The sequence below is a fragment of the Apium graveolens genome, chromosome 11 (genome assembly GCF_009905375.1).
Source record: "Apium graveolens cultivar Ventura chromosome 11, ASM990537v1, whole genome shotgun sequence".
NCBI classification, from domain to species: Eukaryota; Viridiplantae; Streptophyta; class Magnoliopsida; order Apiales; family Apiaceae; genus Apium; species Apium graveolens.
The window spans coordinates 151,511,594-151,583,682 of record NC_133657.1 but is presented as its reverse complement, the minus strand read 5'-3'; the positions used below and the strand labels follow the sequence as shown (position 1 = coordinate 151,583,682).

Genomic DNA, 72,089 nt, shown 5'->3' with positions numbered 1-72,089 from the left:
TAATCTCTTCTGGATAATTTTAACAACTTCCTTTATCTGCTGCACCAATTCAGGTCCGAGTATTTTATGTTTTCCTACTTCGTCCCAATATACTGGAGATCTACATTTACGTCCATAAAGGGCTTTATAGGGTGGCATCCCAATGCTGACATGATAACTGTTGTTGTAAGCAAACTCTACCAGAGGTAAATGTTCGTCCCAACTTCCTTTCAAATCAATAGCACAAACACGTAACATGTCCTCGATTGTCTGGATTGTTCTTTCACTTTGGCCATCAGTCTGGGGGTGATAGGCCGTACTCATATTCAGTCTTGTTCCCAAACATTCTTGAAAACTCTTCCAAAATCTTGAATTAAACCTTGGATCTCGATCAGATACAATAGACACAGGAACTCCATTACAAACTACGATTTCCTTCAGGTACATATGGACTAACTTGTCGAGCGAAAATCTTTCATTTATAGGCAGAAAATGAGCTGACTTGGTAAGTCTATCCACTATAACCCAAATGGCATCATGATTAGCCCTTGTTCTTGGTAATCCAACTATGAAATCCATGGTAATATGTTCCCACTTCCACTCTGGAATCTCCAATGGTTGTAGCAATCCGCTTGGTCTCTGATGCTCTGCTTTAACCCTCTGACAGGTATAACATTTGCTAACCCATTCCACAATTTCCCTCTTCATGTCTGGCCACCAATAATTCTTCTTTAAATCTCTATACATCTTGGTACTTCCTGGATGGATGGAATACCTTGAATTATGTGCCTCCTGTAGAATTTCATTCTTTAACTTTGTCACCGGTGGAATCCAAATTCTAGATGAAAACCTCAGAATACTTTGGTCATCTTTCTGCGTGCATAACTCTTCCCCTACCAAACGATTTATATCTTGATCCATTACATCTTCCTGACATTTCTTTATTTTCTCTAATAATTCCCGTTGGAAAATCATACTGTATACTTTTACTTCCTCAGGCTTGCAAACTCTAATCTCTAATTCCAATTTCTGAAATTTCTTATATATCTCTTCAGGTACGGACAACAAATTTAACCTTTTCTTCCGACTTAGCGCGTCTGCTACAACATTCGCTTTACCGGGATGATAATTAATCGAGCAATCATAATCCTTGATCAACTCTAACCATCTCTTTTGCCTCATATTGAGTTCCTTCTGGGTAAATATATACTTCAAACTTTTATGATCCGTATAAATTTCACATTTCTCTCCATACAGATAATGTCTCCAAATCTTCAAAGCAAACATTATGGCTGCTAGTTCCAAATCATGAGTAGGATACTTTTGTTCGTGTGGTTTCAATTGCCTTGACGCATACGCAATCACCTTGTCGTGCTGCATAAGAACACATCCTAATCCTTTGTAAGAAGCATCACTATAAATTACAAAATTCCCTTGATCATCTGGAAGTGACAAAATAGGTGCCGTGATTAATCGTCGCTTCAATTCCTGAAAACTTTCCTCACATTTGTCGTTCCATATAAACTTCTCATTCTTTCGTGTAAGCTTTTTTAATGGTGTGGCAATCCTCGAGAAATTTTGAACGAATCGACGATAATATCCCGCCAATCCTAAGAAACTTCTTACCTCGGTGGGTGTTCTCGGTTTCTCCCAATTCGTAATTGCCTCGATCTTTGCCGGGTCCACTTTGATCCCTTCATTACTAACTATGTGTCCTAAGAACTGAACCTCCTATAACCAAAACTCACACTTCGAGAATTTAGCGTACAACTTCTTTTTCCTTAAAATCTCCAAAGCTGTCCTTAAATGTTCCGCATGATCCTCTTCTGTCTTTGAATAGATCAAAATATCATCTATAAATACAATAATGAACTTGTCCAAGTATTCCTTGAAGATTCTGTTCATCAGATCCATAAATGCTGTCGGGGCGTTGGTCAATCCAAAAGACATTACTAGAAATTTATAATGTCCATACCTTGTTCGAAAAGCTGTCTTTGGTATATCTTTTGGCTTGATTTTCAGTTGATGATATCCCGATCTTAAATATCTTGGAGAAATACTTGGCTCCCTTCAATTGGTCAAACAAATCATCAATTCCAGGTAACGGATACTTATTCTTGATTGTAAGCTTGTTGAGCTCCCTATAGTCGATACACAGTCTCATGCTTCCATATTTCTTCTTAACAAATAATACCGGGGCTCCCCACGGGGATACACTGGGTCTGATTACTCCTTTCTCTAACAACTCCTGCAGTTGCTTTGCTAGCTCTTTCATCTCAACAGGCGACATTCTGTACGGGGCCTTGGATACTGGTTCTGTTCCAGGTGCTAAATCGATCGCAAATTCAGTTTCTCTATCTGGGGGAAGTCCTGGTAATTCATCGGGAAATACGTCTGGAAATTCGTTTACAACTGGAATATCTTCATGTTTTGCTGGCTGCTGACTTTTGTCGATCGCATATGCCATGAAATACTCACATCCTTGTCGTAGTAACTTATTGGCTTGAATCATCATTAAGAACTTCTTTACTTGTTTCTGACCTTTGAACGTTACTATTCTTTCGTCTGGCATTTTGACCATTACTTTCTTATTTTGACAATCTATCTGGGCATCATGCTTAGATAACCAATCCATCCCTAATATAACGTCAAATTCTCCTAACTTAAATGGTATCAAATCTACACAAAATTTTCTACCAGAGATCTTAATCTCACAATTCCCACAAACTTGGTTAACAGTTACACGTTCTTGATTTGCTAATTCCACAGTCATTATTTCATTTAAACACTTAACTGGCCAATTTAACTTACTAACAAAATCTTGTGAAACAAACGATCGAGTTGCTCCCGAATCTATTAACACTTTGGCACATAAAGAATTCACATTAAGCGTACCTGCCACGACATCCGTATCCTGAATAGCATCCTTCACAGACATATCAAAAACTCTAGCCCTTGGAATCTCATTCACTGTTGGGGTAGATCCCATAATCCTCAATGCATTACTGACTGGGGCTGGTGTCTTGCAATCCCTGGCCATATGTCCTGGCTTCCCACATTTAAAGCATGTAAATCCAATGGCTGGAACCTTCACTGCTGGATTCCGGATAGGCTGATCCTTATTTGCTGGTTCTCTTGCTGGCTGATTTCGGCACTCCCTCGAATAGTGCCCTTTCTGATTGCATTTGAAACATACCACATTCAACTTATTACAAACTCCTCCATACTTTTTCCCATATACTTGACAATCCGGAAAAGTTAGTCTCAACTGACTTGGCTGATTTGTATTAACTGGACGGTTGCTCTGGCCTCCGTCTCCTGCATTCTGTCTCTTGAAATTAAAATTTCTTCCTGGCTGAAACTTGCCCTTCTTAAAATTTGGAAACTTCCCTGTTTGTGGCTGACCCTCACTTCCCTCAACCTTCCTTTTCTTGCTTTCCTTTTCCTTCTGGAACATCTCACTCTCTGTCTCTGTGATCATAGCCTTCTGTAGTACTCCTGCATAGGTATCCAATTCAAAAATGGCTACCTTCTCTCTGATCCATGGTTTCAAACCTTGCTGAAATCTTTTAGCTTTATTCCTGTCAGTATCCACATACGACGGTACATACCTTGACAATTCCTCAAACTTACCCTAATAATCTGTTACCGACATGTTCCCTTGCTTTAATTCTAAAAACTTCAGCTCCATTTGATCCTGAACAAACTGAGGAAAATACTTTTCTAAAAACAATTCCTTAAACCTTTCCCAAGTAATAACATCGGTACCTTCCAATGTCTTCACCATTTCCCACCAATAGGTGGCCTCATTCTTCAGATAATAACTTGCAAACTCAACCTTCTGTTCTTCCTTTACTTTCACTAAGGTAAATGCCTTCTCTATTTCCTTTGACCAAACATTTGCTTCAATTGGCTCTAAGGAACCCTTGAATTCTGGTGGGTTTACTGCCTGAAAAGTTTTAAAAGTTACCTGGGGGTTGGTCTGTCTTTGTTGTTGTTGTGCCAGGTGAACTGTTTGTTGGGCCAAGATTTGAAGAATCTGGGCTATTACTGGGTCTATGGGTCCTGGGTTCACATTCGGGTTTATATCATCTTGGTTGTTGTTGTTGTTGTTGTTGGTTTCTTCATTCTGGGTGTTGGTGCGGGTATTTCTTCTGAGAGGCATTTTCTGTAAAGAATCAATCAACTTATTTAGCTTTTGAATCAATCTTTTGCATAAAAAAATAGTTTTGCAAAACAGAATATTTCTTTTTTGAAAACAGTTATAACTAAATAAATTGCATGCTTCTTTACAGAATATAAACAGTTATGGAAAACAGGGTACATGGTATCACAGGGGTATAACTGGTGCAATAAATAAGGTAAGGTAAAACAGGTGCAATAAAGTAAATGACAGTGCTGGAAAGGAAAAAGGTACTGATATATATAGATCAAAAGTTTTAGGTAGTACAAGCGTAAAGACGCTTCGGAAGTAAAAGCAAAAAGGGTACAACAACCTACTCACTAGTCAACATAGCTAGTCTATAAATACAACTCAAAAGTTTACTAATACACACTACACAATACTAGACATACTATGTAACCATATCAACACTGCTCAGAATTTCTGACTCATGACAAGTCTGGACCTCCAATCTCCTTAAGCTCCTCTAGAACCCACTTAGCCCACTCCACAAGGAAATCAGGGGTGATGTCCTCATGTGTAGCCTCAGCAATCCTCATAGTAGCTGCTCTACGAAACGCCTGTAGCCTCTCTCTGAGTCGCCTCTCACCACTCCCAACCTCTCTGGTACGCATGATATGCAGTAACTCCTGAATCTGACCCTGAAGGAATCGCTGCTCCATAAGGCAAGCCTCAAACTGATAATATGGGACAGGATAAGAAGAGAACTGAAAAGGTACTCCTGTAACTGAATGACTAGTAAACCCGAATCAGCAGGTGGGGGTCCTCTAACAGGTGTCCTCATGCCTGGAGGTGGAATAGCCTGCAGTGGTACGAGCTGCAACAAAGGTGGAGGTAGTATAGCCAACACTGGTGGAACAACAGGACGTGGATCCGAAGACGACATTCCAACTGAAGGCTCTGAGTGATCAGCTGATTTAGGAATAAAAGAGTCGGCCATCGCTGCAATCTGAAATTATATCATAATATAAGAATCTCGAACCACGACGCGAATTATACTACTACTGGTTATACCGTAACACTCAACCTCTCAACGTTCTATCTTTCTATTCCTTACTTCTAATCCTAACCCTCTACCTATTCCCGTCAACCTAGGCTTGTGTCAGTGACTTATAACCTGTAGCTCTGATACCAAACCTGTGGCGCCCTCCAAACTCGGGTCAGAAGTTTGGGGTCCACACTCACATCTTATTTATAACCTGCTCATAAAAATAATAAAGATAATAATAATATATGCAGTGACCCTACTTACCAACCACCACGGACCGCAATAGGTTAAAGTATGCACACAAGCCAAACACACTAATATATTACAAACCGTTCAAATCCCAACTATTCTAAACTCAAAACTGAGTATTAAACTTTATTACAACTTTTACAACCTTAAATTATCCCAAAAGAAGCCTACTAGCTCAGCTTCCTCAACCTGAACCTGAAGCCCTAGCTCTCACGCTGGACTGGGGATCCTCTTTACCAACTGGTTCCTTTTTAACTGGAAAGAATATAAACAACATCGCACAAATGAGCTAACTAGCTCAGCAAGTCACAATGACAAAACTGAGAATAATGATCATCAGGTGAACGTGATTATGATATCAAGTGAACAATGGATTATGATTTAGAATTGGATATTATACTTTTAATTTAAAAACCAAGGTTAGGCTGCTGATCAGTCACGCACTAACCCCGAGCAAGGCACACAGCATTGCTCTAACTACTGGATCCAAGGCACACATTGGCCTAACTTGACCATTGTATGGTCTGACCACGAATCTGGTCCACAATTTTATAAAAACAATCCAATTCTAACATAATAACAGAATATGCAATGATAAATAATAACTAGAATCATTAATAACAATGAGTGTTTAACAATGAAAGGGTTTCAATCTTTGTAAGGATCAATAAGATAATTTAAAAGCTTGGATGCTGGGTAATGAAAGAATTGGATAACAAAGGAATCAACATTTCAGGGTTTCAAAGATTTGGGCTTTCAAAGCATAAAATACAATGGTTTGAAGGTATAAGCAATCTGGTTCCGTGTTTTATATTTAATATGTATGTATTTGTGGAGTAGTATTGTATACTTGAGGTTCGTGTTTGGGTATACAACAATCAATGGTATAGAAAGAATAAGGTTCATGGCTCTAGAACAATAACTGGAATCAGGGTTTGGGTTTCAGTGCTTAAAGCACTTGCAATATCAACAAGACTATCAAGTACTATAATATCTCGAGAAAGTTCAGAACACTTGCCTGGTATTAGCTTACTACACTGCACTCGCTTCCAATCACAATCGTCTTACTCCTCAACTACCTATTTCCCTTTCCTATGCCTTGCCTCTTCTGCTCACATATCATAAGCATCTATCAATCATCAACTCATAGGATTTTATTCAACACATACTTCTATCTACCCTTCGTTTTACCCAAATCCGATTAACGGATTGAAAGTTATGCAATAATCAAGTAAACACCGAATGCATAGACCGATAGTCTACCAACATATCACATATAACACATAATACGTCACATAATAAATGACATATCATTTATAAAGACATTTCGGGTCATAAATAGGCTTTCTGGCATTTAAAAATGATTTTTAAAACATTTTTTTCAGAATTAGAACTGGTCGTTGGATCAATTTCGGATTAATAAACAGGGTTCGGTTGGCCAATTCTGGCTCCGAAATAATTTTAGAATAATTATCGAGCCTTGGAAATAATTTAGAATAATATTTTAAAGCTCGAAACTATTTTTCGGAATTTTTAAATTATTTTTAAATAATTAAATCTAATTAAATAATTGATTAAAATCAATTAATAATTAATTAAATCAATTAATCAATTAATTTTCGAATTAATTGACCAATTAATCAATTAAAAATTAACTGAAATTAATTAACTAATTAATTCAATTTTATTTTTGAATTAAAAATAATTTTCGGAATCAAAATACTAATTTTTAGAATTTTCAAAAATTAAAAATGAATTTTTATACTAAAAATAAATAGGAAATATGATTTTTAAACATTTTTAAAACAGGAATCCTAAGTTTGCAAAGTCTGGAAACTTTAGGGACTAAACTGCATCGTTTTCAAAATTATAGGTACTAAACTGTAATTTTCCAGCCCCGTCGCCGGAAAATACAGCGGTGGCCGGAGAACACGTTCCCGGCGTCCTCACCCCACCAACACCTCCAGATCACATCTATATTTTACCAGGAACTCAACCATACCAACAAATCATTCTAATCATCCCTGAGTTGGCCGGAATTTGGCCGTGAAGTTTTCCAGTTTCTGGCGAACTTCGGAAAATTTCAAAAGACAACTCACTTCTCTACAGACCTCGGTGATTCATAAAACATATACGACTAGATTGCAAATTTCACAGAGAACAGAATCCACTATATCACAACATCAATCTATTCCAGAATAAGAAACCCCCAAATTTCAATTAAGAACATTCATACGGGTTATAATCCCTAATTTTGAAATTCGAAAATCAAACTCAAATTTGAACATGTTATTGAACTCCAAATCAGACGTATAATATATCAAAATCATCAGGACAACAAGCTCTATAACATGCAATCATCAAATCATACAAACAATCATCCGAAAAAAATTCATATTTTTAATAAATTTAATTCAAAAATAAATAAAATTATAGAAAATAAACCTTGATTTCTACAATAAAATAAAGCTCAGAATCTGGTAGAACACTTCAAATCCTTCATTTTGGTTACTCAAGCTTTGAAAACAGAGATTGGTAACGCCTTCGTTTTGCTGTTTGATTCTTAGAACATTTTATGTAATTAGGGTTTTTCTCTGAAAATTATAAAATTAACTATCTGCAAATGATTTTGATACGAAATAAAATACGGTAAAAGGCTATTTATAATTACGGAAAATTAGTATCCCGTTGGATCATTCTGGATATAAAACAGTACGTTTATTTATAAAAACTGATCCAAACGGTATCGGTTTTCGGGATAATTATCCAAATCAGTACAATTTGTACTGCGGTCTTGGTTTCAGCGCCTGGTTACACGTATTACGAAGTGATAATTGTGATAGTTTAATAAAAAGCTCCCGTTTATCGAAAATACTGGTTTTATTGATTTACCGAAATGAATATTGTATCGAAAATGTTGTGCCGGGACCCGCGCAGAACAAACCGTACGCCGGATCGAAAAAGTCGAAACATGGAATATGCTCGGAATATTACAATAAGGTTAGGAAGGAGTTCTCGGAAGAGTTTCGGGTTCCAAAAATGTAACAACGGTTGACGTCGGTTGGTTCCCGTTTTTATAAAATAGATTTTACATACTCGGAAAAAGATTTTAGAAATTTCATATGATTCGTATAGATCCATAAATCAACATAAAAATAATTAGGAAGATATGACAATTATTTATATTTTATTTTGGACATATAAAAATTAAAATACTCAATTAATATTATTTTTGAATATCCAAGTACAGATATCACTTAACAATTAACTCACAGAATAGATACTCAACACACATAATAATTATTTAATAGAAAAAATAATTACACTATATATCCCGGATATTACATTCAGGACATATGACTAGAAATAAAGCCCTGCTATTAGATTTTGTGGAGAAAGCTGACCAAGGAGTTTCTTATGGAGATGGCAACATGGGAAAAACTCTGGGACTTAAACACAATCTGCTGAGTGTTAGTCAAATCTGTGACAAAGTTTATCATGTGGATTTCTTTGAAAAACACTGTGAAGTTGTAAGCAAATCTACAGGCAAAGTTGTTCTGAAGGGATACAGGCATGGTAACATTTATGAAGCAAAGTTTTCAACAAGTTTTGATGGTTCTGCAATCTTTCTGTTAAGCAGAACATCAATTGTAGAAAGCTTGGATTGGCACAAGAAACTCTCTCATTTAAATTTTAACAATATAAATGAACTAGTCAAGAAAGATCTTGTGAGAGGACTACCAAAATCAGTATTTTCTCCCGATGGCTTTTGTGATTCATGTCAAAAGGCAAAACAAAGAAAATCTTCATTCAAAAGCAAGACTGAATCTTCAATTCTTGAGCCTTATCACCTACTACATGTTGATCTATTTGGTCCAGTGAATGTCATGTCTATTGCAAAGAAGAAATATGCTATGTTCATAGTAGATGAGTTTACCAGATCCACATGGGTGTATTTCTTGCACACAAAAAGTAAAAGTGAATCTATCTTGATTGATCATGTCAAACAACTGGATAAATTGGTCAAAGACTCTGTGAAAATCATAAAAAGTGATAATGGCACTGAGTTCAAGAATTTGATCATGAAAGAGTTCTGCAAAGACCATGGAATAAAGTAGGAATTCTCTACTCCTGGAACCCCACAGCAAAATGGAGTTGTTGAAAGAAAGAATAGAACTCTTATTGAAGTTGCACGAACTATGCCTGATGAAGCAAAGTTACCAACCTACTTTTGGGCTGAAGCTGTGCAGACTGCTTGTTTTACTCAGAATGCAACACTTATCAACAAGCATGGAAAGACACCATATGAGATGGTGAAGAAACAGATGCCAAATCAGAAGTACTTTCATGTATTTGGATGCAAGTATTTTGTTCTTAAGACTCATCCTGAACAGCTATCCAAATTTGATCTAAAAGCTGATGATGGACTTTTTGTTGGATATCCACTTTCCACAAAAGCCTTCAGAGTCTACAATTTAAGAACAAGGGTTGTCATGGAATCTATCAATGTCTCTTTTGATGATAAGAAGATTACTAGACTTGAAAATTTCAATGATCATGATCAACTAAGATTTGAGAAGTTTTAAATTCTGATACTATAAATTTTGATAGTCAAAATCCTGATACTGCAAACTCTGATGGGTTAAACTCTGATGTTATTGAAACTATGGTGACTACGCCAAAGGAAAATGCAACTGTGCAGGGGGAGCATATTGAAGATCCAACCACATCTCAAGAAGCATCATAACCTTGAACAGGCTCTTCAAGTTCTGATTCATCAAGTTCTAATGGGCCAAGTTCTGATAATTCTGGAAACTCAAATTCTGAAGGATCCAACTCAGAGAGTATAATTTTAGGGGGAGTATTAAAAAATGTTGATGGAGACATCATGGATCATGAGGGAGCATCCAGTTTTAGAGATCACCTTCCATCTGCAAGGAAGTGGAATAAAGCATATACACCTGACTTGATTATTGGAAATCCTAAAGTATGTGTTAGAACTAGAACATCAATATCAAATGAATGTCTCTATCATTCTTTTCTTTCTAAGACTGAACCAAAGAAAGTGGAAGAAGCTCTTCAAGATGCTGATTGGGTGCAAGCAATGCAGGAAGAGTTAAATGAATTTGAAAGAAATAAAGTCTGGACCCTAGTGCCAAGACCAAAAAATAGATCTGTTGTTGGTACAAAGTGGGTTTATACTATAAGTGTTATCATTATCGAGAATGTTATTCATTGTAATCCTAGCAGCTCTTAGTGATATTGTTCATCACTGAGAGAGAACAGTTCCATTGCAACACTTTGTTATTAATAAGACTATTCTTTGTTATATACTTGTGTTCTTAATTCGATTAGATTGTATTATACACTGTATTCAAACCCCTTCTACAGTGTGTGTGACCTAACAAGTGCTATCAGAGCCTATATGTTAACACATATACAGTAAAGATCCAAAATAATCATGTATGAAGAAGAACAAACTCCAACCAAGCCCACCAAAACTGATGAAACTTCAAAGACTCAAATCCACAGTCGATATGAGACTATTAGGGTTACCATGGTGAGACCTTCTGAGTATCCCATATGGAAAGTAAAGATGGCTATGTTTCTGCAAGCTACAGATGCAGAATACCTTGATAGAATTTATGAAGGACCACATAAGCCAACCAAGCTCTCTGTTGTAGTTGCAGATCAACCAGCAAAGACCATACCAATTGAGAAAAGTGAGTATACAACAGAAGATATCTCATCTATTTCCAAGGATGCAAAGTTAAGGCATTTGCTGTATAGTGCTATTGTGTCATGTCAAACAGGGTAATTAATTGCAAGACTGCAAAAGAGATATGGGATGCTTTGGAAACAAGGTGTGAGGGAACTGATGTAATCAAGAAGAACATGAAGACTATACTCACTCAAGAGTATGAGCACTTTGACTAAAAAGCTGATGAGTCATTACCTGGATTATATGACAGGTTTGTCAAACTCTTGAATGATCTGTCACTGGTGGACAAGGAATATGATCTTGAAGATTCAAATCTAAAATTCCTGTTAGCTATTCCTGAAAGTTGGGATTTGAAGTCTACTACTATAAGAGACAACTATGCTCTTGATGAAACTACTCTTGATATAATTTATGGTATGCTCAAGACTCATAAACTTGAGATGGATCAAACAAGTAAGAGGCATGGGAGAAAGTCAAGGACAGTTGTTCTTAAGGCTAAGGCGGAATTCCCCAAAGTGGCTATCTCAAAGAAAGGCAAAGGAAAGGCTCTCATCACAAAGTCTGATACTGAGTCATCAAGTTCTGATAATGATGAGGATTGAGAAATTGAAAGTCTATCTGAGATGGATGCTGATGAAGAGATGATGAAATTGTGTGCTCTTATGGTGAAGGGTATCACAAAGATACCCTACAGGAAATTCAGAAAGAGAAAGAAGGTTTCCAGGAAAAGTGGAAGTTCTGATAATAAAAGTTTCAGAAAATCTGAAGGCAAAGGAGGAAAGTCTGACAGAGGAGATTACTCAAATGTTAAATGCTACAATTATGGTGAGAAAGGCGACATATCTCCTAATTGCAAGAAAAGAAAAGGTGACAAAGTCAAGGCACTTTTCACAAAGAAGAAAAGCTGGACAAACACTTCAGATTCTGAAGATGAGGTGAACTATGCCTTGATGGAAAATGCTAATAGCAGTTCTGATGCTGCTGGGTTAAAGGTACCTCAAATAACTTATGCTTTTCATACTGATGATATTACTGAGTTGAGATCTTATCTTAAAACCATATGCATTAGCTATAGAGATCAAACTTTAAAATGTGATAGGTTAACTTCTAAAAATCTGGCTTTTAAGAAAAGGAATGACTATTTAGAAAAGAAGTTAGTTATGTTCCATCAAACTCAGAAAGAAAAAGATGATGCTTTTTATGTTAGAGATGAAGTGTTAAAATTGAATCAATCTCTAAAAACTGAGTTAGAAAAGGAAAAAGAGATTATCAGGACTTGGACTAACTCTGGCAGAACAACTTAGAATTTGCTAAGTAGTGGAAACTGGAAAGAGGGATTAGGTTATGGAGATGATAAAAGTGAAATAGGAACTGAACAAATTAAGCCAATTACTGTTAAACAGACTGTCAAGCTAAGGGTAAATCCTGTTAAGTTTGTAGCTAAAACTATAAAGTCTGATTCTAAAAAGATGAAAGATACTGAGACAGAAGTTAAGGCAGAGTCAACTTCTGAAAAATTAAAACAGGATAAGCCAACTGAAGTCAACATAGGCTTAATGACAAAAAAGAAGCTTAAGCATAAGCTGAAAGAGATTAAGAATGTAAACAAGGTAAAACCACCTAGGAAAAATAGGAATGGAAAGGAAGGTGTAAATAAAAGCAATAATTATAAGCCTGTTCCTAATGCTCCTAGAAAGAAATGCTATAACTCTGGAAACTCTAACCATCTTGCTTCTTTTTGCAGGAAGAATAAGGATATAAACTCTTTACCTCCTAAATCAGGAGTTAAGAGCCAGTCTGTTAGGTTTAAACCAAGAAATCTTTGTTTTCATTATGGTAGTTTATGGCATTCCATTTATACTTGTAAGGAATATCATAGTTTGTACTATGATTATTATCAAATAAAATCTTCTTTAAAGAAAGTTAGCATTATTGCTTCTAGTGTAAGTTCTGATGCAAAGTCTGATACTGTAAAATCTGATAAGAAAAATGTTAGCATAAACTCTGAAGTTAAATCCGATGCAAATGATAATAAACTTAATAAGGCCAAAGGATCCAAGCAAGTCTGGGTCCTTAAAACAAATCATTAGTGGTTTTTGTGATTGCAGGGCAACAGAAAAAACATCCTAGTTCTTGATAGTGGATGTTCAGGACATATGACTAGAAATAAAGCCCTGCTATCAGACTTTGTGGAGAAAGCCGGCCCAGGAGTTTGTTATGGAGATGGCAACATGGGAAAAACTCTGGGATATGGAAATATCAATCTTGGGAATGTCATCATTGAAAAAGTAGCTCTAATCTCAGGACTTAAACACAATCTGCTGAGTATTAGTCAAATCTGTGACAAAGGTTATCATGTGGATTTCTTTTAAGAACACTGTGAAGTTGTAAGCAAATCTATAGGAAAAGTTGTTCTGAAGGGATACAGGCATGGTAACATTTATTAAGCCAAGCTTTCAACAAGTTCTGATGGTTCTGCAATCTTTCTGTTAAGCAGAGCATCAATTGAAGAAAGCTTGGATTGGTACACGAAACTCTCTCATTTAAATTTTAACAATATAAATGAACTAGTCAAGAAAGATCTTGTGAGAGGACTGCCAAAATCAGTATTTGCTCTTGATGGCCTTTGTGATTCATGTCAAAAGGCAAAATAAAGAAAATCTTCATTCAAGAGCAAGACTGAATCTTCAATTCTTGAGCCTTATCACCTACTAAATGTTGATCTATTTGGTCCAGTGAATGTCATGTCTATTGCAAAGAAGAAATATGCTATGTTCATAGTAGATGTGTTTACCAAATACACATGGGTATATTTCTTGCACACAAAAAGTAAAACTGCATCTATCTTGATTGATCATGTCAAACAACTGGATAAATTGGTCAAAGACTCTGTGAAAATCATAAGAAGTGATAATGACACTGAGTTCAAGAATTTGATCATGAAAGAGTTCTGCAAAGACCATGGAATAAAGCAGGAATTCTCTACTCCTGGAACCCCACAGCAAAATGGAGTTGTTAAAAGAAAGAATAGAACTCTTATTGAAGCTGCATGAACTATGCCTGATGAAGCAAAGTTAGCAACCTACTTTTGGGCTGAAGCTGTGCAAACTGCTTGTTTTACTCAGAATGCAACACTTATCAACAAGCATGGAAAGACACCATATGAGATGGTGAAGAAAAAGATGCCAAATCGGAAGTACTTTCATGTATTTAGATGCAAGTGTTTTGTTCTTAAGACTCATCCTGAACAACTATCCAAGTTTGATCTAAAAGCTGATGATGGAATTTTTGTTGGATATCCACTTTCCACAAAATCCTTCAGAGTCTACAATTTAAGAACAAGGGTTGTCATGGAATCTATCAATGTCTCTTTTGATGATAAGAAGATTACTAGACTTGAAAATTTCAATGATCATGATCAACTGAGATTTGAAAAGTTTTAAATTCTAATACTATAAATTCTGATAGACTAAATCCTGATACTGCAAACTCTGATGGGTTAAACTCTGATGTTATTGAAACTGTGGTGACTACGCCAAAGGAAAATGCAACTGTGCAGGGGGAGCATATTGAAGATCCAAGCACATTTTAAGAAGCATCAGAACCTTGAACAGGCTCTTCAAGTTCTGATTCATCAAGTTCTAATGGGCCAAGTTCTGATAATTCTGGAAACTCAAATTCTGAAGGATCCAACTCAGAAAGCATAATTTCAGGGGGAGTATTAAAAAATGTTGATGGAGACATCATGGATCATGGGGGAGCATCCAGTTTTAGAGATCACCTTCCATCTGCAAGGAAGTGGACTAAACACATACACCTGACTTGATTATTGGAAATCCTGAAGTATGTGTTAGAACTAGAACATCAATATCAAATTAATGTCTCTATCATTCTTTTCTTTCTCAGACTGAACCAAAGAAAGTGGAAGAAGCTCTTCAAGATGCTGATTGGTGCAAGCAATGCAGGAAGAGTTAAAAGAATTTGAAAGAAATAAAGTTTGGACCCTAGTGCCAAGACCAAAGAATAGATCTGTTGTTGGTACAAAGTGGGTGTTCAGAAATAAAACTGATAGTGATGGCATAATTACAATAAATAAAGCAAGGCTGGTTGCAAAAGGATATTCTGAACAGGAGGGAATTGATTATGATGAAACATTTGCACCAGTTGCTAGATTGGAAGCCATAAGGATATTTTTGGCTTATGCTACTCACAAAAAGTTTAAAGTCTTTCAAATGGATGTAAAACGTGCTTTTCTTAATAGAGAATTGGAAGAAGAAGTATATGTTGAACAACCTCCAGGTTTTGTAGATTCAAAATTTCCTAATCATGTCTATAGACTTGATAAAGCACTTTATGGCCTTAAGCAAGCTCCAAGAGCATGGTATGAGACATTAGCTCAGTTTTTTCTGGAAAGTGGATTTAATAGAGGGACTATTGACAAAACTTTATTCTATCTCAACCATGGAAAGGACTTACTTTTGGTACATATATGTTGATGATATCATTTTTGGTTTTACAAATGACAGACTTTGTAAAAGGTTTGCCAAGCTAATGCAATCAAGATATCAAATGAGTATGATGGGAGAACTTAGCTATTTTCTGGGCCTTCAAGTCAAGAAGACTGAAGAAGGAACTTTTATTTGTCAATCTAAGTACACCAGAAATTTGGAATGCAAGACTGTTCAGGTGCATCTACTCCCATGGCCACAGCAACAAAATTGGATAAGGATACTGGTACATCAGTAGATATTACTGATTACAGAGGTATGATTGGATCATTACTCTATCTAACTGCAAGTAGACCTGATATCATGTATGCTACCTGTCTTTGTGCAAGTTTTCAAGCAGATCCAAGAGAACCTCACTTAACAGCTGTGAAAAGAATTTTCAAGTATCTTAAGGGTACAACTGATCTAGGATTATAGTGCTTCTTATCTGTTAAGTTCTGATGTTGGTAAATCTTATGGATGTACTAAGTGCTCATAAGCCTCACTTATCAAAAGATAAAGTAAAGAAAAGAAATAAATATCAGGTACTCCTAGAGATCTAGAGAAAAATATATGTGGAAGGGAAGACCCAAGTGCATTGCTGGTATTAAGTAATATGCATTAGAAAAGCAAAATAAATTTTTCTTGGTGACTTTTCACATTCTCTGATTACTGGAAAAATACTCTGATAATAGTATAAATTCTGATAAGCAGTTGTGACTCACTTACACTGAGGAGCTCCTGTGAAAAAGAATAACAAAAGATACATAAAATGAGCACAAAACAGTTGAAGTGGACTCATGCATGAACTCATTCTATAGTAGAATTCAGACTAATGAGAGATTTTGAGCAAAGTTCTTAGTTATGCCTTATTTCTACGATGTACTGAAGTGAATCAGACTTTACTCTTTGTCTGATATTTAGCTTAAAGCACACACTTACACTCCATATGAATGATGAAAATTACTGTGGTGATCAATGTTGTTTTAGATGAACAGTTTAAGTGTTAGTTGCATTAATTCTGAGGACAAGTTCTGATGGAAGTTCTGATGATTAAGTTCTGATGGAAGTTCTGATGATTAAGTTCTGAGGAAACCATATCAGTATTTGTGTGAAGAATTACAGAAATAAACATTCACTTTTTGAGTACAGAAGCCATATTTTGATGACCTTTAAATTCTGATAATAATCAAGTTCTGATACTTACTCTGTATTATATCCTCATGTTCCACAACAACAACCACAACAGCCATCAGAACCTACTACTTCCACTCAAAAAACACACACATCAGAACATGCCATCCAACCATCAGCACATAATCAGGTGAAACCTTCTTCTTCTAGAGCAAAGAGGACTAAGACAGTACCTCAGGCACAACAGAAAAGAAGGAAGATGATTTTAAGAGATGATTCTGATGATGAGGCACAGGTTCAACCATCAGGACCTGTTGCTGAAGTAGCTGAAAAGGTCTCTTCTCAGAAAGCTCAAGAAACTGGGAGTACTAGGCCCCTAAAAAGGCTTATAAAGCTAAACTCTGATGATCAAGCTCCTAGAGTCTCTCCACCAGCTAAGAGACTTAAAAAGCAAAGAGCAAGGAGGGCTGTAGAAAAATCAATCTCTGAAGGAGGAATGGAAGCAACAGATATGGAAGGGGGTTAGGAATCTCTAATCCCACAAGAACCTACTGTATTTGATTTTGTTCCTACTGCAGATGTTCTTGCTGAGCACCTGGCTAAAGCTGATAAGATGCTGATGAATGATGACTTCAAAGCACATCTCAGAGTTACTGCATTGAGTACCAGGAACCTTCAAGGTCAAAAATCAATAACTCAAGCCAAGGTGGACCAAATTCAAGATACACTGACTAAGCAAACCATAAATGTCACAGTGGACAAGAAAAAGTTTTTTTAGCCAGCCTTTGACCGTATTGAGTATATAGAAAAGACTCAAGAAAAGCAGGAAGACTCAAGAATCAAGCTGCTCAACCAAACCAACTCAATGAACTCCAAAACTCTGTGAAATTGCTTGTCTCCCTGCTTCTACCAGATGATGCCAAAAAGGGGGAGAAAGTAATTAAGTCCAAATGCACAACTGATCAACCAATGAAGGGTAAGGATGATGATAATGAAGACCAGGGAAACTCTGAAAGGAGTAGAGGTCTAAGTCAAGGCAGGGGTTCTTTATCAAAGAAAGCCAGAACTATAAGTCAAAGAACAAGTTCTGATACTGGTAAAAGGATAAGTTCTGATGAACAAACTATGAAACTTGATGAAGCGATCTCAAGGCTGTTCCTAAAGAACAATCCAGGCACAAATATTGAAAGTCTGAAGGAAGAAGAGATTAGACTGAAAGCCGAAAATGACAAATCTAAGTCAAAGTCTAAAACTCAAGTCACAGCAAAGAAACCACCTAAGCCTAAGGGCATTGTTATCAAAGAGAGGACAAATACTGAGGCATCTAAGGCCAAGTCCAAATCACATGTGGAAGTTGATCCTAGATTCAAGGGTAAGGCAAAAGCTGATGAATCTGTAAAGATATATCTGCCAACCATGGATCTGGAAGTAAATGTTGATGAAGATACTAGTCTAATTTTGAAGAAGAAAAGAAATATTCAAGCAACCTCTGACAAAGCTCAAGTTTTCTTGACATCAGAAGAAAAGGAAACCTCTGACATTGCTCATGTTAAACCTTCAACAGTTCTACAACCTAGGTTTACTAAAACTCAACAATCTGCTCAACCTATGAAGACTTCAACAAATGTTTTTCAGGGTAGATTGATCCAAGGGAAGGAAGCTAGAGATAAAAAAGGACTGGGTAATGTTGATGAGAAAATGATAAACAACTCTACCTCAGATCCTACATCCCTTACTGAACCAGGCGTATGGACAACTCCAGAAAGACTAAATCAATTGGAGTCTGTACAGATGGTCTACAACTTCAAGCTGAAAGAAGACACATGATTTATTTTATGACAGATGGGAGAGTATTCCAGATAAGAAAGGATGCAATTCGGTTGAAGTATTATTAAGAACTGCAACATGTTTTATTTCTACTTCAATTGAAGAACAGGTCAACATATGGTGCTTCCAGATACTTAATATCTGATATTTAAAGGCAGAAGAAACTTTACTCTGTAAAGTCTGACAGCCCATACTATCCAAAGTACAGAGCTCACAATGGTGATTTAGTTGAGATGAAGCCCCATACCGCCAAGATCACTACTTTTCTGGGTATTAAGGGTGTTGAATTTAATTTGGAGTCTGACAAAGCTTATCTGATCAGACTGGATCAGGAGATAAGGAAAGCAAAGATTAATGATCTCAGGGCTGCTATCTTTCAAACAGGAGAAGATACAGCTGAACTTAAAGATGCTAAAAAGAGGATGATAAATGAACTTGAATATGCTGAGAGAACTCTTCTGAAGAACTATCTTAGAACAACTCCTGACATCCAAGAGATCACAAACTGAAGCCAGGTCAAGGACTACAACTGTTAAATTTTGAAGGATATACAGGCTAAAGCTGATATCAGACTTTAAGAATGGTAAAAGCTACAAGGATTGTGAGTTGTAGTTATCTAGTCAAATTCTCATATGCATTTGTACTTAATGTTTTTGACATCATCAAATATCTATTGAACTTGTATATTATGCTAATTTACAAGTTGGGGGAGATTGTTAGATATATTTGTGATGTCATGTCTAATAACGATTTGTGTTTAGTTTTCAGATCTTGACTAACAGGACAAATCAGGATTTAACTAGAAATAAGTACTTATACTGAAGTGAGAACTTAAGATATCAGAACTTAATTTATCAGAACTTAAGTTATCAGAACTTAAGATATCAGAAGATATTCATCATAAGATAATATCAGGACTTAAGAAGACTTTCAGATAAGGAAGGCGGTTGTTGAAGGGAAAGAAGAGCAAGACTAAAATAAGAAGAGATATGCATGGAGAAGAATTCTATGAAGAATAGAAGACTTGGGGGAAAAGATAATTAATTGATAGATTTTAGGACACAGAATTATATTCGATATCAATTAGAGATTATCTAGTAAATGTGTGGTATATTAACACAGACATAGGGTTAACACTATAAGTATTATCATTATCGAGAATATTATTCATTGTAACCCTAACAGCTCTTACTGATATTGTTCATCACTGAGAGAAAACAGCTCGAAATTATTTTTCAGGATTTTTAAATTAATTTTAAATAACTAAATCTAATTATTAAATCAATTAAAATTAATTAATAACTAATTAAATTAATTAATCAATTAATATTTAAATTAATTGACTAATTAAATAATTAATTATCAACTAAAATTAATTAATTAAATAATTAAGATTTATTTTAGAATTAAAATAATTTTTCAGAATTAATATAGATTTTTATAAATTAAAAATGAATTTTTTATAAATAAAACAGAATTTTAAAATAATTTTTAAAATAAAAGAAATCAGAAACAATTTCTGATTTTTGATTTAGGGGAAATGGGGATTAAAATCGGGTTATATCCCGGGTCGAAACCGACCCGGACGGGTCACCATGAACAGCAATAACCCGCCGGAAAACGTAAATTCCAGCGAGTCTAATTCGTGCAAAATACGAACCGTTTGATACGATTCCATATCTCAATCAACTCAGGCACATAACAACAACTCAAGGACGACCTTCTTTCTGGTTTATAACCCTTGAACGGCGTTTCCCGGCGATTTCGCCATTAACGCACGCGAACCTTCAAATTTTCTAACGATGCATTACAGAGATCGAACGTAGCAACTGAATACATGAATCAATTCGTTTTGACACGATCTATCGACTAATGCAACTCAAACATACCCAGAATCAATAAAAAGAAAGTACCCAAATTCGATTTAGAACATTCAAGATATTAAACCTTAATTTTATTAATTTGAAGATTAAACTTAAATTTAACCATGTTATTGAACTCTATTTTTGACATATAATATCCCAAATTGACCAGGAAGAAATAATCTACACGATTATGCCATCAAATCATATCAAAAACATCAAGAACACAAATTCATATTTTAAACCATAATTAATTCGAATTTAAATAATTAAATCAGAAAAATACCTTGATTTCTGGGCAAAAACAAATGGTTGATTCAGAAAGAAGATTTCGAGAGGTTCGTTTTGATATGTTGCACGCCCGAATCGGAGTTCATATTGTTTACTAATTAATTATGATTATTACGAATAAAATTAAATAATAAAAGAGCTATATATATATTTATGGAATATTGGTTCGTGTTGGATCGTTTTGGATCGTTAAATTAGTTACTTAGCCGTAAAGTAACTACAAAAACGATTCGATTTAATACCCGTATTGGATATTTATCCCAACCGGGCTTTTTATAAAACACATTATATATGAAAATAATGTATTATTACCCCGCCTTTCGAGAATACAGGTTTTGTTGATATACCGAAACAATTATCGTATCGAAAATTGTACGCCGGGACGCGTACGGGTCAAACTGTAATCCGGATTGAAAAAGTCAAAACACGGAAAATATCCGGAAGTACCAGATTAGGTTAGAAAGGAGTTTTCGGAAGAGTTTCGGGTTGCAAAAACGTAAAAACGGTTGAGGTTGGGCGATTCACGGCTTTATAAAATAATTTTATAATTATTCAGAAAATAATTAATAAATCCATAAATCAATATAAAGTTATATAATATTCCAAAAATTACTAGAAAAATTCCTTAATTATCTATATTTTATTCTCGACATAATAGAATTAACACTCTCACATTTTATCACATATATACATCTAAATATTATTTTCAGTCAGAAGATAATTCACCAAAAATTTACATAATAGTTACATAAAAATCATTTATTGATAAAATAATTACACGTGATATCCCGTATATTATATCCTCCCCCCTTAAAAGGATTCTGTCCTCAGAATCTGCTAAGTAAACAATTGAGGGTACTTTTCTCGCATATCACTTTCTAGTTCCCAGGTTGACTCTTCAACCTTTGGGTTTCTCCACAATACTTTTACTAACTTTACAAATTTATTCCTCAATATCTTTTCTCTCTTTTCTAGAATCTCTATCAGATTCTCTACATATGATAAATCTGCCTGAAGTTCTACCGGCTCATACTCGATTACATGCTTAAAATCTGGATTATATTTCTTAAGCATTGATACGTGAAAAACATTATGAATATGCTCCATATTTCAAAAGGTCCAACGTATCTAGGACTGAGCTTTCCTTTATTTCCGAATCTAGTCAATCCTTTCCATGGTGACACTTTTAATAACACTAGATTTCCGTCTTCAAATTCCATATCCTTTGGGGATTGATCTGCATACTTCCTTTGACGATCCTGTGATGCAATTAGGCTTTTCTGGATGACTTCTACAACCTCTTTTGTCTGCTACACCAATTCAGGTCCAAGTATTTTACGCTCTCCGACTTCGTCCCAATATACTGGTGATCGACATTTGCGTCCATAAAGAGCTTCATAGGGAGGCATTCCAATACTGGCATGATAACTATTATTATAAGCAAATTCCACTAACGGTAAATGTTCGTCCCAATTTCCTTTGAAGTCGATTGCATAAATACGTAACATATCTTCAATAGTCTGGATTGTCTTCTCGCTTTGGCCCTCCGTCTGTGGATGATAAGCCATACTCATATTTAACTTAGTTCCCAAGCATTCTTGAAAGCTTCTCCAAAATTTTGAATTGAATCTTGGATCTCGATCAGATACAATAGACACAGGAACTCCGTGGCGAACTACTATTTCCTTCAAATATATGTGGACCAACTTATCTAGTGAAAATCTTTCATTGATAGGCAAGAAATGAGCTGATTTGGTTAGTCTGTCCACTATGACCCAGATAGCATCATGGTTCCCTTTTGTCCTTGGTAATCCAACTATAAAATCCATAGCAATATGCTCACATTTCCACTCTGGAATCTCTAATGGTTGTAACAGCCCCCTGGGTCTCTGGTGCTCCGCCTTAACTCTTTGACACATATAACATTTGCTGACCCATTTTGTAATTTCCCTCTTCATGTACGACCACCAATAATTTTCTTTTAAATCCCTATACATCTTGGTACTTCCCGGATGAACGGAATACCTTGAATTATGAGCTTCGTGTAGAATTTCATTCTTTAGTCCTGCCTCTGGTGGTATCCAAATTCTGGATGAAAACCTAGGAATACCTTGATCGTCCTTCTAAGTGCATAACTCTTCTCCAACCACCGATTGATATTCTGATCCATTATTCCCTTTTGGCACTTTCTTATCTTTTCCTAACAATTTTGGTTGAAAAGTCATACTATACATCTTTGCTTCATCAGGTTTGCAAATTCTGACTTCCAAATCCAATTTCTGAAATTCCCTGTATAATTCTTCAGGTATCGTCAACATGTTCAGTCTTTCTTTTCTGCTTAATGCATCTGCCACCACATTCGCCTTTCTTGGATGATAGTTAATTGTGCAATCATAGTCCTTAATCAATTCCAACCATCTTCTTTGCCTCATGTTGAGCTCCTTTTGTGTGAATATGTACTTCAAACTTTTGTGATCAATATAGATCTCACACTTTTCTCCATATAAGTAATGTCTCCAAATCTTCAAGGCGAATACTATTGCTGCTAGTCCCAAGTCATGAGCAGGATACTTCTGCTCATGAGGTTTCAGTTGTCTCGACGCATATGCAATAACTTTATCATGCTGCATCAAAACACAACCTAATCCCTTATGAGAAGCATCAATATAGATAACAAAATTCCCTTGATCATCTGGAAGTGACAAAATAGGTGTCATGATCAATCTCTTCTTTAATTGTTGAAAACTTTCTTCGCATTTCTCGTTCCATATAAACTTCTCACTTTTCCTTGTAAGCTTTGTCAAAGGTGTCGCAATCTTCGACAAATCTTGAACAAATCATCGATAAGATCCTGCTAATCCCAAGAAACTTCTCACCTTTGTTGGTGTTTTTGGTCTTTCCCAATTCATAACAGCTTCAATCTTCACTGGATCCACTTTGATCCCTTCATGACTTACCACATGTCCTAAGAATTGAACTTCTTGTAACCAAAATTCACACATCAAAAACTTTGGATATAACTTCTTTCTTCTCAAAATTTCCAAAGCTATCCTTAGATGCTCCGTGTGATCTTTCGTTGATTTTGAGTAAATCAAAATATCATCGATAAACATAATTACAAACTTGTCCAAATATTCCTTGAAAATTCTGTTCATTAGGTCCATAAATGCTGCTGGGGCATTGGTGAATCCGAAAGACATTACTAGGAATTCGTAATGACCATACCTTGTTCTGAAAGCTGTCTTGGTGTATCTTCAGGTTTGATTTTCAATTGGTGATATCCAGATCTCTAATCAATCTTAGAAAAATACTTGGCTCCTTTCAGTTAGTCAAACAAAAATCGTCAATTCGAGGTAATGGATACCTGTTCTTGATCATAAGCTTATTAAGTTCTCGCTAGTCGATGCATAGCCTTATGCTTCCGTCTTTCTTCTTAACAAATAACACCGGTGCACCCCATGGGATACGCTGGGTCGAATCACTCCTTTTTCTAATAATTCTTGCAATTGCTTTGCTAGCTCCTTCATTTCAACTGGCGCCATTCTGTATGGGGCCTTCGATACTGTTTCCGTTCCAGGTGCTAAGTCGATTGCAAACTCAATTTCCTATCCAGAGGAAGTCCTGGTAGTTCATCTGGAAATTCATTTACCACTGGAATGTCTTCCAGTTTTGCTGACTCCTGACTTCTATCTATCACGTAGGCAATGAAATGCTAACATCCTTGTTGTAATAGTTTCTTAGCTAGAATCATTGTGAAGAACTTATTTGCTTGCTTCTGACCTTTAAACGTCACCGCCTACTCGTCTTACGTCTTCAAAATTACCTTCTTGTTACGACAGTCTATCTGAGCATCATGCTTAGATATCCAGTCCATTCCTAAAATAATGTCAAACTCTCCTAACTTAAATGGTATCAAGTCAGCGTCAAACTTATTGCCAGAAATCTCAATCTCACAGTTCTAGCACACTTGGTTCACAGATACACGCTCCTGATTTACTAATTCTACCGTCATAAGCTCACTTAACAATTCGATTGAGCAATTCAACTTATCAACAAAATCCTGGGAAATAAATGATCGAGTTGCTCCCGAATCTACTAGCACTTTAGCACATAAGGAGTTCACAGTAAGCGTACCTGCTATGACATCTGTGTCCATGATAGCATCTTTAACGGACATATCATAAACTCTAGCTCGGGGAGGTTCATTCACCGCTGGAGGGGCTCCCATGATTCGCAGTGTATTATTGACTGGAACTGGTGCCTTGCAATCCCTTGCCATGTGTCCTGACTTTCCGCATTTGAAAAAGGTATACCCAATTGCTAGAACTTTGCCTGCCTGATTCCTGGTAGGCTGATCCTTGTTGGCTGGCTCCCTGGCTAGCTGATTATGGCACTCCCTTGAGTAGTGCCCCCTCTGGTTGCATCTGTAGCAGACCACATTCAACTTGTTACAAATTCCACCATGTTTCTTTCCACATACTTAAAAATCTGGTATTGCTGGCCTCTGTTGGGTTGGTTGGTTCCCCATGGCTGGGCGGTTACCTTGGCCTCCGTTCCCTATAATTTTTCTGTTAAAATTTCTTCCGGGCTGCAACTTGCCCTTCCTCTGATTAAAATTTGGAAACTTCCCTGCTTGGGATTGTCCTTCATTTCCTTCGAACTTCCTCTTTTTACCTTCCTTTTCTTTCTGAGACATTTCACTCTCCGTTTCCGCAATCATAGCCTTCTGCACAACTCCCGCATACGTATCCAACTCAAATATGGCCAACTTTCCACGGATTCATGGCTTGAGTCCTTGCTGAAACCTCTTAGCCTTCTGAAAATAATGTATTATTGCCCCACCTTTCGAGAATACAAGTTTTATTGATATACCGAAACAATTATTGTATTGAAAATTGTACGCTGAGACGCGTACATGTCAAACCGTAATCCGGATTGAAAAAGTCAAAAGACGAAAAATGTCCGGAATTACCAAATTAGGTTAGGAAGGAGTTTTCGGAAGAGTTTCGGGTTGAAAAAACGTAAAAACGGTTGAGGTTGGTCGATTCCCGGCTTTATAAAATAATTTTGTAAGTATTCAGAAAATAATTAATAAATCCATAAATGAATATAAAGTGATATAATATTCCAAAAATTACCAGAAAAATTTCTTAATTATCTATATTTTATTCTGGACATAATAGAATTAACACTCTCACATATTATCACATATATACATCTAAATATTATTATCAGTCAGCAGATAATTCATCAAAAATTCACATGAGAATTACATAAAAATCATTTATTGATAAAATAGTTAGACGTGATATCCCGGATATTACAGTGATTTCGATACATGAGTGAGAAGTAGAGATGTCATACATAATGAATGTCACTTTTCAGGGTTTCTCACAAAAATGGAACCTAAGAAAGTGGATGAGGCACTTGAAGATCCAGATTGGGTTATTGCTATGCAGGAGGAACTCAATCAGCTTGAGAGGCAGAAGGTGTGGAAGCTGGTACCCCGACCAAAGGACAAGTCAGTGATAGGCACTAAATGGGTATTTAGAAACAAGTTAGAAGAAGATGGGATTGTAACGAGAAACAAGGCCAGATTGGTAACTAAAGGTTAATCTCAAGAAGAGGGTATAGATTAAGATGAAACCTATACACCAGTAGCTAGACTTGAGGCAATCAGGATATTTTTGGCATTCAGAGCACATTCAGATTTCAAGGTTTATCAAATGGATGTGAAGAATGCATTCCTGAATGGGGAGCTAGAAGAAGAAGTGTATGTGGAACAACCTCCAGGTTTTGAAGATCCAAATTTGGCTGATTTTATATACTTTCTATTCAAAGCTCTCTATGGTCTTAAGCAAGCTCCAATGACATGGTATGACATTCTCTCTGAGTTTTTAGTTGAAAATGGTTTTACTAGAGGTGTTATAGATAAAACTTTGTTTCACAAAATGCATAAATCTAATATGATACTAGTTCAAGTATATGTTGACGATATTATATTTGGTTGTACTAATGATGATCTTTGTAAGAGATTTTCTAAGCTAATGAAGAGTAAGTATAAAATGAGCATGATGGGAGAGTTGAATTACTTTCTTGGATTACAAGTGAGTCAAAGGAAAGATGGTATATTCATCTGTCAATCCAATTATATCAAAGAACTTCTCAAGAAGTATAATCTGGAAGATTTAACTCCGGCAAAGACTCCAATGCCAATAACCACTAAGCTTGATCAAGACAAAACTAGTAAGAAAGTTGACATTACAAGCTACAAAGGTATGATAGGCTTATTACTCTATCTCACAGCAAGTAGGCCCGATATTATGTTTGCAACATTCCTATATGATAGATTTCAAGCTGACCCAAAAGAGTGTCATCTTATAGCTGTTAAAAGGATATTTAGGTATCTTAAGGGAACTCTAAATCTTGGTATTTGGTACCCTAAAGGTACAGATTTTAACCTCGTTGGCTGTACAGATTCAGATTTTGCAGGTTGTAAGATTGACCAGAAAAGTACCTCAGAAAGCTGTCAGTTTCTTAGAAGAAGGTTGGTATCCTGGCATAACAAGAAGCAGCACTCAGTATCCACATCAACTGCTGAAACTGAACACATAGCTGCTGGAAGTTGTTGTGCCCAAATCTTGTGGGTGAGGAACCAACTCCGGGATTATATTCTGTTGGTATCTAAGAATCCAATATTTTGTGACAATACAAGTGCAATAGCAATCTCAAACAACCCAGTTCAGCACTCAAGAACAAAACACATTAATATCAGGTATCACTTTATCAGAGAGCATGTCACAAATGGCAACGTGGAATTACATTTTGTACCCACAGTGGATCAAATTGCAGACATCTTCACAAAACCACTTGATGAAAATACTTTCTCTAAGTTGGTTAGTCAACTTCGGATGTTAAATCTTTATAGTTAACAAATTGGGAATCAATAACTGCAATTTGACTCAAATAAATCCACTTGTTATTTAATTTAAATATTTTAAGGATATGTGGATTTATGTGTCATTATTCGCTTCTCGTACTTCAAATATTTGTGTGATTGTATCTAATTGATAAATATTTTAACACACTTATATTGATAAATTGTTTGAATATAATTTAATCATTATTGGTTAAATTATGAGTAAAAAATTGCAGTATAATTTTGATTTAACCAATTGAGACGGGATCAATTCAATGATAAAAGTCTCAATTATAATAAATAAAAGTTGTGATTTATTAGTTTTAATGAACTTTAAATTATTTTATATTTAAAGGGGTTCATTAAAATTAATTTGAAATTAGAAGCATATTTTATTCCATGAAAATATAATTTTATCAGTTAATGATAAATATTGTATTTTTTAATACAATTAAATTGTGTTTTACAAAGTTAACTGCCAAAGACAGTTACTTGCGACCTCAGGGCAACCAAGGTCGCAAGTAACTACATGAACATTTTCTTTGGTGTTAACCTTTGTCACTAGGGTATCCAGTCGCAAGTAAAGTTAAGTATATTCACTATCTCAGTCCTTGCGACCTGGCAAGCTTTTGGTCGCAGGTAAAGTTCAACAATTTTACTATCTCAGTAACTTGCGACCTGGCAGCCCATAGGTGCGCAAGTGACTGACTTAAATTTTTTTCTATCTGTTACTTGCGACTGTGGTTTCACACCGTCGTCTAGTTACTTGCGCATGTAATACACAGTGGTCGCAAGTAACTCACTTGAGTTATTCTGTGATTGGTTTGTAGTGTATATAAGCATCATTCAGTTCACTTTCATAGATATACACACGATTACACTCAAACGCAAGTAAGCGAGAAAATATGGGCAATTTTTTAATCGATTGAATCCGTATAGAAACTCTGTCCAAATTTCAAACAAATTGCAGATTCTTGGAGCCCACGATACACTCTTTCTTTTGACTGTAAAAACTTGTGATTTCACCGGTTAAGTTTAGAGATCGAAGTGTGTGGTTTTCTTGAACATAAGGGACTGTTTGGCTAAGTTTAAAATTGGTAAATTGGTTAATTAATTCAAATTGGATTAGTTTAATATTGCATAATTGATCTGAATTAATTTGTGTATTGCATTAGTTGTGAGTTATTACTTTTAAGTGCAAGATAAATTTGTTTTACGGTCAAAATTTTATTCACATTTTTTAATTAAAATGGCGTATAATATTACGATACCTAAAAAAATTATGTTTCGGTTATAAATCGTAATCCAGCTCACATAGGCTATTTTGAAAATTGGATTCGATTTTTAAATGAGCACTTGATTGTGCACTATTACTTAACTATTAATGTGCAATTGAATGTTGAGCTCCTCAAACTCGTTCACACCACAGCTCTGGACACATTAGATGAAGATCAGCAAAGCTCTATGTTTCCTGCTGAAGATGAAATGATGCTGATCACTGAGGATGATTTCAACGAACATCTCCACTTTCCTCGGGATAGTTTTGATGCTTTGCCAACAGACTATGAAGTCTTTAGTTTCTTCAGGGCATAAGGAGCACCATGCCAAATGACAAGTATCCCAAGCATTTCAACAAAAGTCATCTACCTAAGCCTTATAACTTATTCTTCAACATTTTGTCCTTCTTCCTGTCTACCAAGACTGGTGGATTTCATGGACTAACTCATTTCATGAGGCTCATTGGAGTGGCTGTTGCTCAGAACATTCGTATTAAATTTTGGACGTCTGTTCTTGAGATAGATACTGGAGAATCAACCTCAATAACATGACTACATCTTCTACGTCAGGTTTCTTCAGAGTGTTCTCAATGCCAAACTCACAGAAGCTTAGAAGGCCTTGGTTCCTAGTAATAATATGATAAGTTCTTCAGTTGTGTCTTCCAAAATGGTGGGTATGTTGTACAGACAGAATCCTTATTCCAACAACAACCCCATTCCCGTGACAGACTTTATGCAAGAGAATTTTGACTCCCTTAATTAAGGACCTGATTCTGAGAATGAAGATGATCATGAATCCAATAACCCAGAACCTGATGCTGTAAATGAGGATGATGAAGAGGGATAGGGTGGACATGAAGCAGATCCGCAGCCTAACCCTAACGCTCAACCAATGGATGTTGACCAAGAACCTGTAGCTGGTGAACAGACAGAAGAGGTTTCTCAACCTGAAGCTATTGGACATCTAGAGGAAGCTGAGCCAACTCAATCAGAAATAAATGTTTACAGGCCAGACCTCATAGGTATGAATGAATCTTCCATGAGCACTACTTTTGATGATTTAGTAGATATAGATTCACTTAATCTTGCTGAATTTCACACACAACTTGCTCAAGAGAAATTACTAGCAGGAGGCAATAAGTTTGTTTTCCCACAAATTCATAACCACCCTCTAGAGCCAATCACCAAATCTCAAAATCTCCTAGCCCAATCCCTGGAGTTTAATGATCCTATGAGTGTAGAGGGAGAAACTGCACATGATGCACCAAATAAGGAAGGTACGTTGAGTGAACCACATCTCTGTCTCCATCGAAGCAAAGTAGTATCCCCACTGAGACAACTGTAACCTCCCATGTATCTTCCCAAAAGGATACACTGGCTGAAAAGGCACATAAACAGTTACTGGATCCATCTTCTCAACAAGGTTGGTCTTTTAAAATTTGCCCGTCGGCCACGACATTCTATGATGAGTCAAACACACTCTCAGATACTCCGGCCCTTGAAGCTTTAAATAAGTGAATTAGAAGAGCTCTATTTGGTAAGGAAGTATTGACGAAAACAGGGGATTCAACCATATTACGATTAGAGTATCCTGTTCAAGGTCCTTCAACGGATCAACTGCCTTCACATGTGTTAGGAGAGAATGTTGTAATCGCGGCCACATCTAGCACAACACTTACCTCCCCAGGACTAATAAACCTGGATACATCTGCGGATAGGGGATCCGACATAGGTGCGAGTCGACAACCTATTGGCAATGAACCTGATTCAACTGGTGAGCCTAAGGGGAAAGTGTCTTCACCGACACTCGAGGAAGCTGAGGAACAGATGCCACATATGACAAGCAACTTGTCTTGTACAACTCTGGACCAGTCATCTCAGGATGACAAGCAACTTGTCATGTACAAGGATCGGGAATCGCGAACTCCCATTGCACCACTGCTGACCTCCTCAAGGATGGCTCTAGTGTTTTCTGCAGGTACATCTTCTAGATCTCATATGTCATAATCGGTATTTTATTATCCTTTAATTGGTATATATATATAAGTATTGGTTTAATTTGTTGATATATATATATTTGTGTTTTGTTGATATATATATATTTGTGTGATTTGATTGATGCCAAATAATTGTGTGGTATTATTAATTTTTTTTAAAACAAGAAATACATTATATGCTATTTATATAAGTTATAAAATGCATTTTATTATCTAAGAAAAATCATTTTCAAAATTATTTTTATTAATAAATTTTAAATTTTATTTTAATAAATTTCTAAAATTCTAATCTATTTTATGATGTCACTCTTGTAATTTATAGATTGGTGGTTTTATTTATAAAATATATACTTGTATTTAATTAGATTATTAATTATTAGATTACTTAATTACCCTTGCTTGCATTTTCACTCACAATTCAAAAAAAGGATAGTTATGTCATTTCCTACCCCACTATCTCATCTAAAGCTTGCAAATTTCCTAAACTAGCCTTGTATGCAAAGTAGTAGAGCTGTAGTAATTCGAAAGTTGTAGGATATAATATTGTAACGAAAGCAAGATTCACGTGGGTGTTGGCCCTTTATAAGATAATCAAAGCTAAAATGTCCTAAATAACACACATCTAAAAAGTTATCTCATGTTAGCACCACATAATGCATTTAAGAATTCTACTAGTTGGAAGACATTATTTTTAAGAAAAAGTCAGAATATGTGTTGACCATGTTCCCCAGAGATGACATACAACTTATAACGTACCCTCATTTTGCATAGCCTATGTGCCGATATAACAAAATTATTAATAATCAGCACTCCAATTTGTCAACAAGATCTTATCAATGAAATTCAGATATTAATGCATGTTGATCAATAACAATCTTAATACCATTAAGGGGTTATCTGAATAACAGATGTACATGACTAAAAGTATTAATTAGTACAGAGCAAAGTAAACATATTCAAGTCGAACTAAACATCAATCCTCACCTAAACAATAAAACCCATCAGCTCAACTTTAGTGAGTTAAATGAATGTTAGGAGAATACAGGCTGCTTCTATATATTTAGATGACTCATCCAAGCCCCAAGGTAATATCTATTACAATACTGTAAATGAAGATAAGAAATACCAATACATATTACATATTTATTTAGTTAACACGTAATTAAAAAAATATGTCACTGGGTGAAATTTGAGTATATTTCATTACATTTTATCGGTGACCACTTTCAAACGAGCATTTTAAAAAGAAAGCACAACTCTAACCATGTAACATAAGAAAAAAATGTTACTATTAGCATATTACCACGCACCACTACAAATTTGAGCTTAGGAAATACTGCTTTTATAGCACTTTCTAATATATGCTATGCAGGTGCATCACTTACATTACAATTTATAAAATACCGCTATACAAGTTATTTCATAAAATTACAAAAAAAGTTTAAAAAGTAAATAATCTTTCTAACATAGCGGTTAAGCAATAAACACTATCTAAAATTACATTTACATCACATATTGGGAAGCGCTATACAAGAAAGTGTATTTTAGGCAATTTGTTTTTATTTTTAATTCATATTCATGTACTTGAGTAGCGGTTGTGCAAGCGTATTACAAGTAACATCTTCTAATCTTCCAAATATAATGAAAAGTGTAATAAATGCCAAATAACCTAAGTTCAGCCTTCTTCTGTTCAAAGCCACTTCCGCTATGTAATCGGTACAATCACTTCCGCTATCCAGTCACTTCGGCTTCTCGCTATTACCAAAATCGATATATACAATCAGGCTCTCTAATGCTATGTCAAATAAAACTTTTTACTTCTCTACGGATGTGGGATTAGGTGTGATGAATTATATTTGTATATTTCGTTTCAAATCTGCTCCAAATTTCAATTAGGGTTTTGAATTCGCTATTATAAAGTTATTTTTTTTTTAATTTTGACCTCTATACTTCTCTGATGTTAACCTCTCACACTTTTTGGGTCTGATTATTCTCGGACTCTGTTGCAGAATTTGGGATATGTACTTCTTGACTTCTCTGGATTCGAAATTGGTGATATGCACATGAGTTGTTAAGAGTTGCGAATAATTCATGATATAACTGAATAGTGAAGGGTGGGCCTCAAAAGTCACAACCATATGTGTCGAATACGATTCTAATAAAGTAAACAACCAATTGATATATGTGATTACCGATTGCACTCCAAAAATCTAAAGAACGGAGATATTGTACACCTCACTCTGTCACGTAAGTATAAATAATTCTTTTAACACATGAACATGATATATAGAGATATTATTAAGTCCCTTTCTTCCTGAACGACCTGGCCATATACCCTTCAATTTTGATATATCTTATTTTTCTTCAATATTTTTAATTTGTAGTTCAAGCCGACAAGGGAGACATGGTTCTGCAAAATGGTGGCTGGCCGACACAGGGATTAAAGATGTCTTATTTTTCATGTTCCCCAATATTGAAGTCCTATCTTGTAAGAAAATGCCCTGTTTCAAGAAGAAATGGACATGTTACGTGTACCGTTAGCTTCTTAAGCACATATTATTAATGAATTAGTTTATTTGTAATAGGAGCTAATGTACAATAATTTAATTATCTATTTTATAAATATATATAGAGGATTTGAGTTGTACATTTTAGGTTAATGGTATATGAGTTTTTTCCAAGAAGTTGGACTGTGATTTTTTATTTGTCATTGTATTTAATTATTTATGATTATTCCTGAAATTTCAAGGTAAAAACTGGCAAAAAATAAATACATTCAATTTTTTTATTAAAAATTTGTACTTCGATAGCGTTCTTATAAATGCTAAGAAAGTGGTATTTATAAACATACACATGTTACTTACATAGCATTTTAGAAGTGATATTCAAGTGTACACATGGATAGCGGATAGTTCCATAGCACTTGTAGAAGTGCTATGTAAGTTACAAACTTAGAGAGCGTTTTATTAAGCGCTTTGCAAGCTTTTAGTACTTGCATAGCGCTGGCTTGCATATCGTTTAAAAGCGTTATCTAAGCTAAAAAATGAGCACTGTGCAAGCTAAAATCTGTAGTAGTGACGTGTTTTTACTTACTTCCAGGTTTCATGGATCTCTTTTGTGCTTCCAGGTTTGAGAACTTCCAATTGACTGTCGTTTTGTTTTAATATAGAATTAGTACCTCAAAGAAAAAAAATTAGAAACATAGATAGTTTGCAATAATGTAAAAACATGCTTCAGTATTGCTAATATTTAGCCAAAAGGTGGTATAAGTAAACATGTATTTTAAAAATACCCCCATCTTTATCCAACAGCTACATATAGAAAGGCTAAATACATAACAATAAATTCTTTATACCTGAATCCAAAGTCCTCCGACGTATTCTTCTTAGGTTGTTCTTTCTCCTCGCCTGCTATGAAATGGTTAGGATAAAATAGTAGTGATTATGGCTAAAAATATTTAATGCTATACATATACAGTTTAACAAAAGAGAAACTTAATACTACTCCAAATTCCCTGACCAAGGACATTATGAGATCATTATCAGCTGCCAAATCATCAATTTGTGGTGTTATTGTTATGTGAGACCGCACACTGGAACCAACTTTAGATCCATGATGACCAGAAGTTCCCCCTACCGCTTGAGGCAACATTAACATTGAGCTCTCTCATTGAACATTTGCACCAACTGGCCTTGAGCCCCTGCTTGAGGTAAGTGTTAGGGGTGCAACGCGTGATCAGTAAGTAAAAAGTATTCATTTAATTTAATGGAAAAGTTAAATAAATCGGGGATAAATTGAGAATTCAAGTGAAATGGATTGAGATTTAACAAATCATATGTGGTAAATACATTTTCGATTTAACAACTAGTGTGATACATTTTTGGTCTAAGAACAAGAAAGTAGGTTGTTAGGATAATATTAAATTTGGGGGAAAAGGTACTTACTAATGGAATCGAACGAAATCGAAACGTAATTTAAATCCAACCAACCACGTAAATACATACACACACAGAGATCTAAACATTAAAAATAGGAAATAAGTAACTACGGTGAAGATTTAAACAAAAATTGACCCAATTTGAAGTTCAAGACTTGTCAACAAAGATAAAACAAGTAAATATTAGTAGACAAATTAGGTTTAGTATACAGATTAGTACACAAATTGTTATAACCGGTATTTTATTTATCCTTTAATTAATATATATATATGGGTATATATTAAGTGAGTTAAATAAAAACTTTGTGAATATGTGCTTGTGTGATTCCAATTATGCGAAATAATTGTGTGATGTTGGAAAATAAGAAATGCATTATTTGCTATTTACATAGGTTATAAAATGTATTTTATTATCCAAGAAAAAATTATTTGTAAAATTATTTTTATTAATAAATTTTGAAATTGATCTTATTAAATTCCTAAAATTCTAAACTATTTTATGGTGTCATTCTTATAATTTATAGATTTATTGTTTTATTTATAAAATGTATTCTTTGTATTTAATTAGATTAATAATTATGTGATTACAAAAATGCCCTTGCATGCATTTTTACCCTCAATACAAAGTGAGGACATTCATGTCATTATCCACCCAACTAACTACTTTCTACCTTACCAAATGACCATTATAGCCTTGCATGCATGATGTGGTAGTTAAGAAAGATGGACAAGAAAGTAATTTACAATTCCACCACCCATTACACAACACATAAAATGATCAAACATGTGATCATTCTCCACTTGAACACTCCACCCTCACCCTCTCTCTCTCTATCGCTCTGTCTCTCTCTTTCCCTCTCTCTCGGCCGAACACACACACTCATTCTTCTTTTTCATTTCCAAACACCAAGAATTCTAGTGTAATTTCACTCCCTCAATCTTCTTAAACCCCTTCCATACATATTTGTGTAGAGTTTTGAATGATTGTTGAATGATTTGGTCACTACTATAGATTTCAGCTTGCATGGCGTTCATTTTTTGGGTTCTATAGCGTTTTTAAGCGCTATCCAAGACAGCTATAGAAGTTATCATACCTTCGATAGCGTTTATTTTAGCGCTATAGTATTGTGTACTTCTATAGCGTTTCTGCCAACATTATTGTAGTTCTTCACTTCCATAGCATTTCAGAAAAGGCTATAAGAGTAAACGCTGCCCAAGTCAGAGTACCTGCATAGCGTTTCTTAATCGCTATGGTAGTCATCCTTCTTCTCTTTAAAAACGTTTTTAGAAACGATTTTGAAGTCACATCTATATTCAAAATTGACACTAGCCTGTAGCATTTAACAAAACATTATTAAAGTTTTTTTTGAATTATAATTTATTTATTTGTTATTCCTCCATTTTATTTTTTCCATTAATAATTAGAATTACCAATGCAAAGACTAGAAATCCAAATCTCAACAACTCTAGCAAAAATAAAGTACTGGATTATGCCTCAAATAAAATCCATACATATCCAGAAGTTCCAAAAATTTGCAAGTGATCATTCAATACACTAAACTACATACAAAATTACTTCATGCACAATTTCAATTCAATCATTTGATAAAACTTTGAATTAGAATAGAACTTGAAAAGACTACTTCATCAACAATTTGTCCTTGAGAAATCGATTGTATAGGTAACCTGCCCAATTACTTTAAAAGCGGAGCATTTTATCACGATGATATGACTTTAATGGTGGAGAATAGGTAAACTGTAGAGTAAAAAAATTACGAACATAGTTAGATCACAAGAAATAATAATTCTAGTTACAGCTTAGAGCAATATTATAAATAAAAGAGCTCACTTATATTGATATTGATTTTTGTTTCACCGTTACACAATAGATCCTCAATGAAACATCTAACATAATACCCACAAAAAATGCCATCATTTGCGGCTTGCTTGGAGCACTACAACATTGGCAATATTACAGGTTTATTATTAGTTTAAAATAATGTCAAAATGCATACTTAATAATTTAAGATTAAGAAAAGAATAAATTAATAAAGCAAAAAAACAACAATTTACAGAAACCAACAAAATCAACACGGTGGATACAGTAAAGAATCAAACCCTCAAATTCTACAAAACGTAAAATATATTCTAAAAATCTATACAATATATTAGACTATATATTTTCCAATAATATTATATAATACATTTAATTTTCCGATAGTACTAACAGATGTAACCAAATAGGGACATGGTTTTTTAAATTGTTCAGATGTTTTTTCATAGAACACAAGATCAGGCCCTCAACAAGTAACTTGCAGCAAGGAAAATCAAGATCATTCAGGCAAAACTTATCTAACATCATTTTTTTTACAAGTGATCAAGAAAAGTCTATCTCTGTTTCTATATCACTCATTTTTATACCCTAAGCATGAATCATGTAATTTTATTTCTTATATCCCCCTTCAATTCTTTTACAAGCTTTCAATCAAATATATATGGAAAATGCAGTATGATCCCCGTTTGTTGCACAAAGATGGAGTAAACAGTGAATAAAAAGCTTGATGAGAACTAAACAAATTTAATAAACTCATGTCACCACATCTGGACGAGTAAGAAAAATAAAAAATACTTTATATATTTATCCTTTTATAGTAAGGGTTCGTAACCTGCACATTCATCCATCTGAAGCTATTGGTCATCGTCACAGTGTAGTTCTTCCCAGAGTGAGTCCGAAAGGTTCTCATAGCACTGAAAACAAAATATAACTCTATTGTAAACACCACTAAAGGACATTTATCTTAGGTTTTAAGTATAAAAAATAAATTGAAATATTCACTAACGTTTCTACAAGAGTTTTAACATGTCTGTAATGCGCAGCATTAGTCATCCGAGCTGGATCCATAAAGTATAAAGTCTCTATCACTGTATTTATAGCCATCAAGATCCAATGTTTTCTACATTTTATATATATTAGAGTTAGAAGAAATTACATACTATATATTCAAGTATAAATTTAATTAAATGTATTTATAAAATTATAACTTACCCAATATTATAAGGCATTAAAAGCAGATGGTGTTTGTCAACATACCCTAATAAAGACTTTGCCAAAAATGTAGAGGAGTTTTCTACAAACTGAGACACCAGATGTGGCGATACAAAAGATAACTTTTGTGCTGAGTTAGGATTTTTTGATAAATAGACCTCACACAAATACCTTAAATTAAAAAGAGAATATTATTAAAATGTGGTTGACAAGAAATAAGAAGTCGTAAATTTGTTTCAAAATTTACATTACCTAATATAGAAGATGATACTGGTTGCACTTAACCACTGGGAATTCAGCACCTCTGGAACATTTTCATTATTAATATGTTCAATCCACGGTTCCCCATTCCAATAAGGCCCTATTTCAACCTGTATATCAATAACACGATCAAACACAAAAGCAAGATCGTGACAAACATCTTGTGGGAGAGGATAGCCTAGTTGTTTTGAAGACACATCAACAACTGATTCAACTGTCTTTTCTTTTTGCTTTTCCTCAAACTTTTTATGGCCCTTAGCATGCGTAATTTTCTTCTTATTCATGGTTTTTGGAGTTTCCTAGAAAAAAACATCAAACAAAAATATAATCGAATTTTTAATACTTTAACTACTAGTACATAATATGCAAGTTTTATAGATTGTAAATGACAAGCATATATGATTAAATACCTCCATTTTCATCGAGACCAATTTACGTGGCCATGCAAGAAAATATCCAGGAGCTTCCCCAACCAGGTTTGCCTCATCACAAGATCTAGGAAGAGGAGTTTTTAACTCTCTGATTTTTCTGCAACCTCAAAATGGACCCTCACATATCCTTCTTCTAGTGGAATACCATGACCAGGATCCACATACAAATAACAAGCATTTTTTCCCTATTAAAAAAATGTTGAGTTTGTGAAAAATTAATCACATGTTCCATTTTCATGTATGTTGCATATTTAGATAGTCAGAATAATTTGAATATATACCTGTGGCAAGTCTTCAACTAAAACGGGGTCATAATGATCATGTTCACCATCACCATCATCATTCATGTCAAAGTTATCCATATGACTAGAGCCTCCGGACTGCATACCACGATTATAGCCCTTGCTTTTTAACTCCCTGATTTCATTTATCAAAAATGCAACATCATTTTTTAACTTAGATAGCTCGCTCCCTTTTGATGTTGTCTGCAATGACGTTTTTGTTACACCCCATCCTACAGCTCTTACTCGTCCTGAATTCTCCAGTGGTATTAGCCGAGCAAGCAAGTCATCAGTACCTATATTAGTCAGTTCATGTTCTCCCAATTTCTGTGATATGGTAACCTAATAAAAGAAGGTAAAAACACTTTAAAAATATACTGCTGATATGTAGTAGTTTTTAGTATCAATTATCAATAAACTGGAATAAGAGATATTATTTACCACCACATCCTCAAGTACTTGCAGTGTAGCACGATCTTTCACTATATCATTTTCATCACTTCTAGCATACTCCCAAGCATCTAATCGAGTCACAACAGGGTTCTTTTCACCGGCATCAATTTTTTTCTTAATCTGTAAAAAAATTAATATTCTATTATTAATCACCTTATATTAATCAATATTCACCTTCTAAGATTATAGATTTATGGTTGTTGTGTCGACAAAATGTAGTTCCTTTTCTTGCACCAGGTAAATAGCTTGAGAAAGGTGCATTATTATCCGAGCTTTTTATATTCAGTGGTGTATGCATAGAGCTGCTAAAATAGAACTTCTAATTATTTCTCTGATACGTGCATAGCCCAGACACGCCTTCCTGTATCGAGCCTCTATTCCTTTTGCTTGTTGTGAATTTTTTTCACTTTTTATCTGTATTTAAATAAAATTTCTTAGTCAAATACAAAATGAAATTATATAAATAATTTTAAATTAGAAAATATCACTAAAGAAAAAGTATACCACAAAATCTTCTTTCATAGCATTTTCTATAAATTCTTTCCAGTAAGGTGCCACACTAGAAAAGTGTGCATATAAAGCAGATGGCTCTGCTGAGTAGTTACCATGCTTATCTTTGACAAGTATTCTCAAGTTAGTTCTAAACTGTCGATGAAGGACACCAGCACGAGAAATGATTTTATTTTTATAGATATCTTGAACTCCATGAAAAGTTTCTTGAACACATGTTTTACAATCAATCAAATCCAGGTGTATTTGATAAATGTAATAAAGATTTAATATAACTTAACAAATACGAAGAAACAGACTCAAATTTTCAAATCCAAGGGTAAAGATGCACAATCTTTCTATTTTAATTGTAAGTTATCATATTCTAAGCAGGTGGCAAGCAGTATATATGACAGTGAAGCAGAAGGCCTGCCTATCATTCTTATGTGGAATGATTTTAAAAGAATTTACTTCTGCCACATTATAAGATAGAGAAGTTTCTAGGATAAATGGAGTGTTTGACGTTCTCACAAGGTTTGAATCTTTCTCAAGGATTCCTTTGATTTATAACATCTTTCTTCAGTTTCTTAAAGTTTTAATCGCAAAAAACAGGAATTCTTAACCAAAAAAGAATAGGGGTTATATTAATAACTCAAGTAAATAATCTGGAATTTGAGAACCTGAATGCTGACATGTGCTTTAAATCTAACAAACATATTCAACAAGTATTCAGAAGATACAAGTGGATCCTATGTGGGGGTTTTCGTGTGTGGATCAGAATCAATGAAAGAGTCTGTGGCTTCATGTTGCATGCTAAATTCCCAAGATCTCAAGAAGCATACTACTCGAAAGAGAAAACCATTCTTTAGTTTTCACTCTCTCAATTTTACGCTTTAGACTCAGGCTCAAATATACTTGATATCTTTGTACATTCTATTTTATTGAGGAAATATTACATGAGAAGAATTATTTGAGCAAAATATAGACTACACTAACAGAAGCATTCAATCTGAAAGTGGAAACATGTTTCCTCAAACTGGAGACCAGAGTAGTGTTAGAATTTTTATTAAAATGACAAAATTAATTTTACTACTATGGAGGCACCATGATATAAATAAATATCCAACAGTGAACTTTTGTTGATTCAAGATGAGCAACTGCTACCCTGTTAGCTATTTAACATTTATAGTAGACTACAATTGTCTGTTTACACAGAAATGTCAAAAGTAACTTATCAGTGTTGGAATTATTTCTAGTATTAATCTAAACTTGTAATAAATAAAATGGATGAGTAGAAGTAGTCTTGAATAAGTCTTTATTAGTTGAGATAAATTAGGAAGTAATGTGAACGTTGGAGTGTTTGTAGGCAGAAGTTAATTTGTTTCCCTGTTTTTTAGCAGCACTATGTAGCTAGTTTATAAGTAATTGTAAAACTCCAGGAGAAAGATGAGATGAATATAACTTCCTTTTCTCCAGTACAAAGCTTCATACACTTATATCTATATATATATATATATATCTTACTCGCTTCATTCTGGTATCAGAGCCACGGTGTTTAGGCGATCGTATGCCTAAAATCCAACCCAAGAACACAACGAACAAGATGGAGTCGCCCAAGACGAAGGAAGGAACAGTGGGTCTGAGTTACCCGATGCTAACGCGCAACAATTATACAGCATGGTCGTTAAGGATGAAAGTGTTCATGAAGGCACAAGGAGTGTGGGATGCGATCGAACCTGCGGATCCCAAGGCAACCGTAGATGAAAAAACGGTGCAGGTGGCCCTTGCAGTGATTTATCAGGGCGTGCCAGAGGACATATTACTGACTATAGCTGAAAAGGAAACAGCCAAGGAGGCATGGGAGGCAATCAAAACGTTGTGTATGGGTGCCGAACGGGTAAAAGAGGCAAAAGTGCAGACGTTAAAGGGTGAATTTGAATCACTGGTTATGAAAGAAACTGACCAGGTTGATGATTTTTGTATGAAGTTGAGTGGAATTGTGACGAACATAAGAGTTCTCGGAGAAGCGGTGGAGGAATCAAGTGTGGTTAGAAAGATCTTACGAGCAGTCCCTGACAAGTTTCTTCAAATAGCCTCAAACATCGAACAATTTGGAGATATAAAAGTTATGACAGTGGAAGAGGTCGTTGGGCGTCTCAAGGCCCATGAAGAAAGAATGAGAGGGAAAACTGAAAATGCTGGAGGACAGCTCCTCCTTACTCAAGAAGAATGGGCAAAGAAAACAAATAAAAATGGTGGAACAAATCACCAAAGCCAGAAATCTAGAGGAGGACATGTTTTTCGGGGAAGAGGAAGAAGTAATTTTCGTAACAATGGAGGTGGTAGAGGTCGACAAGAACAAGCCAGTAGGAGTGAGGGGCTGAACAAGAATTTCAACTCTCCACGTGATAGAAGCACGGTGAAGTGTTTCAATTGCAACATATATGGCCATTACGCAGCCGAGTGTAGGAAGCCACGCAGAGAGAAGGAGAAAAACAGGGATCAAATACCAGAAGCAAACCTGGCAAAACTCGAAGACGATGAGCCCACTCTACTGTTCACAGAGTGTGACAACAAAGAAGGTGACATGGTATTGCTGAACGAAGAGAAGGTTGTTCCCAAACTTGATCAAAAGGGAGATATAAAGACAGACAAGAATGTGTGGTATTTGGATAACGGCGCCAGTAATCACATGACTGGACGCCGGGAAAAATTCAGTGAATTAAACGAAAGTGTGCAAGGCAAAGTTCGATTTGGTGACGGGTCTACGGTAAAGATTGAAGGAAAAGGCTCGGTTATTTTTAAGTGCAAGAATGGGGAAGAACATATTCTCAGGGAGGTCTATTTCATCCCAACCTTGTGCAATAATATTATATCCTTGGGACAACTTTCTGAAGATGGAAATAAAGTTGTACTCAACGGAAATTTCTTGTGGGTATATGATGAGAGCGATAGGCTATTAATGAAAGTACAGAGATCAGAAAATCGCTTGTACAAGATAGTAATTGAAGATTGTAACCAGGTGTGTATGCTGTCAAAAGTAGAGGAACAAACGTGGCTGTGGCACACAAGATTAGGCCATGTGAATTTTCAATCACTGCACACCATGTCAGAGAAAGGAATGGCAAAAGGGCTTCCCAAGTTGGTGCAACCAAAGGCTGTATGCAGGGGTTGTTTATTATCTAAACAGACAAGGAAGCTTTTCCCAACAAGATCAGAATTTATGGCAGAAAAGAAGCTGGACTTAATTCATGCGGACTTGTGCGGCCCAATATCACCACCAACACCGGCCGGAAATAGGTATGTGTTCCTACTTGTTGATGATTATAGTAGGGCAATGTGGGTATTCATGCTAAGATATAAGGATCAAGCATTTGAGGCATTTAAAAACTTCAAGGCGCTTGTTGAAAAGGAAGCAAATGAGACAATTAAAACACTAAGGACGGACAGAGGTGGTGAATTTACCTCGAAGGATTTTGAAACTTTCTGTGCTAACAATGGTATAAAGAGACAGCTAACTGCTCCCTACACCCCACAACAAAATGGGGTCGTAGAGAGACGAAATCGCACAATGATTGCTATGACAAGAAGTTTATTGAAAGAAAAAGGGCTGCCACCTATGTTGTGGGGAGAGGCTGTAAGACATGCGATTTATATACTAAATCGTTTGCCAACAAAGGCATTAGTTGGAGAAACCCCCTATGAGGCATGGTCAGGATCAAAGCCAAAGCTAGACCATATACGTGTGTTTGGCTGTCTAGCACACGTCAAGATTCATGGAGGTGGCCTGGGAAAATTGGATGACAGAAGTGTCGGTATGGTCTATCTAGGTAAGGAGCCGGGGTCAAAAGCTCATAGATTGTACAACCCAAGTACCGGAAAACTCCATGTCAGTCGAGACGTATTGTTCGAGGAAGAAAAAGGGTGGAATTGGGAGTTTACTGGAGCACGAGGAAATGGCCCAACTGAATCGTTTGTTCTAATTGATGTTCGAGGCCACGCACAGGGTGAACCTGAACTGGAGATACCCTCTCCACGCACACCTAGTACTGTGAATAGCTCTTTCCATCAAACTAAAAATGATGGGTACACATCTGAAGTATCAACAAATTCCAGTGAAATATCAGAAAGCTCGAGCGAGCCTAGACGGTTTAGGCTGTTAAATGAAATTTACGATGACACGGAGGAAATCGAGACCTTTGATGAACTTTACTTGATAGGTGTTGAAGAACCAAAGACGTTTGAAGAAGCGAAGAACAATGTTGAATGGCACGAGGCAATGATGGCTGAGTTAGGAGCAATTGAGAAGAACAAGACCTGGTTTTTAACAGAATTGCCAGCGGGACAGAAACCCATTAGTCTGAAGTGGGTTTTCAAGGTTAAAAAGGATATGAATGGTGATATAGTAAAGTACAAGGCCAGACTCGTGGCGAGAGGCTATGTGCAGAAAAAGGGGATCGACTATGATGAAGTTTTTGCGCCTGTAACTAGAATTGAAACTGTGAGACTGTTGTTGGCATTGGCAGCAAAACAGGGATGGCAGGTGCATCATCTAGACGTGAAATCGGCGTTCTTAAACGGTGAATTATGTGAAGAGGTTTATGTGTCCCAACCAATTGGTTTTGAGAAGAAAGGAGAAGAACACAAGGTGTATCGTTTGTTGAAAGCCTTGTACGGACTACGTCAATCACCAAGGGCATGGTATTCACGTCTGAACAAATATTTAAGGAGCCTTGGTTTTTCGAGGTGCCCATATGATCATGCTGTGTACACGAGACGTGAAGGTCCTGAGTGTTTGATAGTAGCTGTGTACGTGGATGATCTCTTAGTGATGGGGTCAAACACTGCAAATATTCTGAAGTTTAAAAACCAGATGAAGACTGAGTTCGACATGAGTGATATTGGGAAGCTTGCATATTATTTGGGTCTGGAAGTGAATCAAAAGAATGGCTGCACTGAAATAAAACAAAAAGCATATGGTAAGAGAATTCTGGAGAAAGTGAATATGATGATGTGCAAGCCAGTTAAATTTCCCATGGAAAATAAGATCCAGATAGACAAAGATGAAGGAGGAGAGCTGGTGGATCCGACTTTGTACAGAAGCATCATAGGCGAATTGAGGTATCTCGTACATACTCGTCCGGATATTTCTTATTCAGTTGGAGTATTAAGCAGGTATATGGAAAAACCCACCACACTGCACTTTAATGCTGTGAAACGAGTTCTGCGATATATTAGAGGCACACTGGATTATGGTCTGGTATATAGTCAGGGAACTGGAAACTACTTGCTAAGCGGATACTCAGATAGTGATCATGCCGGGAGCGTAGATGACAGGAAAAGCACAACAGGTGTAGTGTTTTACTTAAACGAGAACTTAATAACGTGGGTTTCACAAAAACAGAGGTGTGTAGCTTTGTCCTCTTGTGAGGCCGAATTCATGGCTGTCACGGCGGCAGCAACACAAGGGATCTGGCTACAGAATCTATTGAAGCAGGTGGTCGATGTGGCACCAGGTCCTGTAGTAATTTATGTGGACAATAAGTCCGCAATTGATTTGACAAAGAATCCTATCATAAATGGTAGAAGCAAGCATATTGATATGCGGTTCCATTTCATTAGAGACTGTGTGGAACGGGGAGAAATAATAGTGAGGTATGTGAAGACGCAGGAGCAGAAGGCTGATATTTTGACTAAACCGCTAACATCAACGAAGTTCGAAGAAATGCGTATGATCCTGGGGTTGAAGAACTTAGCTGACCAAGTTTAGATGTAGGGAGAGAATGTTGGAATTATTTCTAGTATTAATCTAAACTTGTAATAAATAAAATGGATGAGTAGAAGTAGTCTTGAATAAGTCTTTATTAGTTGAGATAAATTAGGAAGTAATGTGAACGTTGGAGTGTTTGTAGGCAGAAGTTAATTTGTTTCCCTGTTTTTTAGCAGCACTATGTAGCTAGTTTATAAGTAATTGTAAAACTCCAGGAGAAAGATGAGATGAATATAACTTCCTTTTCTCCAGTACAAAGCTTCATACACTTATATCTATATATATATATATATATCTTACTCGCTTCAATCAGTGCATTCAGATTCAATATCAATAATACTACTAAATACAGTATGGTACTGCAGATGGGTTAAATATACTAACGTCATCATTAAATTTTGAAGGGGGACGCTTTTAGCTTCCTTCCGACTTTGTAATGCTAATAATAGTAAAATTTTACCTCCTGTCTTTTTAAGAAGGTACCTAAAAAAACAGTACTTCGGCCATCGAAAGAATGGCGACATCTGTCAACTTGATTGGTTATATTAAGAAATAACCATAATAAAATCATTTTTTAACCAGGAAAGAAGCGATGACCTTTGTATGATAAGAATTTCATTTACAATTGAAAAAAGAACTCATATATTGATGAGTAGCAGAATAATATAACAAAATATCAGCATCTTTCTAAGCACTATATCAAATATTAAAATTAATAAAAAAGCTCAAGGTCTGTCATATTTTTCTACCAAGAAACTAAGAAGGTTGATATGATCGTATGTCGGAATCTCATAATAATATAGCATGATAACAGTTATCTATTCAGAATAGTAATGGAAATAATAAAGCTACAGAGTGATTATACAGAGTTTTTTGTTCACAAAACAACGTACCTTAATTTCATCCCACAAATTTTGTTTTACAATATTCCATTCTTTTTTGCACCAATCATTGCAAGAAATTGGAATATTTCTTCTTGCATAAGAGCCGATGAAAAATGCTAGAGTCACTGACTCTTTGCCAATTGGTTGCCCTATCTCGTTCCAAATGACCTAAAAAATTATAAAAGAAATTTGATTTATAAATTGACAGTATTGTGCATATACACAAGTACTGTTGGTTATTTTTATTAGCTCTTTAATTACCTTCTGCACTATCCCTTTAGTCCTAACTTTCTTGACCTTGAGCATATTTACTATACCCCGTTTAGAAATTTTCTCCGTAATACCACTACCATTGGTGCCATTAGTTTCACTTGTGCCATTAGATCCAGAAGTCATAATCCTAAACAAGCAAACAAAATAATATTTAACATAAGATCAGTAAAATCTAGAAAGAAATAAGCACGACACTTAGTAAAATATTTAAGTAAGCATACATAAATTTCTACTACGAGATATAACATGTTTATATAAAAAAATAAATACAACAAGAAATACCATATGATATTTATAAGACATGAAGGTAATGAGAAAGCAACATACATTTCTTTGCTTTACTTTTTCTTTTACGTTTTTTAGTAAGCTTTGATCTTTCGTGTCCACGCACATTACAGAATTTTGGATTCACATATTCTCCCTCATCATGATCATTTCTAGAATAAGAGCATTCATAATCATCAGGGTTGTCCACACCCGTAGCAATATTTACTCCAAAAAAAGGATCGTCTATATTATCAATTTCTTCATCTACACCGTCATTTACTTGGTAACTATTGTTTAACTTGTTTTACAAGACAACGATGGACCATTTTTTATCGACAGGATCTGTAACATAGAAAACTTGTTGGGCCTGTGTTGCCATTATGAATGAATCATCTTTGTACCCAACCTTAGCAAGATCAACCCGTACAAACCCTGATTCCTCAATATATACACCACCAACATTGTTAACCCAATTGCAATCAAACACTGGAACCTTAAATCCTACATAATCCATCTCCCAAATATTCGCAATCCTTCTGAAGTATGTTGTATCAGATAACACAGGATCTTCATTATTTGATGATTGGTGTAATGCTGTTGCAGTAACTGCGACTCCACTATTCTGCATTGTGCTCGTTGCGTCATGTTCTAGAGTGTAAAAAGTATATCCATGTATTAGATAGCATTTGTAAGAATATACGAATGAATCAGGGCCTCTTTCCAACCATTTTACTCTATCTGATATTGATTCACTATTTTGCAGTAACTTATTCGTGGTATGACTTTTGAACCATTCAATAAATGTGCGATTATGCTCTAACTCTATCCAACTGGCACCTTTTTCCGGATGTTCTGAACTAATAGTTTCCTTATGCAAATCTACAGAAGGAACAACATCAACAGAGTTGTGTAGAACACAAAGGTGCACCCGATGCCACTGTGCACGATCGATCTCAACTTATTGACCTCCAGTTACACCTTCACCATGAATCCTACCACTATGACGATCAATAGGAAAACCAATTGCTTCGACATTTGGGATAAATTCTGACCAAAACTCTATTGCTTCTTCTATTAAATAGCGTTCAGCGATACAACCCTCTGGTCGAGACCTGTTCATCATATATTCTTTCAAAATTTTCAAATAACGTTCAACTGGGTACATCCATCTCATACGAGCAGGACCACACATTCTAGTCTCATAAATTAAGTGTATAGTTAGATGAACCATGATGTCAAAACATGATGGTGGAAAGTACATCTCAACCTCACAAAGTGTTTCAACAATTTGTCATTGTAGATACGAAAATCTTCTTGGATCAATGACTTTGCTACTCATTGATTTAAAGAACCAACACAACTTTGTGATCGTCACCCGCACGTTATCTGGCAAAATAGAATGAATAGCAATTGGAAGCAAATTTTCCATGATAACATGACAATCATGTGATTTCAAATTCTTTAACTTTAAGTCGCTCAAGGAAACAAGTCTCTTCATATTAGATGAGTATCCCTCTGGCACCTTGACAAAATGGAGAGTTTGTAGTAATACTCTCTTCTTATCCTTAGATAGAGTATGAGCAGCATTAGGTAAATAGGGTGTTGATTTTCCATCTTTTTGGACAGAGGCTAGTTCGTCTCTTATTCTCATCTCCACCACGTCTTGTCTTGCACTAAGACCATCTTTAGTTTACCTTTGACACCAAGCATTGTACCAATTAGGCTATCGAAAACATTTTTCTGCACATGCATAAGATCGATAAAATGCCTAACATAAAGGTCTTTCCAATAACTTAATTCAAAAAATATTGAACGCTTCTTCCAACCCCTGCTAGGAACATCCTTTGCGAATTTTTTACCAAACTCTATGTTTAGATTTTCAACCTCACTAAATACTTCATCACCTGATGTTATAGGAGGAGCACCTCGTTCTTCCACTTCACCATTAAATGCCAATGGAATATTTCTATATGGATGGTTTGATCTCAACCACCTCCTATGCCCCATGTAAACACACTTCTTACAATTTTTTAATCGAATATGATCAGTCTCTTCACCACACAAAGGACATGCATAATAGCCTTTCACACTATATCCTGAAAGATTGTTGTAAGCTGGAAAGTCACTTATTATTCCGAATAACATGGCTTTCAACTTGAAATGATCTTTTCTATATGAATCTTATACTTCAATGCCCTCTTCCTATAGTAGCGTCAAGTCCTCTCTTAAGGTAAAAGGTACACATCAATGTCATTACCAGGTTGTACAGGCCCCGATATTAAAACAGATATCATCATATATTTGCGCTTCATGCAAAGCCATGGTGCCAAGTTATAAATCATCAAAATTACAGGCCACGTACTATGAGAACAATTTTGAAGATTGTAAGGATTCATTCTATTTGTTGAAAGTGCTAAACGAAGATTCCTTGGTTCCTTCCCAAAATCCTTATGTTTATCGTCAAATGTCTTCCACTGTGGTGAATTGGCAGGGTGTCTTAACATCCCATCTTTAACTCTCCCATCATGATGCCATGTCAAATTTTTAGCATCTTCCATACTAGCATACAATCGCTTAAGTCTGGGTATTATGGGAAAGTACCACATGACCTTGGCGGGAGAATTACCATTCTTATAACGTTCTAAACCGCACTTCGGACAAACTTTAAGCTCTGTATACTCTTTTCGATATAAAATACAGTCATTGGGGCAAGAATGAATCCTATTATGTACTAATCCAATATATTTGAGCATTTGTTTAGCCTCATAAGTTCTACGAGGCAGGACATTTCCATCTGGCAATAGTTCACTAACAGCTGTGAGCAGCTCCGTAAAGAACACATCAGAAACTTGATGTCCAGCTTTTAAGTTATACAAAGTTAACACGGCCGATAATTTAGAAGCCTTGGTGCACCCGGGCCATAACGGTAATGCGGCATCATCCTTTAGTCTCTCATTCATATCAGGATGATCCCGTAACTCTGAATTAATCATGTTCCCGATGTCAATTTTTATCACTAGAATTGCTACTTTCAATGTCTTCCATAAAATTTATATTTTTTTTATCTATGAACTGATAATTCGAATCAAACTTACTTGATCGGTGTTCTCCTTTATTTTCACCGTGATATGTCCAACATGTATGAGTTTTATCAATACCTTCACACATCAAGTGTTCCTTCAACTTTTCCAGGCCGTCAACTTCTATAATATTCAAACATTTCAAACATGGACACTTGATAAACCGAATATCCTTAGCATGTTTACCTACATGCTTACAGAAGTCATTCACGCCATGTTTATATTCTTTTGACATAGGATCTGCTTTAACCCAATTACGGTCCATTAAATTACCAACAATATATAACGTGAAGATGAGCATGATTAGGTCATTTATATTTAAATTATGTTCCGCACATTAATTTGCACAATAAAAAATAAGAGATAATCATAACAAAATATTTAAAAATGAGCTAATAGAATGTAAAAATCATAGAGGTGTTACATTTTGAACTGTTACCGAGTCAATACTTAGTAGTTATTTATTTTGGCTTTGACATTTTATAAATAAATTTAAAGAATATAAAATCAGAAAGGTATTACTTATGACATTTTCTCTAGGACGTGAAGCAAAGAAAATTTTAAAATAACACATATACAAGCTTTGGAAGATAAATAATTTTTCTTTATTATAATTATTTAAAATACATATTAATTGTAGAACACAATTTGGATAATATATATGAATAAACTTAAATTCAGTTGAAGCAACTTAAATTTGTGTCTCTTACAAAAAAATCTAATTTATTTTAAAACTAATATAGACAACAGAGATATTAATTGACTTATAAACTAATCAAAACTGACCTAACAAAATATTGTAGAAGCAATTTTATAATAATTAATTCAAGGAAATACATTATTAATAAACACTGTGGAGTGCCATCAATGATGTTCATGTCAAATAAAATTCAGTGTGTAGAAGTCTATGTGCTTGGTATCTAATACAATAATATTCTATTAGGTGGCCTGCATATTTGTGTTTGATGACCATAGAGGCAGAGCAAACACTTTCATAATTAAGCAATTTGGAAGCCTAATCAACTAGAGGGTTAAAGTACTCCTGAGGAAATATTAGTCCTCGACCAACCACTAATAGCAATATATCAAATTTATCATTACAGGCAAATTAAATAATCTGGCACCTTGATTAAAGCTCTATATTTTTACTACAGTGCTTTACAACCTCCTATATACAAAGCTGCTTAAGTATCAATATTAACAATTTAATTAATTTATCAAATTAAATTCATCACAAAACTCAATTAAGTACTATAATTACATAAAAGATCTCCATTAATCAGGGTGTCAATACCCAACATTAAGAAACCTGGATAATGAAATAGAAAAAAATGAAAACTCTAAAACTAATATTTGAACAACTGAATACTCACAAATTGAGATAATTATTTTTACTACAGAGCTTTACAACCTCCTATATACAAAATTATGTAAGTATCAATATTAATAATTAATTAATTTATCAAATTAAATTCATCACAAAACTCAATTAAGTACTATAATTACACAAAAGATCTCCATGTGTCAATACCCAACATTAAGAACCCTAGATAATGAAACCCAAAAATAAAAACTCTATAACTAATAATTGAACAACTAAATACTCACAAATTGAGATAAAGGCAGAGATGGTTGAAGTGGTTTCTGAAATTTCAAGACCTGCAAATTAAGATACCTCAGAACCCAGCACTTATATTGATTTTCGTGAAGATTTATGAAGTAGAATTAGGAACCTGGAATTTGGAGGATGTGATGAGTCATATAACATGTGTTTTTAGGTGTATATGCAGGGATACTATATGTATTACTTAGAATTGTTTAACGAGTTCAATTTAAAAATATAAAAAAAGGACTTAAAATACACTCTCTACTATATTGCTTTTAGAAACGCTATAGAAATTAAATAAAAATTTAATAAAAATTACTTAAAATACTATATCTTGCATAGCTCCTGCTCAAGCGTTATCCAAGTTGTCACTTACATAACACTCCTTTATTCAGCACTATATTAGTATTTTCTATTTATTTTACATTTATTTTTTAGTTTATTATAACCTCTTTTATAGCAGTTATTTTAAAAATGCTATGTAAGTACCTATCTTGTATAGCACGTAGAATAAACATTATTGAAGCTGTCTTTCCCAAGTTTAATTTTGTAGTAGTGGGTGTTGCATGTAAGAGGTAAGTACAAAACTCAAGTGGAAGGCCTTAGTTCTTATGAACTTAGGATCCAAACTAAGAGTTAAATTAGCAAAGGGTTGTGAAGGGAAAGACATGGGAGTTTCACTCACATACAAGTGCCATTCCTTTCCTTTTCCAATCGGCCATGACTCAAAAGGAGCCGAATGGAGTGATTGTTTGTATTATTGTTTGATCTTGATTGCAATGTGCTTAAATCATGATTTTTGGAGATATTACCATAGTTTAAAACTTTGAATGTTATATATTTCTTATAAATATGATCATGATAAGGTTGCATGTTAGTTTTATAGAATAAAATCTAAGTGCTAGTAAGATATCTTTAATATAAGTCAAGTGCATGCCATGAGTTGTGAGATATTAAGCCTTGAATTGATTTGCATGTGATGATAAGCGCTTTATTATGACAATATATAGTTTGTACAGTGGTTTAATAAGTATATTCAATTGGTATTATATTTGCATGTTGTGATATATATTTGTTTTGTGCTTAAGTACTCGAAAATGTGATTTAAGTGTTAGTCTTGCTATTTTATTTATATAATTCGGTTATGGTGCATAAGGGTATGAATGATCTCCACCACTTGTTAGTGTGTTAAATGAGTGTATTATGATAGTAATTATGTTTGGTTGAAGTTTGGGATCTTGGTTTATAAGTGGGAGTTAAGGTGGAAGAACTTAGAATAGATTCAAGCATTTTCCAGATTTGAGGTTTAACTTTTGAGTGAGAAATAAATGAGCATTTTTTAGGCCCTGCAAGGACCAAACTACCAGGGGTTAAGAATTGATCTATAGTAGATCCCAGAAGTTTTAAATGATAGAAATAAATATATTTAGCTAGGTGCACAAGTCAAAACTTGAATTCTGCCCGAATAGGGACAGTTTGAGTTATGAGCAAGTTTGAGCTTAGAAAGTGATATTATGGGTAGGTCATTATTAGGCCTTGATTAGAACTGATACTAGGGAGTATGTAGGAGGTTTACAAGCTATAGTTTGGGAGTTTAGAGTTAAAACCAAGGGTGTGAAGTGAGAACAAAATAGAGCAGTTTGAGTGTCACTAGAATAGGGGAGAGTCAACTTTGAGAGTAGGCCCAGGGAGGCCTAGGGTAGGCCTTGGTGTCATTACAAGTGCAAAATTTAGGTTTAGGATCTTAGATTCCATAGTAGTAATTTGAGTAGAAAACTTTAAGTGGAAGATGGATCAATGATACTAGAAACCATTCGATGTCACCTAGGTGTTGCACTTAGGAACACTTTGACTTTGCACTTAGTTTTTGAGTCTCTAGAGGTAAGGCCTGAGTTGACCATTGAGTTCTTATAATAGTTAGAGGTCATTAGGAGGTTAGGCCATGATTGTGTTCAAGTGAAATGAGGTTGGTTTGATGGGGCACTTCGAGTTTGGAGAGATAGTCAGGTTGCACTAGGCTAGTTAGCACTTCGAGTCATTTGTGTTGGTAGAGTGAGATTATTCAATAATTAATAGTGCACTATATTTTAAGTAATATATTATGTGACTAAATGTGTTATGTGCTCCTAAATGACTACTTGGGACATGATGCAATTATGTGAATATTAAGAGTCGGACGTGTAATTAGGCCTAAGTGCCACTATGATTCGAATTTCCTATAACTAGGATGGAAATTTTGTGAGAATATATTTTGATGAGGTTTAATATTTTGTGTAGGCTCAGGAGAAGATAATAATCTTGTCGTCAAAGTCGAGTAGTGCTCCCAATTGCTTCCACGATCAAGACGAGAGTTAGTCCAGCCTTCTTAAGGCAAGTGTTTTTGCCCTCACTTATCGTTCTAGTGATGTTTTCCTTAAAACTATATATATTGAAAGTGTTTCCCCTTGTCAATTCTGTATATTGCAAGTGTCTTTAAACCCTCTCGAGATATGTTGCAAGTTATTCTGAACTTTTAAGATGTATTGCACGTATTCTGAACCATTCCTTCGAATTATGATAGCATGCTCATATAATTATCATTGATATCATTTCAAATACTCTGATTTAGATTGACATATTGCAAATGCTATGCCTTACTTTCGATTATTGGAATTGCTTTAAGTCTACTTATGCTTTTATTAAAATCACATCCTTATCACTTCTTTGTTTCAATTTGACCTCGTACCTATAACGCCCTCCAAATCCGGGGTATAGATTTGGGGTATTATTAACACTAACTACTTACTAAACCAAGTTTTTAAAATGTTTATTATAAACTGATCTAAACAACCTGTCTTAAGAACTCACTTTATTAAAAAAAATTATTCTATTCACATTTTAAACTAAACCTCTTTTATTCAAACTACAACTATTACATATCCTGCTATACATGTTCTGACAACTCAAAGCTCTCTTCTAGGATAGGGACACAGACCCTTGGAATTAGAGGGTCTCGCTGCTTGACCCGCTTCTTGACTATTCGGGTTCTGATGGGTTTCATTCTCATCCTTAACTGAAAAACAAGGTGAACAACAATAAAAGGGGTGAGCCAAAATTACTCAACAAGCCTACAACAATATATAAATATAGTGTAAAGAGAGAAGGATAAATGAACCGGTAATTTGCTGGTTTGAACAACCTTCTATTTCTGTAAAGAATAATAAATGCCATTGGTGGCGAGTGCCAAATGAACCAGGCTGGAAACAAGAACCAACATATGCTTTCGATCGTATCGTAACCAGTCCATAGCTTAGCATCCGGAATAATCAGTATGCTTTTGATGTATCCCAACATCAAGATATATTAGAGTATATGTAAGTAAGGATATAAGTATTGGAATATGAATAGAGGATTCAATGAATTAGGGAAATCAAGAATCGAAATGAAATGAAAACAAAGAATCGATAATTGTGTATCAGTATACGTGAACAAGAGTTATCAAGGTATAATTGATATGGAAAGTTGGATGTAATTTAGTATTCTGAACTTGGAATAGGGGAAAAACTTGTATGGTGCGTACTTCACCTCGTAAGATTCACTACTTTTTGTTTCTTGCTTGATTCGCCTTGTTGGTACTGAATCTATCACAGAAAGATATTTGTTTAGATGCCTTACTTCATACGCATATCTATAATTGACACCACGAAGCCCTAATCGTCTACCCATACGATTCTATCCGACTCGCATATAATTATATAGCACATATGGTTCACATAATCACGTAAAGCACATAGCACATAAGGCACATAATTAATTTTTGACTTATAATTACATTTAGAATCGATACTAGACTCATATTCGCATAAACAAACACTATATGGTTCGATTCCTAATTTTTCAGGATTTATTAGACTCGTTTCTATCACCAATAGGGCCTATAAACAATTAATTATCATAATACGACTTGCTTCCGAAAGAAATTATGATTTATAATTATTTTTAATGGAATCGGGTCATTTTTATGAGTCTAAGGGTTTTCGTTTCGCTTAAATCGGATTAACGGTTTAATTATTACGCAATAAACAAGATTTAATTAATTATAAATCAATAATAATTAATTATATTTTTAAATAATTATTCCTAAATTTTAAAATTAATTACAATTTATTATGAATTATATAATTAAATCGATTACTGATAATTAATAACTCGGTACGAATAATCATTACGAAATCTGATCGCATAAATAAATGAATCAACGCTCGAACACCCATTCCAAATTATCGCAACACAACTCGAATAATTATGAGTTACTTGAATTATTCGATTAATTATTGAATCATTGATCGAATTATTCGATCGTATTATTTAATCTTATTAATTACATAATTACTTAATTATTAAATAATATATAATTAAATAAATAATTAAATAATTAATTAAATAATTAAATAATTAAATAATTAATTAATTTTAAATTTCTAAATTAATAAAATAATTTAGAAATTATTAATAAAATAATTCAGTTTTTAAATATGATTTTTATAATTATTAAAACTAATTATTAAAATTCAGAAACTAGAAAACAGGGAAAGGGATTTGGGATTTTTGGATCGAAACCGAGTCGACGAAAAACAGCCCACCAGCGTCGATACCGGTGGGTTTTTCCCGCGAGCAAAATCGACCAAAACACAGGGTTTTGATCCTGGTTCTTTCGCGATTTTAGTCCACGACATCATCCTGGCCACGTCACCTCCTTCCCCCGCCTCCCCTCATAGCTGTAATCACTGGAAGACGAAGAACAGGGCGGCGACGGCGCCGTCTCCGACGAGCACAAAACTGAGACCATATCCTACGAAACCGCTACGGTTCGACTCTAAACTTAATGATCTACACGTTCGCAACCATCAAAACATCTAACAATCAACGAATCATATAACTCGAATTCGAAACTAAAACCCGAAATTTACAATTCAAAAATTAATTAATCAAACAACAAAAATGATTACAGAATCATTAACTATGATTAATAAGCTTCAAATCGACTACTTACATGACTGATTTGGATGCCAGAATCACCTTGAATTTGTGCTTTGATTCTTGCTACTATAAACCCTAATTTCAGAGAATTGGGGATAGTTCTTGAATTTTCTGATTTTTTATGATTAATTAACTAATTAATTAACAGTAAATGATCTATTTGTATTTACCAAAATAATACCCTTAAATAAAATTAAGGGTCCAATTACACATCTAATAAAAATATTTGTCTCCTATTTTTATAATTTTTAGGTATTAATTATGAATTTTTAAAAATTCAATATATACAAAATATATGCCAAAAATTCCCAAAAATTGTGAATAATATAAAAATTGCAAAGAAAAATGATGCTTGATAATTTCTTGATCATATAAAAATAAAAATGTTATTTTTGTGGGGTTTTTGACACCCGAAGGGGTCCGGAAAAGTTGTTTTTCACGAAAAAGGTAAATTTGTAAAACGTCAAGATGTTCAGAATATCGATGTGGTATAGGCCATACTTGGGAAAATAGGGCCAATAATTTTATTCGAAATATGGGCTTTTAAAACACTGTTTGAGCTGTACGGATTTTGATATAAAACCTATAACTTATAATAAAACACTCAATAAATACTCGAAACACATTCCGATCAAAACAGTCAACACATAGCACATATCAATTAGGGTTTTATTACTCAACACACTTAATCACATAATAATATACATAAATTATCTTTATTAAGATATAATACAAGCGAAATTTCCCGGTCGGTAATAATTTTCTTGAAAGGCATATGTCATAGCCTATTTGTGTATTCGAGGATTTAACTCAACTCAAATAAGTATATAACAAGTAAATAGTGGTTCTATCGTCAAAAAGATCTCTCAAAGTAACATATGTCTAAGGATTAAGGAACATTGTTCATCTACAGACTTGAGGACTTAATTCACTGGAAGAAGCTCAAGAAATTGATCAAGCCTCATTGATATAAATCAAGCTTGTGGATTTAATTAAGTGACAGAGATCTTGTCCGGGTATCAATTAATTACAGGGATTTAATCTGAAGAAAATCATGTTATCAAAGTCAAGATATGAAGAAACTTCACGGAAGTTAGTCATTCATGAACCAGACAGTACATCGAATGTCAACATTGAATTGGTGGAATTGATTCATAATTTACAGTGATTTTCAGAAGATTGTCAGAAGAGTGGTTGTTGTTCAAGAATATTATTAATTCTCTATTAATTAATTAAGTCATATAATTTAATTAAGAAAATAAATTATATTTGCAAAGATTAATTTATTGATTAATTGAATTAATTGATTAGTTAATTCTGAATTAATATTATGTATTTTCAGAATGAATTTTGAATTAATATTCAATATTAATTCAGCAAGACAAACATTTGAACTGGTATGACAATTGGATTGTCATACCGAAAGTCTTTCCAGTTCTTTTAGATTGTCTTGCCGAAAGTCTTTCCAGTTCTTTTAGATTGTCTTGCTGAAAGTCTTTCCAGCTCAAAGGATTGTCTTGCCGAAAGTCTTTCCAGCTCAAAGGATTGTCTTGCCAATACAATTCAATTGGATTGTTTTGATTACTTAAAAACAGAAGTAGATCATTCAAGACAGTATTGAATATTTCAACCAACGTAAGAACACAAAAACAAAAAGAAAGTAGAGAACTTATTATCTTCAACTGCAATATTACAGGACATTAATTTCTAGTATTTATTGTTAAATCTAAACCACTAGAAATCCTTCTCTTATTCTTGTGTAACTATCTAGCGGATGAAAATCCCTAGAACTTAATCTCAAATTGCCTTTAACATTTGATCTTTTTATTTCAAAAATAGAAAAAGTTCATGTCGAATTTATTCTAGATTTGGAATAATTTATTTGAGATTAATCCCTTGTAAACGATACCGTTGTTGTAACACCTTTCAAGTTTAATAATAGTTTTATTTAACTTGAATTTTGTATCACTTTTTTATTCCACATTATATTCGATTAAACGGTATAGTTTGTATTCAACCTCCCTACTACAAACATATTGTGACCTAACAATTGGTATCAGAGCCTTCTGATTAACGAACAAATCAAGATCCTAGACTTTTATGATTCTTCCACTTCTTGAATTTTTATTTACTCAAAAATTCATAATGACTACACAAAAAGTTGGAACCGTTAAAATTCCACTTTTCGATAAATAAAATTATATTATGTGAAAGAAGAAGATGCTCTTGTTTTTACTAGTTGCAAATCCCAAATATCTGAACGTGTTAAAGAAGGGTCCAAAAATTTCGATGGTTATTGAACCAGAGGTTATAGAAGATGATGTTGTAATTACCAAAGCTAGAACCTATGTAAAAGATACTGAGGATTTTTCTCCTGCTGAAAAAAAAGAGGCCTTCTTGGATGTCAGCCTTCAATTAATTTTAGTTGATTCCCTTGATCCCTTGATGAACAGACATGTGATGAACTGTAAAAATTCCAAACATATCTGGGAAACTATTGAGGTGATTAATGAAGGCACAGAGGAAGTTCGGGAGAACAAGTTAGAGATCCTAATCTCTGAGTATGAACATTTTAAATCCAATCCAGGAGAAGGAATTACTGAAGTGTTTGGAGGTACAATGCATTGATCAACAACCTGAACATAAATGGAAAATATTATTCAATCAGGGAGGTCAACAAAATGTTCCTTTTAACACTGCCAACTCATATTGAACATAGAATCACTGACATAAGAGAAGCGAGAGATCTGAATGAGATTTCTTTGGAAAGACTCTATGGTGTGCTAAAAACCTATGAGTTGGAGCAGATTCAGCAGAAGGAAGTCTACGGGAAAGGTAGAGTGGTCAGCACGTCTACTGCTCTAGTAGCTGAAGAACAACAATAACAACCACAACAACAACAACAATCTCAACAGTCAGAGAGAATGGTAAAGTCTTCCAAGGCTGAGGAAAATGTGATAGTAGCAGAATTTGATCCTCCTACTACAAATCAATCAGGAGATGAGTTTTACTCCTTGGAAGAACTGGAGCAATTGGAAGATGAGTCAATGGCACTGATTGTCAAGAGATTCTCCAATTTCAGATTCAAGAGGAATCCCAAGTTCAAGTAAAAGTCCAACTACAACAGATTCCAGAAAGGTGGATCTTCATCCTCTAACACTAGCAGTGGTGGATACAAAACAGGGAGGGTTGATCGGAGGACTATTCGATGCTTTAACTGCAATGAGTTGGGACACTTTTCCACAGAATGCAGGAAGCCAAAGCAAGTAAGGAAGAACTCTTATGATTCTAATCAGAAGAGTAAATCTGAAAGGGCTTACCTGGCAAAGGGAAGGAGTTGGGATGATACTGACAGTGAAGATGAAGAAGTTGGGAATTTTGCTCTTATGGCTATTGATGGAAACACTTCATCATCAAGAAAAGAGGTAAAATTTACTGATGCTGAATTAGTTTATCATCTAGGAGGCTCCTTAGATTGTTCTCGTCGTGTTAATGAAATGTTAACTCAACAAATCAAAGACCTTGAGAAAGAGGTCAATGAATTAAGACTTGTGCACATTAATCAAGACAAATTAAAAGAACAAGTATCTTTTCTAGAGAATAGAGTTGACTGTTATAGACAACTCGAAACTATTCTTAAAAACAAGATCACCGGTCTTGAGACTAAGGTTAAAGCTTACTTTAATTCTTGCTCTAAGGCTAAAGAGTTCTACAATAAGCAAGCTATTAATCAAACATCTGGAGTAGGTTATGATTATAATGTTGCTATTGGAGAATTAGGCATAAACTCCCCTCCTCATGTTTATGCTAAAGGTAGGGAAGTACCACATGTGCTTAAGGGTGTTGATAAACCCCTCTATAAAGAATCAATTGCTGAACCATTTGATGAGACCTCCTTTATTATTCAAGAAGAAATACGTGCTGAAGATCTTGCTAATGAGAAGGTTGTTTCCAAGTCAAGTGTGTCGAAAGTTCCAGTCAAAGTTGTGAAAGCATCTAAGACTAACTCAGACACACCTGAGTTGGATAACAAAAATGCCATGTCTACCATGCATAATTTGCCTATTGCTAATTCCTCTCATAAAGTATGTGGTGTTCCTAATTGCATGTCTTGTGCTTTTAATTTGATGTTTGCTTATTTTAATGGTAAGCACATTTCTAGTGATAAGACTACTCATCGTCAGCATGTGAATAATAGGAAGCATAATAGGTCTAAGACTGCTAGTCTTCCTAAAGCTAGAAAGGAGACATTTGTTCCTAATCCTAAACAGAAATTTGTCAAGGCTGTTTACAAGGTCAAATGTCCAGTCGTTGAGAAAGTTGAGAACATAAATGTTAAGAATGTTGTTTTGCCTGATAAAGGTCAATTCTACAAGTATGCCGGACCCAACCAAGTTTGGGTTCCGAAGAAGGTCTAATCCATTTGTATTGCATGCATTAAATAGGTGGTACCGGTAGTGTGGATTTTTGATAGCGGATCGTCAAGACATATGACTGGAGATAGAACCCTGCTATCAAATGTGGTTGAGAAAGCTGGCCCAGTGATTACCTTTGGAGATAACAACAAAGGTTTAACTGAGGGATATGGTTGTTTGCAAGCTGGAAATGTTATCATTGAAAATGTGTATATTGTGCAAGGACTTGAACACAATCTGCTTAGTTTCAGTCAGTTCTGTGACAAGGGCTACTATGTTTTATTCGACAAGATAAAATGTCAGATCCTGCACAAGAAAAGTGAAAAACCCTCCTTGATGGGAATCTGGAAAGGAAATCTGTTCGTAGCTGACATGAACTCTGGAAGCAGTCCTGAAGTCAATTATTTCTATGCAAAGGCATTGTCAAATGAGAGCTGGCTATGACACAAGAGACTTTCCCATCTCAATTTCAAAGCAATGAATTCCCTTGTTAAGAGATAATTGGTCAGGGGTCTGCCTCAACTGGAATTCTCCCCAGAAGGACTGTGTGAGGCATGCCAGAAAGGAAAGTCAAAGAAAGAAGTCACAAAGGCACTAACACATCCTCCATAACTAATATTCTTCAATTATTGCACATGGATTTGTTTGGACCAGTTAATGTTCTTTCAATGTCAAAGAAGTGTTACTGTCTTGTGATAGTTGATGATTATTCCAAGTATACATGGGTTTTATTCCTTCACTCTAAGGATGAAACACCACAAGTTGTGATTGATCATATCAAGTTGACCGAGTTAGATTATAATGTCCCTGTTAGAGCAATAAGGTCAAATAATGGAACAGAATTCAAGAATTCACTTCTCAATGGATTTTGTACAGACAAAGGGATTACCAGACAATATTTAGCTCCTAGAACCCCTCAGCAGAATGGAGTTGTAGAAAGGAAGAATCGTACATTGATTGAAGCTGCAAGAACTATGTTAAGTGAATCAGGTCTTCCAATGTACTTTTGGGTTTAAGCTGTCAATACTGCATGTTATACTCAGAATCGAAGTCTAATCAACAAGGACCTCATGAAGACTCCTTATGAGATTATGAATGAACAAGTACCTTCTATCAAATACTTTCATGTATTTGGTCCCAGATGCTTCGTGCTCAAGGATGGAGATGATCGTCGTGGTAAATTCGAGGCAAAGGCATATGAGGGTATTTTTGTTGGTTATGGATGAAGATCATACAGGGTGTATATCATTGATCAACACAAAGTAACTGAAAGTGTCAATGTTTCATTTGATGACACTAAACTCCCTAGTATCCAAACTGAAGATCCTTCTGAGAAACTGAAGTTTGATGATATGTCAGATTCAGAATCAGAAAATGATCAAGAACCTGAGGTTGTTGCTGGTGAAGAACCTATTAATCATGATGATACTCAAGGTAATGGTGATGGAAACATTGGCAACAATGGAGATACCACTGCTACTGACGAAGAATCATCAAGTCAACCTGGCAACAACTCAGGGGGAGATGCTGAAGGATAAACTAGTAGGACACAACATCCCAATGTATTTCAAGGCGAACCATCAACTCAAATCTTCCAAGACAGACTGTCTGGAATAAAGCTCATCCTTTTGAGTTGGTTATTGGTAATCCAGATGTTGGAGTCAGAACTAGACGTGCAACTTAAAATGAATGCCTGTTCTCAGGATTTCTTTCGGAGATGGAACCTAAGAAGATTGAAGAAGCACTGACTGATCCAGATTGGGTGATTGCTATGCAAGATGAACTCAATCAGTTTGAACATCAACAAGTCTGGAAACTGGTACTTAGACCTACACACAAGAAAGCTGTTGGTACTCGGTGGGTATTCAGGAATAAAATAGATGAAGATGGTATGGTTACAAGAAACAAAGAAAGACTGGTAGCTAAAGGGTATTCTCAAGCTGAAGGAATTGATTATGATAAAACCTATGCTCCAGTGGCTAGACTTGAGGCCATCAGGATATTTCTGGCATTCGCAGCATTCTCGAACTTTAAAGTTTATCAAATGGATGTCAAGAGTGCCTTTCTGAATAGAAGGTTGGATGAAGAGGTATATGTAGAGCAACCTCCCGGTTTTGAAGATCCAGATCATTTGGATTTTGTCTACTTTCTTTTCAAGGCTATCTATGGTCTCAAACAGTCTCCGAGAAAATGGTATGACACTCTTTATGAATTTCTAATTAATAATGGCTTTACTAGAGGTGTCATAGACAAAACTCTGTTTTCTAAAAAATATAAGAATGATACTTTATTAGTCCAAGTCTATGTGGATGATATAATATTCGGGTCTACTAATGATAGTCTCTATAAGAGATTTGCTAAGTTAATGCACAACAAATTTGAAATGAGCATGATGGGAAAGCTGAAGTTCTTTCTTGGATTACAAGTAAATCAAAGGTTAGATGGAATATTTATTTGTCAATCCAAGTATCTCAACGAACTCCTCAAAAAGTACAATCTAGAGGATTCTGCATCAGCAAGGACTCCGTCATCTACAACTGTCAAGCTTGGACCATGTGAAAATTCCATTAAGGTAGACATCACAAGCTACAGAGGTATGATTGGCTCGTTACTCTATGTTACTGCAAGTAGACCAGATATTATGTATGCTACATGCTTATGTGCAAGATTCTAAACGGATCGTAGAGATATTCATCTCGTTGCTGTTAAACGAATCTTGAGATATCTAAGGGAACACCAAATCTAGGTATTTGGTACCCTAAAGAATTTGGTTTTAACCTTGTTGGATATACAGATTTAGATTACGCAGGAAGTGTTGTTGATAGGAAAAGCACCTCGGGGAGTTGTCAATTCCTAGGTAGCAGGCTAGTCTCATGGTATAGCAAGAAACAACAAACAGTTTCCAACTCAACGGCCGAGGCTGAATATATTGCTGTGCTCAGATCTTGTGGATTAGGAACCAGCTATGGGACTATGGCTCTGTATTGAACAAAATCCCTATTCTATGTGACAATACAAGTGCAATAGCCATCACCAACAACCCTGTGCAGCACACAAGGACCAAGCACATTGACATCAAGTATCATTTTATTAGAGAGCACGTCATGAATGATACTGTTGAACTATTTTTTGTTCCAACAGAAGAACAAATAGCAGATATTTTCACTAAACCACTTGATGAATCCACATTTACCAGATTAGCTGGTAAATTGGGTATGTTGAATAGCTTTAGTGATTAAACTAGTTAATATCTGAGATCTGTTCTTGAATGAATTTACAAATGAATTTTTCATGAATGAAAAATTTATTTGCAAATTTATTTTATCATATTTACCATATCTCTTGCTTAATTCTATGTAATTGTTATTATCTTATCTTCTTTATTTATTCAACTTGTCAATTTTAAATATCTCAGAATATCTTATTTTCTCTAAAAATATTTTTCTATGAATTTTATTTGATAAAATTCAAAAGAAATCTATTTTTGGACTAAAATAGAATTATTTCTGAATATTTTATTTATGTAAATATGTTCTGCATTTTGGCCACATTTTTATTACTCTTTATTTATCTATTCTGTAATTATTAATATTATTTAGGTTTTCTGTATTTGTTAATATTTTCTGTATTCTCTTTTCTAATTTTTTTAATATATAACTGCAATGACAATCGGCAAGACTATTGCAATTATCTTGCTGAAAGTCATTCCACTTTAAATATGTTTTAATTTAAATTTTCAGTATAGTTTTATATTGGCAAGACAATCGGTATGACTATCAATTGTCTTGCCAGTTATAAAACTTATATCATATATATATTTCTGTTTATTTTGTACTAGTATGACAATCGGTATGACTATCGGATTGTCATACCAGTTATTTTATTTTCTTTTAAATTCAAAATTGTTGCCTGTTATGACAATCGGTATGACAATCCAGGATTGTCATACCAGTTGTAGTACTTAGGCTCCTTTTCTGTTGATTTGTTTTCTTCTCAGTTTCTTTTAACCTAATCAATACATAAATCTCCGCGACCAGACTCTCTCTTTTTCTTCCAATCAAAACCACCATCGCAATCACTTTCTTCCTTGCTCGAGTCTTTACTCAGCACACTTAACTGTTATATATACATATACGTCTGTATACATATAGGGAGAAGTGCTGCCAATTTTTTTTTGGTTATTTCAATTCATTTTTTTTCGGATCTGTCAATTGCAATTGGGTGTTTCTTTTTCATTTTGTTTTTATGTTCTAAAACCTAATTTTTTTCTTAATCGGGTATTGTGTTGTGTGTTAACTTAATCTGCACCTTCAAGTGGTTTGTGGGACTAAAAATCAACAAGACACAATTTTTTAAATTTTTTGGATTTAATTAAATTAATTCGGATTATTTTTTAATTCGAATTTTCTTGATTTCATTCTTAAAATTCTGAAAGTGCGTGTTTTATTGAACCTTTTTAATGGCTCTTAATTTCCAAATTCTCTCGCATAATCATGTTGGTTATTTTAATCTAGAAAAGTATGATGTGGAAAAATTTAATCCGTGGATTAGATTTTTAAATGACCATTCGATTGTTAGCTCTGCTATTAAATCAAATGTGCTATTAAATGTCGATCTGCTTAGACTGATTTGCACAACCTCTACTGTGGCCGCTGATTCTAAATTTTTTTCATTCACCGTGGCAAACACACAGTATGTAGTTAATGAAACAGTCATCAATCGAGCGTTAAATTTTCCAGTGGACAATTTCTGTAATTTACCCTCTGACAATGTGATTTCAAATTTTTTTCCATGCCATTCACTATCAGGGGTTGATTAATTTAACCAAACTGTCTAAATCAAATTTGGTTTCTGAATGGGATATTTTTTTCGATACACTTTCCAAAGTGTTTGCCTACTACACTAAATCCAACTTTCACAACATCACTTCCACTCTGCAGTATATTGGTCTTGCGGTTGTTTTCAATCGAAGGATCAATTTTGGCAAACTACTTTTACCCATTCTTCTGAGACGTCTCACTGCAGCTTTTCGTGATCATTCTACGAATCGTAGGGTTTCGTGCTACTACGCTCGTTTTCTTATGCTTATAGCAGAACATCTTCTCTCACCTGAGCATAAGGCTCTTTTTGCTAACTCATCAGTAGCTGAACCCCCTCCGGTAAGCAAAAAGATCTATAAATGCCAAGACACTACCTTCAAATTCATGCAAGTTCCAGTACTTGTATCTGCTTTCATGGCCACTTTCATTCCTTTACCAATTTTCAATCTTCCCGGTCATGAACATCAAGCTCAACCTCCAGTGGTTCAAGCCACCCAGGCACAAACATCTGATGCTCTTCCACTACAGGTAATAATTCCTCACTCTCAAACTATTCCTACTTTTATTGAAAGACCCCCAGTGGTTGATAGGGCTGACCATGAAGTTGTAGAACCGCAGCTTCAATCCCAGGTCATAGAGCCAAACATAGAGTCACAACCTGTCTCAAACTCTCCCCCACTGTCGAAAATGTTACCGAGAAGGTTAGTAGGAAGTAGTGTGTTGTTGGATGTGAATGAACCCTCAGCTCTGCCTCCTCCCAAGAAAAGAAGAACATTTACTGAGGCATCTGAAAGCCCATCCTTGTCCTCCCAACAGGACATGGACTTTAAAATGGCCAATGAACAGTTACTAGAGACATTCTCTCAACAGGATGAATCTATTGAAATTCGCCATAGGGCCATGGCATCTTGTACTGAGTCAAGCACACTTACATTACTCACAATGGAAGCATACATACCAATAGATGATACTCAAGACACAGAGAGAGGAATGCACATTGAGTCGGTTACAGTGCCTGCCATAGTTACGGCAGAAGAGCAGTCACATGCTTCAGTGGGAAAATCTGACTCTCAGCCATCTCTAATAGAGTCATTTTCTCCCCTCCCAGATCCAACACCTCTGGCTCCCTCACGGGATTCTCCACTAGCAGATTTATCTGGAGAAAGTGGAGGGCAACTCGGTCAATCTATCCCTGAAGCAATTCAGACATATATTTCACATGAAAAGATAGATTTGACTGAGGATCGGGACTCGCGAATTCCCATTGCACCACCACTGACCTCTCTTGAAGAGGCTAGGGTGATTTCAATTACAGGTACAGAAGACCAGCAACAGGATGTCTCCTCACGAGCAATTATATTGAGAGAAACACAAGCACATGAGATGAGTGAACCAAACACGAGAGATATTCAGGTGAGCGCACACACAGACACAAACACTGAAAACCTGTTAGCTCAGATTGCTACTCTGAAAGAACAACTTGCTAAAAGTTAGGCTGAAGCTCAAACATTCAAAGCACAAATGGTTGAACGGTCTTCTTCTTCCACCTCTGTCAACAATCAGCTGGCATTCATCAGGAATGATATCTCAGATTTGAAGACCACTGTGATACCAAAGCTTAATTCCATTCAGGAAACTCCAACTTTATCAGCCGAAGATATTGCAAACTTCTGCTCTCTCCATACTAGAATGAATTCTCTTGAAGACCTGGTTGAAATGAATCATTCACTGGACTCTTCCAGATTCCTGAAGATAGAAAAGGGCATGGAACATCTCAATAAAGGGATGAAGCACTTGTATTTCATGATAAAAAATTCTCACTGCCCTAATGAAGAGCAAAGGACTTTCTTTGATGGGTCGTTTGGTGCAGGCTCGGGCTCTGGAGGTAATGGAGGTCATGAAGGGTCTAAAGGAAAATCTGTAGAGGATTTCAACTAAGGGGGAGAAGCAGGGGAGAAGTGCAAAAGGAAAAGAAAAAGATTCTTCTGCTGGAGAGACAAGGAAGGCTGATGATGTCTAGTATAGTGGAGAACAAGATGACTTCGATATTCTTGATGTTCCCACTGAACCAGTCTTGGAAGATAAAGCTGGTATCTTTGAAGCAAATGAGGAGAGTAATTTTGAAGAATGGGAAGAGGAAGCTCAAGTGGATCCTGTTTTTGAGAAAGAATTCCAGCAACAGCAGTCAGAGTTGAAGAGAAAAGAAGCTGCACTTAAAAAGGTATCTCAGATCATTGACATGAGGAAAGACATCCAAAGAACATAAACTCTTCAAAAGCAACGTCTTCATGACATTAAAGCTAAAGAAAGGAGAAGAGATGTCAAGCTGAAGATTGGTGTTAAATGGGATGACGCAAGAAGAGTTCTTGATATACCTCAATTGAGTACAAACAATGATAGGGAGTTTCTTCATCTTCTCGACAGGCTGGAAATTTCTAATCCAAACAATGACGTGTACATGAATGCTATCAAGACTGAAATCTCAAGGATCTCAGCTGCTTTTGACAGATCTCTAAATGAAATGAGCATATTTGTATATTGTTAGAGTGAAGGATCTTTCAAGGTATCACTTCATCTGTTTGAGAATCGTTCTTTATAAGAGATTTGGGTTCTTCTCAACAATGTCAAAAGAAGCTCAGAATTGAATGAAGTCCTTCGTGAAAGGCTAAAAGAGTTTGCTAATAGGGCTAGTCCTCAAGTGGTCAACTTGCCCTTTCAAGTAAGATTCTTTAAGTCGGACTATCTTCAAATTTGCCAGCTCGATTCATAATCTCTTAAAGACTACTCTGCTAAGCATCTTGTCTGGATGGAACATCACTTAAGAACTGTTGGATAATCATCTGAGTTGAAATCTAAAGCTGCTGATCTGATTCAAGCTTACTGTGAAAAGAACATTAAAAGGTACAACCAGTTGAAGAATAAGCTAAAGTCAGTTGGAGTTCAACCAGTTAGACCAGGAGTTGCTTCAAGATTTGGAAGAAGTTGAATTCGGAAGGGAAGACAACTGAATTCAATTAGCTCAATACTTAATGTAATATGCTTAGAGCTTTATGAATCAAGATAGACAAATGTAGTCATATGTTCAGTCTGGAGGAACATCTATCTTGTATTCACTTGTAAATTTCTTTTGGAATCTGGAAAATGTTAAATATAATCCAGAACTTTTCTGCTATTTACTTTGCATTACTGTTTATATCTTTTTCTTATTTGTTAGATGAGTTATCCTCTAGGTATTTCTTGTTATTGTCTAACAAACAAATAGGGGGAGATTGAAAGGCATATGTCATAACCTATTTGTGTATTCGAGGATTTAACTCAACTCAAATAAGTATGTAACAAGTAAATAGTGGTTCTATCGTCAAAGAGATCTCTCAAAGTAACATATGTCAAAGGATTAAGGAACATTGTTCATCTACAGACTTGAGGACTTAATTCACTGGAGAAGCTCAAGAAATTGATCAAGCCTCAGTGATATAAATCAAACTTGTGGATTTAATCAAGTGACAGAGATCTTGCCAGGGTATCAATTAATTACAGGGATTTAATCTGAAGAAAATCATGTTATCAAAGTCAAGACATGAAGAAACATCACGGAAGTTAGTCATTCATGAACCAGACAGTACATCGAATGTCACCATTGAAGTGGTGGAATTGATTCATAATTTACAGTGATTTTCAGAAGATTGTCAGAAGAGTGGTTGCTGTTCAAGAATAGTATTAATTCTCTATTAATTAATTAAGTCATATAATTTAATTAAGAAAATAAATTATATCTGCAAAGATTAATTTATTGATTAATTGAATTAATTGATTAGTTAATTCTGAATTCATATTATATATTTTCAGAATTGATTTTGAATTAATATTCAATATTAATTTAGCAAGACAAACATTTGAACTGGTATGACAATTGGATTGTCATACCGAAAGTCTTTCCAGTTCTTTTACATTGTCTTGCCGAAAGTCTTTCCAGTTCTTTTAGATTGTCTTGCTGAAAGTCTTTCTAGCTCAAAGGATTGTCTTGCCAAAAGTCTTTCCAGCTCAAAGGATTGTCTTGCCAGTACAATTCAATTGGATTGTTTTGATTACTTAAAAATAGAAGCAGATCATTCAAGACAGTATTGAATATTTCAACCAACTCAAGAACACTGAAACCAAAAGAAAGCAAATAACTTATTATCTTCAACTGCAATATTACATGACATTAATTTCTAGTATTTATTGTTAAATCTAAACCACTAGAAATTCTTCTCTTGTTCTTGTGTAACTATCTAGCGGATCAAAATCCCTAGAACTTAATCTCAAATTGCCTTTAGCATTTGATCTTTTTATTTCAAAAATAGAAAAATTTCATGTCGAATTTATTCTAGATTTAGAATAATTTATTTGAGATTAATCCCTTGTAAACGATACCATTGTTGTAACACCTTTCAAGTTTAATAATAGTTTTATTTAACTTGAATTTTGTTTCACTTTTTTATTCCGCATTATATTCGATTAAACGGTATAGTTTGTATTCAACCCCCTTCTAAAAACATATTGGGACCTAACAATTATGTCCTCATAATCACACTATGAAAATAATTGAGGGTACGTTTCTAACATATCACTCTCAAGCTCCCAGGTTGATTCTTCGACCACGGGATTCCTCCACAACACTCTCATTAATGGTATAGACTTATTTCTTAATACTCTCTCTTGTCGATCTAAAATTTTTACTGGCTGCTCTATATACGATAAATCTGCCTAAAGTTCTATCGGCTCATACTCTATTACATGCATTGTATCAGGTTTATACTTCTTAAGCATTGACACATGAAATACGTTATGAATATGCTGTATATGGGGTGGTAAGGCTAACTCGTATGCAACTTTTCCAACTCTCTTTAAAATTTCAAATGGACCGACGTATCGGGGCTTTAGCTTGCCTTTGTTGCCAAACCTAGTCAATCCCTTCCATGGTGATATTTTTAGCAATAAATGCTCTCCTTCTTGATAGTCCACATCCCTTCTGGTTGGATCTGCATATTTACGTTGTCGATTTTGTGCTGCTTTGAGTCACTTCGAATGAGTTCTACTTTTTCCTTGGTCTGCTGAATCAGTCCTGGACCTAGAATTTTGCGCTCTCCAACTTCATCCCAACATGTAGGTGATCTATATTTTCTTTCATATAAGGCTTCATAAGGTGGCATTCCGATGCTTTCATGGTAGCTGTTGTTGTAAGAGATTTCCACTAGTGGTAAATGTTCGTCCCAACTACCTTCAAAATCTATCGCATATACACGTAATATATCTTCAATTGTCTTAATAGTCCTTTCACTTTTCCCATCCGTTTGTGGATGATAAGCAGTGCTCATGTTTAGCTTGGTTCCTAGACATTCCTGGAATTGTCTCCAAAATGTCGAATTAATACGGGGATCTCGATCCGATTCAATGGACACAGGTACTTCATGACGCATCAAAATTTCCTTTAAATATAAATGTACTAACTTGTCAAGTGAAAACCTTTCGTTGATTGGAAGGAAATGTGCTGACTTTGTTAACCTGTCTATAATAACCCAAATTGCATCATGATTTGCTCTGGTCCTTGGTAGTCCTACTACGAAATCCATAGCTAGGTGCTCCCATTTCCACTTTGGAATATCTAGTGGTTGTAGTAATCCGCTCAGGCGTTGATGTTCAGCTTTGACTCGTTGGCACGTGTAACACTTACTGACCCATTCCGCTATCTCTTTCTTCATGCCTGACCACCAAAAGTTTTCCTTCAAATCTCTATACATCTTGGTGCTTCCGGGATGAATTGAATATCTTGAGCTGTGAGTGTCTTGCAAAATTTCCGCTTTCAATTCCGGTACAATAGGTATCCAGATTCTCGAAGGAACTCAAAAAATTCCCTCGTCAGCTTTTTGGCTGGTAATTTCCACTCTGACAAATTGTCGATTTCGTAATTCATTACTTCTTCTTGACACCTTCTTATCTTTTTCAATAATTCTGGCTGAAAAATCATTGCATTAATCATTTCAGTGGAGCTTTCTGGAACCCGGACTTCAATTTCCAATTTATCGAATTCTTTAATCAAGTCCTCTGAAGATGTTAACAGGTTCAATCTTTCCTTTCGGCTCAATGCATCTGCTACAACATT

General features: G+C 35.1%; 1 protein-coding gene and 1 long non-coding RNA gene across 3 annotated transcripts; one reads left to right on the top strand and one right to left on the bottom strand.

Moving 5' to 3' along the window:
• The first annotated feature begins 32,576 nt into the window (after positions 1–32,576).
• On the top strand, positions 32,577–33,540 carry LOC141698103 (uncharacterized). Its single transcript, XR_012564945.1, has 2 exons — positions 32,577–32,755; positions 32,925–33,540. It is a non-coding gene; the product is annotated as an uncharacterized LOC141698103 (long non-coding RNA).
• A 685-nt stretch (positions 33,541–34,225) lies between these two features.
• LOC141697982 (uncharacterized) lies at positions 34,226–51,853 on the bottom strand. Of its 2 annotated transcripts, none has more exons than XM_074502570.1 (11): positions 51,696–51,853; positions 46,729–46,867; positions 46,477–46,635; positions 39,313–39,738; positions 38,872–39,213; positions 38,570–38,775; positions 38,151–38,458; positions 37,899–38,069; positions 37,693–37,806; positions 37,519–37,600; positions 34,226–34,615 (listed from the first exon to the last, which is right to left on the bottom strand). In XM_074502570.1, exons 6-11 carry the CDS (start codon positions 38,579–38,581, stop codon positions 34,520–34,522), a joined length of 783 nt encoding a protein of 260 aa, XP_074358671.1. In that variant the 5' UTR covers positions 38,582–38,775; positions 38,872–39,213; positions 39,313–39,738; positions 46,477–46,635; positions 46,729–46,867; positions 51,696–51,853; the 3' UTR covers positions 34,226–34,519. The 2 variants fall into 2 exon arrangements, with proteins under 2 accessions (XP_074358671.1, XP_074358673.1); XM_074502572.1 differs by lacking the exon at positions 34,226–34,615 and adding an exon at positions 36,381–36,608.
• Positions 51,854–72,089: the final 20,236 nt, after the last annotated feature.

Excerpts from the sequence above, each read along its gene's own strand:
- LOC141697982 (XM_074502570.1), bottom strand. Across the intron at positions 37,807-37,898 it reads TTAATGCCTTATAATATTGG|AAAACATTGGATCTTGATGG; the intron begins GTAAGTTATAAT and ends TATAAAATGTAG. Across the intron at positions 37,601-37,692 it reads GTTAAAACTCTTGTAGAAAC|TGCTATGAGAACCTTTCGGA; the intron begins GTTAGTGAATAT and ends TTTTGTTTTCAG.